This window comes from Brachionichthys hirsutus, chromosome 11, assembly GCF_040956055.1.
Source record: "Brachionichthys hirsutus isolate HB-005 chromosome 11, CSIRO-AGI_Bhir_v1, whole genome shotgun sequence".
In the NCBI taxonomy this organism is placed as follows: Eukaryota; Metazoa; Chordata; class Actinopteri; order Lophiiformes; family Brachionichthyidae; genus Brachionichthys; species Brachionichthys hirsutus.
In genome coordinates, this window is record NC_090907.1 from 6,883,035 (window position 1) to 6,951,984 (window position 68,950).

The 68,950-nt window shown below is 43.0% G+C and overlaps 7 protein-coding genes across 10 annotated transcripts; 5 read left to right on the top strand and 2 right to left on the bottom strand.

Moving 5' to 3' along the window:
- Positions 1-2,670: 2,670 nt before the first annotated feature.
- zbtb16b (zinc finger and BTB domain containing 16b) lies at positions 2,671-20,458 on the top strand. 3 transcript variants are annotated; one of them, XM_068745900.1, is made up of 8 exons: positions 2,671-2,794; positions 3,753-5,008; positions 6,993-7,090; positions 8,882-8,989; positions 9,308-9,394; positions 16,369-16,539; positions 17,552-17,719; positions 18,105-20,458. In XM_068745900.1, the coding sequence occupies exons 2-8, from the start codon at positions 3,852-3,854 to the stop codon at positions 18,332-18,334; spliced, it is 2,019 nt and encodes a 672-aa protein (XP_068602001.1). In that variant the 5' UTR covers positions 2,671-2,794; positions 3,753-3,851; the 3' UTR covers positions 18,335-20,458. The 3 variants fall into 3 exon arrangements, with proteins under 3 accessions (XP_068602001.1, XP_068602003.1, XP_068602002.1); XM_068745901.1 differs by lacking the exon at positions 2,671-2,794 and adding an exon at positions 3,537-3,639; XM_068745902.1 differs by lacking the exon at positions 8,882-8,989.
- A 1,182-nt stretch (positions 20,459-21,640) lies between these two features.
- On the top strand, positions 21,641-24,876 carry LOC137901858 (zinc finger protein 271-like). Its single transcript, XM_068745903.1, has 3 exons — positions 21,641-22,518; positions 22,842-24,158; positions 24,279-24,876. Exons 1-3 carry the CDS (start codon positions 22,350-22,352, stop codon positions 24,653-24,655), a joined length of 1,863 nt encoding a protein of 620 aa, XP_068602004.1. The 5' UTR covers positions 21,641-22,349; the 3' UTR covers positions 24,656-24,876.
- Positions 24,877-30,654: 5,778 nt separating this feature from the next.
- On the top strand, positions 30,655-37,790 carry tmprss5 (transmembrane serine protease 5). The gene is made up of 13 exons (XM_068745764.1): positions 30,655-30,720; positions 31,755-31,884; positions 32,211-32,291; positions 33,921-34,034; positions 34,335-34,470; positions 34,670-34,783; positions 34,891-34,934; positions 35,073-35,235; positions 35,378-35,562; positions 36,051-36,149; positions 36,244-36,386; positions 36,535-36,687; positions 37,638-37,790. Exons 1-13 carry the CDS (start codon positions 30,655-30,657, stop codon positions 37,644-37,646), a joined length of 1,437 nt encoding a protein of 478 aa, XP_068601865.1. The 3' UTR covers positions 37,647-37,790.
- Positions 37,791-38,143: 353 nt separating this feature from the next.
- On the top strand, positions 38,144-39,988 carry pih1d2 (PIH1 domain containing 2). The gene is made up of 5 exons (XM_068745646.1): positions 38,144-38,326; positions 38,828-38,957; positions 39,029-39,253; positions 39,383-39,657; positions 39,801-39,988. Exons 1-5 carry the CDS (start codon positions 38,144-38,146, stop codon positions 39,933-39,935), a joined length of 948 nt encoding a protein of 315 aa, XP_068601747.1. The 3' UTR covers positions 39,936-39,988.
- Positions 39,989-40,369: 381 nt separating this feature from the next.
- dixdc1a (DIX domain containing 1a) lies at positions 40,370-48,748 on the bottom strand. The gene is made up of 15 exons (XM_068745598.1): positions 48,712-48,748; positions 45,446-45,603; positions 45,191-45,336; positions 44,366-44,455; positions 44,062-44,115; positions 43,924-43,974; positions 43,552-43,656; positions 43,393-43,437; positions 43,198-43,290; positions 42,605-42,682; positions 41,690-41,851; positions 41,494-41,560; positions 41,188-41,296; positions 40,934-41,042; positions 40,370-40,729 (listed from the first exon to the last, which is right to left on the bottom strand). The coding sequence occupies exons 1-15, from the start codon at positions 48,744-48,746 to the stop codon at positions 40,646-40,648; spliced, it is 1,386 nt and encodes a 461-aa protein (XP_068601699.1). The 5' UTR covers positions 48,747-48,748; the 3' UTR covers positions 40,370-40,645.
- A 2,981-nt stretch (positions 48,749-51,729) lies between these two features.
- nkapd1 (NKAP domain containing 1) lies at positions 51,730-55,527 on the top strand. 2 transcript variants are annotated; one of them, XM_068745582.1, is made up of 6 exons: positions 51,730-51,771; positions 52,031-52,107; positions 52,999-53,087; positions 53,227-53,361; positions 53,536-53,589; positions 54,650-55,527. In XM_068745582.1, the coding sequence occupies exons 2-6, from the start codon at positions 52,039-52,041 to the stop codon at positions 55,089-55,091; spliced, it is 789 nt and encodes a 262-aa protein (XP_068601683.1). In that variant the 5' UTR covers positions 51,730-51,771; positions 52,031-52,038; the 3' UTR covers positions 55,092-55,527. The 2 variants fall into 2 exon arrangements, with proteins under 2 accessions (XP_068601683.1, XP_068601684.1); XM_068745583.1 differs by lacking the exon at positions 51,730-51,771 and having other exon boundaries at positions 52,006-52,107.
- A 4,511-nt stretch (positions 55,528-60,038) lies between these two features.
- Positions 60,039-63,905, bottom strand: lrfn1 (leucine rich repeat and fibronectin type III domain containing 1). Its single transcript, XM_068745394.1, has 2 exons — positions 62,527-63,905; positions 60,039-60,939 (listed from the first exon to the last, which is right to left on the bottom strand). The coding sequence occupies exons 1-2, from the start codon at positions 63,891-63,893 to the stop codon at positions 60,039-60,041; spliced, it is 2,268 nt and encodes a 755-aa protein (XP_068601495.1). The 5' UTR covers positions 63,894-63,905.
- Positions 63,906-68,950: the final 5,045 nt, after the last annotated feature.

The following is a 68,950-nucleotide window of genomic DNA, read 5'->3' on the forward strand; positions in this document are numbered from 1 at the left end:
GAAGAAAAGTGTGATAAATGGACTAATGTGGCCATTATAACGCGTGTAGTGTATGAAACTGTCTGTCTGGTCACGGCACCATTTATTGCCAGCTATAGTGAAAGGGAGGTGTTTTGAACCTTGGCATGAATTCAGTCTGTAATTTATAATGTATAACTAAAAGGCAGATAGATGTGTCCATATTTGTTTGAGGGGAAATACCACACCTCGTTGATTTAATGAGTGTCGCCTTCGGAGCCTGTGCTGGTATTACTACACTGTTTTATTTCCCTTCCCCGCTTGTTTTTAAAATTGTTCTGTAATGTGGTCTTTGAATTTTTTTTTTTTTTTTTTTTACGTTTTAGTCTTTTTGTACAAAAATCACTCACCAAGGGCAACTGTTGAGGATGTCACTGGCAGGAAGCAGGGTGGTCCACCTGAACCATTATGCTAGATAGATCTAATGTCAAAGGAACGGAATACTGATTTAATCCTAGAGGGAAACTAAGATGAGCTTTACAGACCTTGCTGTTACCAGACCACCTTGCTCCCTCGTCTGTGGGTGCTCCTTTTTGGGTTTTACTGGGTCCAGCTCAGAAAATATATGTTGTGTACAGTCTGAGTGCTAACTCATTTGCATAATAAAAATGGTTTCCAAATCTAATTTTGTCTTGGCCCCATTTTATCATTCGTTTTCCTTTTTTTTTTTTTTTGAAGAGACCTGTCCTGTAAATCCACTTCCTCGTAGTGACCCGATCCGGCCGCTAGGTGTCGGTAAAAGCACGTCTTTGGATTCCCTTTCGCCATGTCACGGACACTATTAACAGAAAGGTTACTGAGCGAACGGGTTATTTGGAGGCTGCAAATAACTCTGGCTGCTTGTCCGGATACGCGAGGGAGCGCATCAACACCCGTTACATAATGCATGTTTGTGCAAGAGTACCGTGGATTCCCGGAGGCTATGGGATGTCAAAATACCGAGTACCGGTGAGGGCTTGATATTTTCGGCTGTGCCGTTCCTCCTTGCTGCGTCAACAGCCGCGGCGGCCCGCGGTGACCCCGCAGGGCATCCCGGTTCGCCGGTTCCCTCGTCATTACTTCGATTTTTTTTTTTTTCGCGAGTGTGACTTTAAAGTTCTTAACAGGTTCGACTCGTGTTTCACTTTCCGCATTAACCGGTTCATGTTTCTCACTGGCCGGAAACCTGCCAGTCGTTCAGGTGAGCTGTCTCTGAAGCAGCCCTGACAGGGAGGGGGGAGGGGGGCGGGGCAGACGGGAGCAAAGGCTGTTTGTTCCGAGCCGTGACGTCACCCCCGGGGATGATTCGCAGCCTGTGAAGTCAGCAGCAGGTAGCCGTGACGACACAGGAAGTAAAACGATGTAGCCTTCAAAATTAAAGGTGAACGTCAGTGAGCGACGTGTGGTGTCGTTCCGGAGAAAGTATCAAATTGTCGATTTGTTTTCGTCCAAAGCTGTTTCTACACAAAAAACGGATTTAAAAACGTGTTTGTGCTTCGCACAAATGTCTGTATTCTGTTGTTTGTTTGTTTTGTTTTTTGTGTGATTTTCTGAATTTAATCTAATGCAAGATTCAAGACTTTGTAAAGTCTGTCATCTTTTAACACTTAGGCTACAGTTGGGGCACAAAGGAATTGTTGTTGCTGGGCTCTGGAGTAAGACAAAAGTAAAAATCGTGTTTTCAGACTCAAAACTTCTTATAAAAAACGATCAAGAATGACCAAACCATACATGTATCAAACCTGCCCTAAATATACATTTATTTTTGAAAATAGAAATCCCCCCCCGATTTTTTCTTTTCGTATTGGGCTAAGAGGTAATGTGGTGCATTTTTTAAAACCCTGGAGTTTACAATTGAGGTCATTTCAAATATATTGTAACAGGTTATTTCAGGAAGTTAATTCATTTTTGGCTGTAGAAGTATTCAGGTCACTCACTCAAGCAAAAATAGAAGTACCGCCAGTGATGGAATATCCTACACTTGTGTGTAAATTTGGGATATTTTTCATAAATGTTTTCATTTTCTGCTACCTCTTAATGCTCTGTGAAAGATCTATATGACTATCATCTGCATACACCGATGGTTATAATTATATAATAATTATATTATTGTATTATTTTGCAGCAGTAAGTCAAATATATTTAAACTATCTTCTGCAGCTGAATTTATATGCATCTAATTACTGTATGTTTCATCATATTTTATGTACATGAGATAATAAAATAACTACAAGTACAGCAGTGAAACCAAATGTACACAGAAAAGCCGTTCAAATAATTGAACAGGTATATAAACAAGCAGTGTTAAAGGTAGAGAGAGAGGGCTGGATTAGATAAACGGTTTCTCAACATTCCAGTTCCACTTTCTTCTTCTACATTGTGACAGAGTAATTATATGACTATTAAAACAAGTTCAAATACTTCCCCGTGACTTCCATGAGCGTGTGACCCATTAAAGAGAACGCGTGGTTGACATCATTCTCTGTCTGCCGCAGAGTAAAAGTAAAATGTCAGAATAATGGTAACACAACTATCTACTAATTACCTCCAGCTGCTCGTTATTTAACGCCACCGTGAGTCTGTGGCTTCGCAGCGACGCGTTTCAACACGTGGTTCTGGCGACAGCTCTTATTGTGAAAGGTCGCACTGGGAAGTCTGGAGTTGCGCGCACTGGTTTGACCGTCGCTGCTGGGCGACGCTTCGCGTACGGGGAGCGGGGCTGAGTTCGGAGCGGGTACTGTGAAATGTGTAACGCGGTGCTGCCTGGATAATCCGCGGCGGACGTTCGGAGACGGAGGTAGGAACCACCGCTCTTTCTGCGCCTCATCCCCGCAGCTCCGATCTGTTACTGCTCAGCCGAGACTCATTTTAATTCATATTGTTGAATAATGTCAGTTTAGTGTCGGGTTGTTGTCACTTCTTTTTATTTTTATATTTTTTAGCGCACACATGTGGGAATGGAGCCGAGTTTGGCCCCAGTCGGGTTGTTTTTTTTTTGTGTAAACTTGAGCGCTCCGCAGCAGTTTAGACATTGATTCGGGATAATTACATTATTCAGACGGAACGCGCTCCCTCAAACAGCGGACACCGTAAATAAGCGGCGCGGATATGTCGCAATGTGTTAACGACAGCGGCGGATTTGCGCGTCCGCACCTGATGCGCTCTCGCGTCGCGGTTACTCGAGGACGCGCCGCTGTTAGAATAACCATCGCGCGCAGCTCCATCATCCTGATGCCGACATTGAGGCTGCGAGTCCGTCACAGAGGCGCGCGCCGTTCTCACGCTTTGATCAGCTTGATAACTTATTCATGGATTGATTGATTGATTTATTGCGGAGCGCCTTAATTGTCTTTGACTCTAATCAATCTAATCAAGCACGTGCGCAGCCTGAACGAAGTCATCATGTCCCCGAGGCGTTTCTAATGGCATACCTGTTGCGCGTGTGCGTGTGCGTGGAGGGGCTTGACGGATTGAACCGTCACCTCTCAGTATGCAGACAGCGTCACCGCGACGTGACGCGGCGGCTCCCACCGGGACCTCACCGGCTGTTGCTGCCTGACTTGTTGTCTCTCCGTGGGTCCGAATCAAAACAAACGAACACGTTTTATATTAGAAATGAAGGCCCTGGTGAGGCGGTACCGGGTAAATAGTAAACACTGTACAGCATGTTTCACTCTGATTCCTTTTATTTATACTGACTGACTGTCTCTCGCTCGGCCACTAACCATCCTGCTCTCTCTCTCTCCCTTTCCTAGTGACCTGCAGGCCTACAAACAAACAAGTGCAGCAGGTGAGACGGCCACACCTCATGCGTGGGCTCAGCGAAGGTCCGAGTGGATACGGGTCTGACAAACATGGGCGTGCTCCAGCTCTACAATCCGACTCACCCCAGCACGCTTCTGCAGCGGGCCAATCAGCTGCGTCTGACGGGCACCTTGTGTGATGTCATCATCACGGTGGACGGCCAGGAGTTCCCTGCGCACCGCACGGTCCTGGCCTGCACAAGTAAAATGTTTGAGATTTTGTTCCACCGCAGCAGCTTGCGCTACGCCCTGGACTTCCTGTCCCCCAAGACCTTCCAGCAGATCCTGGAGTACGCGTACACCGCCTCGCTCCAGGCCACGGCCGAGGACCTGGACGACCTGCTGTACGCCGCTGAGATCCTGGAGATCGAGTACCTGGAGGAGCAGTGCCTGAAGGTGCTGGAGACCATCCAAGCGGAGCAGAGCGAGGAGGCGGCGGTGAGGAATCACGGCTCTGGAGAGCACGATGACCACGGCCGGGTCAGGCACTGGAGACACATGTTGATGTCCAAGAAGCATTCCATACAGGACGGACCCAACCGCACGACTCCCACGGCTCTGCACCACCTGGCTCTGTACCACGTGACGGATCGGAGCTCCCCCGGGCCGGAGGCCGAGGCTCCTCCTGAATTAAGTCCCGAACTGGGAACGGAGGTCGACATCGAAAGTTCCCAGCAGCCTCAGCGCCGCAGTAAGCTATCCCAGTCCCCTGCCATAAAATCCGAGCGCATGCAGGTGGATGATGCTGACGGCTGTGAAGGTCGGTCCTCCAGCGCTGGGGAGGGCAGCTGCATGTCAGACCAACCCAGAGATGAGGGTCCGGGGACGCCCCTGAGAGGCAGCGTGATCACCAGCGCTCGAGAGCTGCACCCGGGTCCTGAAGACGGAGGGCAAGTGGTCGGGGGCTCTCTCGACTGTTTCCCAGGAATGTCCGAGAAGCATCTGGCCTCGGTGTACTCCGTGGGCCCCAACCACACAGGGGAGGGGGCGCTGCCAGCGCCCGTCTCAGGCGCCCCGTCCCTGGGCGTCCCACTGGACCCGAGGGCCTACGGCGGCCTGCTGCACCAAGGCCTGCTGCACCGGGAGCTCTTCAGCAGGCTGGGCCAGTTTGCAGCAGGGATGAGGCACGAGGGCCACGTTCAGGCCCAGCAGTGCTGCGGCGAGTGTGGGCTCCAGCTGCACAGCCGGCAGGCCATGGAGCAGCACAGGTAACGTTCGCCAGCGATCAATCAACAACACGTTTGTGAACCACCCTACGGCATCGAAGCATGCTTTAAATCTATTTGTTCTATCGCAAGAACGGAAGAAGTACGGTGTGCCAGTTAAAGTTTATTTCTCACTTTAAAACCAAACTAAAGAATGTGCAGTTTTCACAATAATAAAAGCAAACTATGCTGCTTTTTACTGACAGACCTTGTAAGTCGAGTTAAAGACGTGCGGCTTGTGCAGTAGGATGAATTTAAGCACTCGATTATCCCATTAAGGAAAAGAGCCCGTCTTTTTGTAATGGACTGGTGGTTTTCAGGGTTCCCCATCACCACGAGAGCTAAAAGCTGGATGGAGCGATAGGAAACGCGTTCATTTATCCTCAGACGCCTGCTCTCGTGTCTGAGCAGCGAGGCGTCCTGAATCGGGCCTTTGTTAGGCGCTTGATGTACGTGCCTGACGCAACAGGCCACCTCTTAAGCCGTTTGATATGCATTCCTGTGCAGCAGCAGCAGAGAGGAGGCTCTCAGCAGGGACCAGGGTGGACTCCTCAGCCGAATGACGGACAGCTTCTGTCACGCCGCTCGCTCGTTTGTTTGCGAGCTTGTCCATCTGCATCATGTCGTTGCACAAAAAAATAAAAGCTGCCGTTCAGCTCGGTGACAATTCTCATCAGCTTGATTACGCATATTAATAATTGTGTGTGCTTGGCTCAACGCTAATGATTGGAAACAGGGTGATCTGTGACCCCCCCCCCCCGCCCCCCCTCATCCCACCCCGCCTGACATTTCAGCCTCGCGCCACACGAGTGGGCTCGGTAGAAACGGAGCTTCCTGCGGGATGTTTAGTGATGCGTGTTTCTTACGCACGGAGACGGGTGGATGTTTCCGTGGGGTTGGAGGAGTTTCATCGCTGCTACTGCTTGAGGACGTAATGAAGTTGCTGTAGGTCTGCAACCAGGTCACTGAGCATACACCTGGTCTGCAGGTTGACATTTTGTGTGTCTTCATTAAATCCTGACTCAGTTGGAGTACAAAAAAAAAAAAAAAGCCCATGAATCTTCAAAAAGCTTTGGTTTGGTCACAGCTGAATGAATGAACAGAGACAAGAGATTTCAAACTAAAATAAATGTCAGTAAATGCATCAATATTTGTTCCAGGTTGATGCCCACAGTGTGGTTTACATCACGGAATGAGAACAGCCATGTTGAAGGTTATTCAAGCGTGAAGAGAGTAATCACAGCTCGTCATGTTTTTCAGCAAGTCCTGATCTCAAAATCTTTAATTGGCTTAAACATCACTGAATGGATTATTATATTATAATTCAAAACTAAAACAGTGCTGCTGAGCTCTTCACCTTTCCTTCATACCTGAATGTTGATTTAACTCCATCATCTCAGGACTCACTTTGCCTGCAGTTCATCTTCTCCCGACTCCTGTGAGGCGATTTTCTCTCCTCTTAGCCGGGTGATGTGAGGATAACAGTACAGATGCCTCGTATGCTCGGATGTATGTGATATGATACGATTTAGCTGCTGGGGGAGCTTTGGAGAATCATCTTTTCTCCTTTTCATTGCAGTTACAGGACGCGTGTGTGTGTGTGTGTGTGCGCTGTTCTGGGATGTGCTTGTGTTTGTGCGTACCCAATGTCTCGCAGTGCTGGCGGGTGCAGGCACGCGTATGTCTGCACTCTGAAATAAGCCAGATATCCCATTGTCTGTGTTCTTTTAGCATTCATGCGTTGTGATTCACAACTCCGAGGGCCTCTCTCGCTAATGATGTTGCGTTCGGCGAGGGATTCGCGCCGGCATTGAAACGCGCTCCTCTTGTTCCAGGGCCAATCGTGCTTCTGGGTTTGGGAGACCTTATATAAAAAAGGCGTTACAAATCAGATACTTTTATTATCACAAGGGTGCCCCCCCCCCCCCCCCCCCCCCCCGTTCTCTGGTCTGTGGGAACGGTCTCACTTCCGTGTTTGTTTCCTCAGGAGGCTCCACACTGAGGAGAAGGGCCACGGCTGTGAATACTGTGGAAAGCACTTCCAGGACAGCATGCGGCTGAGGATGCACATGCTGTCTCACTCAGGTACTTGGCAACTCTTAAATTATTTTCTCAGAGTGTACACTTCTTGTGAACCCTTGTGATTGTGTGGCCTTTCAGTGCACCTGTTCACACTAGTGCCCCCCCCCCCCCCCCACAAACCCTCTTACCAGTTAGTGCTGGCCTGAATATTTGGATCTTGCTTGCTTTTGCATGCTCAGGTCTGTGCACCTCTTTCTCCGCTCTCCGTTTGAATTATTTCTGTGTTTTTTTTTGGAAGACTCTGGCAGCTCGCCAGCTCTGCCCCTTCTGAGTGATGACATCACGAGCTGCCGGCAGGCCTGGGTGTTCTGCCAGTGTTCCGAAGCGTGTGTGATGGCTCGCTCGCAGATGTGTGTCCAGGAACACACTGTACCCAAACGCAGACTTAATCAGACCTGACTGCTCTCCCAGCTACTTTATCCAAAATAGAGAAAGAGAGGGGGGGGGGGGTCAGGGACTAAAAATGAAACTAAAACAGAAGCCTCAGTTGGTACTTGAACATAGATGTGGCAAGGTCCCTGTCCTCGCCGCCTCCTCTTTGAGGATTGTTCAGAAATGACAGACTGCTGAGAGACGAGGGAAAATGTGCCTCTTTAAACTTTAACCGAGTCATCTTTTCTTCTTCCTCCTCCTTGCTCTACACATAACCCTAAACACACGCGTTGTCCTGCGTCTCCCTCAGACCTCCATAACATCCTTTGATTTTCAATTCGCAGCGGCATCCGAGACGGTGGCATCTTCAACCGAATTTGAATTCATGCACCGACTCTCCGCATTCCGATGTTTCTACCTATAATACTACAAAAAAGCGCCGTGGATCTCATTTCTTTGTCGCCGTGTATTTCGGTATAGCGCCCTTAGATCCCGCTGGTTGCTAAGGAGCGAGAGCTCCGCCGCTCTAATGGGCTGATTTGGTATTCAGCTCGATGCTGGCTCTTATTTTGGTATGCCAGACAAAGTGTTTTGATGGAGGACGATTGCAGCCGCGTCTGGAGACAGTTTGATGGTTTATGGATGAGAGCACACTCCGTGCCTTTGACTGCACAAGACAATGCACTATGTTCTCTTCTTCCCTTATCACACAATCTCGCAGAACACAACAACACAACACGACACGCTGGACAGCGTCGCACAACGTCAGGATCTACAACATTGCTCCAATTGTTGCCATGAAATAACGCCACTCGCTATGAAGCTTTATTTTTGCCCTGCATGACAAAATGCACCGTTTCCACACGGGGAAATGCTCGTTTGTGAAAATTGTCCTTCTGAGAAATGAACAGAGTGCATCTTTTTTGTTGTTTCTGCACAGCGATCGGAGCGGCGGCGCAGCGGCGTGTGTGTGTGTGTGTGTATAGAGGCATCATACGTTGAAAGAGGACCACATTTAGGCTGCGGTGTTCAGAGTTCCCAAAGCTTGTGGGTGTTTTAATGAGTCATTTTAACTTCATTTAAAGCCAGCTGAGCAGAAAATAGATCAGTGAATGAGCCTCGGGCCGGTATGGATCTGCAACCGATTTACATCTCTACGAGAGCCAGCCCACATCCAAACAGCTGTGTGTATGTGTGTGTGTACACGTACATGTATCTGTTCCATGTGTCTGTCTGTGACGGTGAGCGCAGAACAAGGAGCCGACATTTGTGCAAGCAGCATGCATATTACTTTCTTTCCTGTTTTCATCGCAGCAGACGAGGGCGTTCCAAAGGTGAACCGGGAACTGTAGCTACTGTCTGTGCGATGGGACTCAGGGTGTTGACTCTGAACTGTTTTTGTTGTTGTTGTTCTTCATAAAGGGATGTGCCGTAGGCGGGAAGCGTCTGCTGTAGAGAGAACACCCAGTCCTTCTGTGGCCTCTCAGGCAGACAGTCTGCTCACTGTTCAGAGACTGATAACGGGGCATGGTAAATAAAACGCTTCGGCTCGGCTCTTTTTTTTTTTTTTTTGCCTCCAAAGAGGGGCCGCTGCGCCCTGTCTGGTGCTTTTGTTTGTCCCCTGCTCCATTGTGCTCTTCCTTGTGTTTAACACCTGGGAAGCACAAAGCGAGTGACGAGCGAGGCTCTTCGTTGACTCCTGAAACGGGGGGGCTCCTTTGTTTTCACGCTCGTCGCTTTCGCCGCCGTTCTCTCCAGACGCCAACTCGACTGACTAACTCTGCAATCAAACACGTGTGTGTTTACCTGCCTAATCAAGATGCCCTCTTGTGAATCTTTTACCTACAGCTCCTGCAGAGGCGCTGGTGTGCGATCAGTGCGGTGCGACATTCTCCTCAGAGGATGCTCTGGAAGCTCACAGACAGACACACACAGGTATTTAACAGACGTGTGCATGTGCGAATACTTCCTCCACACACACACACTGTATATTTAACCTGGGCAGCATGCATTGAGCTGTCAAGTGAGCTGCGACTGCAAGACTTGTGATGGTTGGGTCTAAACGTGCTCGTCATGCTGGCTGGTTAAACTGCTCCTGTCACGATGCTCCATAATTTATCAACAGGGAGGTGGGAGGCCCGCTCACATATCACCCACTAATATCTCCTGGCATCCAGGCCCACTGCCTGGACCGACATCACAGCTCCACAGACACACTATCCTACCGGTACATCCTGACCGAGAGTGGAATTATTTACATGTGCTCACACACATTGGGCAACATGATGAACACTCTTGTTTTTCTGTCCTTTCTGATTACAAAGATATCAATACACTCTTAGCGTGTCCAGCATTAACACTCGGCACCGAGATTAATCCAGTGTTTTCAGCTCGTGTATTTGAATACATTTTTTTTTTTGTTGTTGAGTGCAGCACAAACATGAGACTCATAAATTTCAGTTGTTAGATTTTAGAAGAAGAATCCCCCAGAGGAAATGCAGCTGCTTCAGTCTTTTGAATAAAAAAGATTTCATTCTCAAACATGTGTTTACCTCCCACATTCCCAGATGTCAGTGTGATTATTATTAGAGAAGAAGAAATTACTCATAACTGTTTGCAAAAGCATCAATCAATGTGTTTTATGGGTCAAACAAGGAGGGAAGAAAAGCTCATTTATAAAACCACTGAAATTAAATGTGAGGTACCAACAAATGACTTCCATTATTAGTTTGTTATTTCTATTCTAAAAACACAATGGTGCTGCATTATTATTAAACTAGAGTTTACTAAGGGTTTATAAATTCTCAAATTATGGCTTCAATTCCCAAACCGCATCATTATGAAACATAAAACATGGAGATTTTAACCGAAGATAAAAAGCTGATGTATAATAAATGATTTTAGGGGACTATTATTTATAACCCAAAATCAAGAATATGTAAAAGGTATCAGTATCGCAAAAGTATGTACATACAGTTATCGTATAATGGATCAAATTCATTTTGATCGCTCACATCTTGAGTGTCGATGGAACATTCCCACGAATCGGCACCTGACGCATCCCGGAATACAGATTTAAAAGTGAGTAACTGAGAACAATTCAAAGCTTAAATGAGTTCAAATGTGGTTTATAATGAGCTGGTTATTTAATCAACAGAATGTTAACTTGCATATCTTTGTACTTTAATACTCTAATGTTTTACTGTTTCCATCCTCTGTAAAGACAGTGGGTTTTGTTTTGGGGGGGTTTCACAGTAAAAAAACTTATTCTGGTTTTTGGACTGCTTGCTGGACAAAACAAACTATTTGAAGACATGACTTTGCGCTCTGGAACAGAATGACCTTTGTTTTTAGTTTGGAAAGACTGGAGAGATAAGTAGTTGAGAAAAGAGAATCTCCAGATGATGGGATGATGGAAAGAAGAGTGATTTAAATACCGATTTTAAAGTGGACAAATCTATATTCCTGATCAGTTAGATCTGAACTCTCACCCTGACACTCTGTATTATGATGTAGTCCTTGTCTTAAAACCACTGATGTCTTGTTTGTTGCCACTCATGAATTAATTATGAACGCCTTCATGATTACACAACTCTACCTCATAGGGAAGCGACACTTTTAACACTATTAGCCTGAAGGGACAACGCTGCGACTCAAACCTCTGCAAATGTAAAAAATAAAAATAAAAATAAAAAAAGGTGCACGGTTGTGGGATGATTCCTTAATGTGTGAATCCACACCATTTTATTTTTGCTACATCCAGAAAGGCGATAACCCTCTCAGGAGCACTGGCGTGTAACTGTAACTGCAGGTGGCACACACACACGCATAGTATGAATACTTAATGGAGGTGGACATGGAGGGGTGTTAACGATGCCCAAAAGTTTCTGCCCATGCTGTAAACATCCAGAGCTCGGTTTCAGCTTGGCGCTGTATCCAGAGCTCGGTGCAAAGGGACGGTACGGGCTCATTTTGCTCTGCTGTGACGCACGACCCTTTTAGTGACACTCCTGCAGCCGCCGCTGACGCTCGCCACGGGTAATACAATCAGTTGCGTTGAGGTTGTGAGAGAACCTTTGGCAACTCTACGCTATAGCGTTTAATCTGGATTCTATTTCTCAAAAAAAAAAGAAGAATCAATAAAACAAACCGGATCTTTCACTGCTTCACTCTTGATCGTCCTGCCTGGGCTTTAATTTGCTCTGTGGCCAAATTAGTTTCCTCTTCGCAGATTAGCAGCTGCAGCACGAGGGTCCCCCTCGTCTGAGGGGCCGCTAATGCTCCTTTTGGGGAGCCTTACTCTGAAGCAATTTGGCAACGTTAAACTGCAGTGAAAGTATCTTTGATCATTTTGATATATCAGAGGTGAATGGCCTCGGGTTGCTTCAGTTGGAAATCAAAAAGCGGGTGGGTGGGGAGAGGGGGAGGGGGTGAGAAGGACTGTGAAGGGATGGAGGTAGGGGGATATGTGAGGGCTTCCTGAGGACGGGGGCTGGGGGGTTGTTGCTGGTGTTGGATGCCAGGACGGAGAGGAAAACATGGTCATGTGCTGCTGTTTACGTCTCGCCACAGCGCTGTCATACTCTCCACTGACCTACTTGTCAGCGCCCAAAATACAAGAATGGATCTGTCTCCAAATCGCTCTCACCAAACAAAGGGGTTTGTTTGGTGAGAGCCCCGGAGCAGCAAGCTTTTACATGTTGCAGAACCCGACTCCATAGCTAATCTACGACACCAACAGAAACGTGCTGTTATTAGCTTCAAACAATGTCAGCTGACCATGGAGAGCGGTGCCTTTTGTGTGCTCAAGCAGCTGCACCGCTGCTGCTTCTGCACGGCGCAGCCTGCTACACGGAGTGAATAATATCGCCTTCTGTCGGAGCCCTAATTAAACGGTCCTGCAGTCCAGTCACATTCGGCTCAGTCGTTATAATGCAGACCTTTTAGCTCGCCTAATTGTGTGTCCATCGTCACGTCATAATTGCAATTTATTCAGGGCGTTAACTGAGATGAACCATTGCTCTGTTCGGTCATTGTGCCCCCCCCCCCCCCCCGGTATTTATTTGCACAAACTGTCACTGATACGCAAAGCTACGGGCTGCCTGCCATATTAAATATCAACTCGTATGACAATGAAAAAATACTGTCAACATTCTGAGAATCCAGGCAAATCATTTAATGTGTGGCGTCAACGAACTGATCCGTGGAAGGGTGGTTAAACATGAGCAATGCATCTGTTGTCGCGTTAATTATTAAGTCTGTTGTTCCTCACTCGGGTAGATTAGCAGTCTGAGGGCCCGGGGTTGCTTAAGGTAGTGTGTGTGTGTGTTCCTCTGGAGCGGTCTGCGTGAACATTTACAGTAGCATGAACGCACGGGGTCATGCGAGGTCTAACGCATTATGTCGCCTGCATGGCTGCATGTTCACCTGAGACGTGCCGGTGAGTGGGATGCGTATAGACGGAGCCCGAGGACATGAAGCTCTAGTGGCTGCACAATGCACATTATAGCTGGTGGACACAAGCAGCCATGATGTGTAAGAATAAGTTGTGAAATCTGCCTAAGTATCCTTAGCCTTTTGACAGCTGGAGATTTGCTGAGCTGTTAATTGCTGCAGTCAGACGCAATTAAAATCTTGATTATTTTCTACATTTGTTTTTTTTTTGGTCCCTAAACATTAAGGACAAATCATTCACAAGCCAATGAGTTACAATCATTCGCCTCTGCTCAGTAAAATTAAGATTAAACGTAAAGCTAAACAGCTTTGTGGTCGTCCTTGAAGAGGACCCTTTTGTCCAGTTTGCGGCAGGTTTACTTCCAGATTCTCGGGGTGGGAAAACTTTTTGTTTTGCTGCATGAAAAGAAACAGGCTGCGCTTATTTGTGAATGAAGGGATTAGCTCGAGCACTTCACCCCAACAAGGACCATGATCCTATCTGGTTGCCTGGACACACGGTTGTTTGTTGGGCTACATGGCTGCATGACTCCCGCCTTGGTCGGACTGAAATGGCAGATGTTAAATCCCATGAGCGCTAACATGGCGTTAAAAAGCGAGGCCTCAGACTCTCCTGAGCCGCTAATCTAATTGTGATAAAACACACACACCAAATGTTTATATTTTCTTCCTGTTTCTAAGTGAATGATTACCTGTCACTGCTAAAGTTCCCCCTCTCTCAACACGACGTTCAGTCAGCTCTTTGAGGAATACCATTGATTGCATGGTATTTACCCCATTGAGGACCAAAGGTCAGGGGTCAGCCTGTGTGTTGAAACCCAAATCCCATGCCCATTGTCTGGTTTAGGGTGAGAAAGCAGGGGGCAGCGCAGCCAACACTAAGGCGTTCTCTTTTATAAAGAAGTTCCTCGGCACTTATTACCAAAGCTGACTGGGAAAACTCTCCAACTGCAAATCCTTTTTGTTTGAAAAGTTAACAGAGCACGCAAGCAAGCCCGGAATGCCACCGCTAACGCATACAAACGCTTCCCTGCCTCCAAAGATTTTGTTTACACGTCAAGATATTATTTGTTATTTTTATATTCAGCATCGAAAGCACGAATGAAACAGGAGAGCAAAAAAAAAAAAAATAAAACACACGACATCCGAGCTGCTGTCACTGCGCGTCAGTCTGAGATCAAGAGTGACATTCTTGTGACAGAATATTTGTCACATTTCTCAACTCGAGTTTCAGTATTGTTGGTGACAGAAGGATCAGGGTGTACGATCTGTCGGCGTCTCCGGGTGTGCCGGGGAGTAAGGCGTAACCTCCGCCAAGAAAAAGGATTGTTCAAACTTCCAGCGAAGGCAAAACAAAGTGTGTGTGAGCTGCATTTCAACAAGCACTTATAAGAAGTGATAGCCAATGTAGAGAGAGAGAAGCGAGAGATTTCATTAGGGCTCTTTGAAGTATCTACAAGCTTGAGAATGTGTTATTCACTTGTTTGAAGGCTCTGCCTGCAGCTAAAATAACCAGGAAAGATTTCAATTTAAAGCACTCCCCCTGCTGGCTATACTAAATATTGCAAGTCTTTTAATTGGATCAAGGATCTTTCCAACAGGTCCTGGAAAGAATGCATTTTGTGCTTCTTCGCCCATTGATAGATCGCTATCCAGATAGCACACCAGCTTCAGTTAGATGTGATTCAGGCGGAAAGAGAGGCTGGTTGGTTGCAGAGTGGAAGGATTTCCTGTTTGGTCAGTGGACAAGGGGAATAGAGTACGGCGGATCTTTTGTCTTCAACTAAATTATTGTGATCCATGGGTGAGGGAGGGCCTTAGTCATTAGGTGACACATAAAGACAGGGATTGTAGGAGTTACTTGAGTAACCTATGACTAATGGGCTTGGTCAATGAGGGCCTGAACCTCATTGTGTGCCCTTTTGTGCCCTAAAGCCTCTGAACAGGTGCAGTTCCTTCTGCTGGACCGCATCAATGCAGGATTGTTAAGATCGGGGAATGTCTTTCAACGTGTCTTCGTTCTGTTAATAATTACTAGTGGTCAGTCCTGTTATTGCTTTTACTGTTGGAGACTAGGTTAAAAAAAAAAAAGAAGCATAACCCGTAAGAAGAGACTTCTGTGTTTCCATCCCACACCAAATCAGTGAAATGTAAAGTCTAAAAGTGTTTTGCTTTGTTTGAGCCATTTGTGAAATGCAGATTAAGTAAACAATGAACAGTGACTACTTTCTTATTTATCCTGGAGAATCTGAATGTACACGATTTGTCTCTGTTTCACTCTGCTTTGAAAAGGCTTGCCTGTTAATTGACAGAACCTAAAGCAAGTGTCTGACACTCTTCCCTCTTAGTATGTGTGCTGTATCCCTCTCCCTACGTTAATTCCAATTTAATTGCCAGTTGCCTCAAGGCACTTCAATAACAGTAACAAATGATTTGATTTAGTGGACCTCATCAGACTGCATTTTAAATGCGACATAGCAACCCCACTTGAATTCCAATGAAGTGCTGGCACAGTCCTCTGTTTACTAATGATCCTCCGCTGGAGATGTCTGATTGAATCCGAGTCAGGAGCAATGGGACCTGCTGGCGTTGTAAATGATCTGCAACCTTAGCAGACAGAGAAATAAGGACCTCATAATCTCACATTAAAGCCTCACTCACCAGGACATGCACATTACATCCAATGCCGCTGATTAACCAGTCCCTCAGTGCTATCTCACACACACACACATATGAGCTTGCGTCCGTCTGAATGCCAGAAAGGGTTTGAGTGCCGGCGTGCGCAGCCTGTAGATCAACTGTTGACTGTATGACAGCCAATGGATCTTCTTCACATAGCCATTTTGACTCCAGCGTTCCCTGCCAGTGTCTCCTGATCGGTATTCCTCTCCACACCATGTGCAACAGGAAATCAGCCCCAAAGAGATGCCAGGTCACACACAGGATTAAACTGGATTGTGTTTTTTTTTTTCCTGCCGTCCTGCCTTTAATGGCTTGACATCACTACTTAACATTCTGCACAGTGCGCATAGTGTAGGCATCATTTAGGGTGGAGCCACCATCAGCCGCTCTTTGAGCACAGAGACGGAGGACTTCACAGGCTGGCGCTGACTCCTGGTGGGGGGGGGGGGGGGGGGAATGAAGAGAATAATTACACATCTAACGCTCCAGGAAGGAGCCATTGATTATGTGATTGGCATGCTCTTCGTTGTGTGGGAAATTCCTAAAGAAAACAATGGCTTTCATGCTTTAAAAATAGAACGTATAGAGACGCGCAGTTGAAAGTGCCTGTGGGCTTTTAGGGTAGTTAGTTTAGGTAGAGGAACTTGCTCTTTGAAAGAAGCTTTTCCCTCCAGAGGACTCGCACAAAGTTGAAGTGACCCAGTTTTCCCACTTAAGGCCCTGTCTGTGTATGGTACTGAAATAACCGTGTCTGTGTCTCGTGCGTTCCCCAGGGACTGACATGGCGGTGTTCTGTCTGCTGTGTGCAAAGCGCTTCCAGACCCAGAAGGCCCTGCAGCAACACATGGAGGTCCATGCAGGCATGCACAGCTACATCTGTAGCCACTGTGAACGCCCCTTCCCCAGCCACACGACCCTCAAAAGACACTTGCGCTCGCACACGGGTAAGGGTCGAACAGTTTGCATCATCATCTGTAGCATAATCTCCTGATGGAAAACAAAAACGTGGTGCCAAGCACATGCATGTAATAAAATACATGTTTATTTTTGCACGAGAGTAAATTTTTTAGGTTACTTGCTTGAAGCTTTTGCTCGATTTTACATGCATCCTCTCCCTTCTCTATGAGATGACTCACCTCTCTGATGGCAGCACTGTACCGTTACGGCCGGTGCATATTTTGGGCACTTTCATCCTGTTTATATTTCGGGTTCTTAGACAGCCTTTGGGCTTCTGCAATTCATGGCTGTCAGTTCTAGTGTGGTTCACCCAAAATGATAGAGGAAACCCAAATAAATATTGAAGGAAATGCAAATGGAAATGACTTGTCTGCATGTTCTACCCAGGGTGAGTCTTATTGCCGCGGGAGACGGGGAAGATATTTACTGAAAAGATGTCCCCCTTTCTACTTTTACCTTAAATAACACTCCCAGCTGTCACAGCGGCTTGATGTCTAGACAGGAGACATGCATAATTGATGTGAAGAGACGAGACGTGAATGGAGTTTTGGCCATGGCAAGCGCATCTTGTTTGTGTGCCATTCTCCTTGGAAGTAACATTTTGTAAATGTCATCTGCTCCACAGTGGGGCGGGCGATTGGGGAGAATCGGCTTGTAATGAGCCGAGCCATGCGTCCTCTGACTTGGCCGTTGCTGTGGACACTGAGATAATGAGGCACATAGGTCATTGAAGATGAGTCAAATTCTCAGCCGAGGGAGAGAAATAGATTAACTACAGTATGGGTAAAAAAGAAATGGAGCAGCGCATGCCCGGAGGACTTTTATTTTATTACAGTTATTTATTAACTGTTGGCAGCCAGCTGAGAGGGCTGTCCTGATGTGCACGTGCACAGAAGACTCTGCGACTGTTTGACCTACGCAGCTGCATATGGACTTGTGCCATGTCATGCATATGTCGTGCACTTTAACGCCACAATAACGGTGGCTGCTTGCTTTCAGGTGATCACCCGTTCGAGTGTGAGTTCTGCGGAAGCTGTTTCAGAGATGACGGAACGTTGAGGGGCCACAAACGCATTCACACGGGAGAAAAGCCTTACGAGTGCAACGGCTGCGGGAAGAGGTTCAGCCTCAAGCACCAGCTAGAAACGCACTACCGCGTACATACGGGTAGGTCGTCCAACCGTCTACACACACTTCTTTTATATATATATATATATAAATATTTAGTAAACTACAGAGCCCAGATTGTTTAGAAAGTTCAAACACACTGGCTCTATACGGTATGCCACTTTTGTCTGTTTATTTAGATATATGCGTGTCTCCCAAAAAAACGGATTTTAAAATGTAATTGAAATGCACTGAAATAGAGACAGTAAAATCTGTCCATGATAGCTTGTCAACATTTTACACTGATATGTTGAGGCAAATTGACAGATAGGCCTTTGGTTGATGACACGACCTGCGGTACAGTCGACTTAAATGGCGATGGCTCCTGTTTCGCCTGGCAGACTCTGGGTGTTCAAGGTTAATGCTCTGCTGTTGAATCTTTCAGGGGAGAAGCCATTTGAGTGTAAGCTGTGTCATCAGCGGTCCAGAGACTACTCGGCTATGATCAAACACCTGCGCACCCACAACGGCGCATCTCCATACCAGTGCACCATCTGCCAGGACTTCTGCCCGAGCCTGGCCGCCATGCAGAAGCACATGAAAGGCCACAAACCAGAGGACGTGCCGGCCGACTGGAGGATAGAAAAGACTTACCTGTACGTCTGTTACGTCTGAGCAGGACTCGGACCCCATGCACAGTCTGAGACACACACACACACACGCGCTAACTGTCGTTGCGGATTTACGTGCTGAACGGTGACATTCTTCTCTTTGGGTTTAAACAGTCAGTCAGATACTTTTTGGATAAGCTGAACAATGCATGGTGGAAAGGTGTGAGGTTTTTAACCTGACACGGACACGCTACACTCGGGCTGTTACTAATGATAAGTCACATTATCATTTAGGTGTGTTTTTGCTCAATGATGAGTTGTAAAGAACAATGAGTTAAGTGTAAATGAGGAAAAGCTGTTGACTACTTGAAATCTTTAAATAATGAGTTTTTGTCCAAATGGATTCAATATGAAATTACATTAAACAGAAAAGCAAATTCTCTTATTTGAAGTAGCAGAAATGATTTATAATGTCCTCCTCCCACAAAGGACTTCACAGATCAGTTGATTCTCAATGTTTCTGGAATGACTGTTAAAGCCCTCGTGCACAGAAGCACACACTGACACACAGTTTTGATAGGAACTGTATCACTAATGGATTCACGGTGGGTAAAATCGGTGTGAAGGCTGACCTGTGTGAGTAGCAGGGTTTTATTTTTATTTTTCTGATTGATTACTTAAAATCAGTTTGATTGTTTGATGTTGAAAATTCCTCAATCTTATTGGCTGAACTTTGCTAATTCTAAATTCCTGTGACTTTTTTTTTGTGCGTTTTGTTTGTATTTCTTTTGCCGTTGTGTTTAGTTTATTTTCTGCATGTTTTACTTGAATGGCTGCCAGGCTTTGACCTCATAAGCTTGAGCTGTTTAATTGCCTTGTCTTTTTTTTTGCAGTGAGTTTTATTATTTCATGGTAGCTGACTCACAATTTGAGCTACTCTTGCAATATAATAGTTTTTTGTTGCTATTTATATGTTGCTTTTTTTGTTACCAAATATTTGTTGTCATGGTCTCAGTGTGGGATGAATTTTAGTAGAGCGAGCGCTACATCTTATTATTCAATCAAACATTGAAGGTTTAAATTTTCAACAAATGCATCAGAATCTTAACGATCTGAAGATCTGTTAAAAAAAAAAAAGAAAACAGTCTCAACATGGCTTGCGTGGGTTTTTTTTTTTACTATATGGATGTCTTATAAAAATCAGTTTTCTAGGAGAAAACATGAAAATACTTTTTTTTTTTATTATACTTAAAAAGAAAATGGAAATTTGAATCATCATGAGAAGGTTATTGTCCGTTAAAGTGTAGCTGTAATGTACAAACTGTTATAGTATGTTATTCCCTTATGTGAGCCTAACACGGGCCTTATAGATATAAACGTTGTATTTTTGTATTACATTAATTTGCTATCTGTTTACATTTGGTATCATTTGAGTAACGGCTTCACGTGTGTGTTTTATAAGTCTCTGATTTGATTACGACCCCTCCCTTGTGCCTCTTTTTATAAGTAGCGCATCAATGTGCTTGACTACTTGGGTCTGTGCTATTAGTCGTTGTTTCTGGGTGTTTGTTTACTGTTAGTTAAAGCTAGACTGCCATGTGCATCCACTTTGTCTGTCATTGCAACTGGAGGCAACATACTGTGATGGTGGCTGATGCTCTGAGACGAGCGTGTTTTGTACAGCAAAAATCGCTTTCGAAATAGAGATCTTCAGATGAAAACGATGTGTATTGCAAATCTTGGCATCCTTGGGCGTGAACAATGCCTTCTTAAGTAGCCAACAACACTCAGTGCCATGAAAACACCCATTCACTGTATCTATTCTACATGAACATGCACTAAAACTGGATTTCTTTGGTGGACCAAAGAAAATTGAGCACTTTTGTTTGAAAAGGGTTTTTTTTTTTGTATCTTTATGTTGTGATAATGCAGATGTCCTTTTTATTTGATGTAATTAGCATTGTTTAGGTTATGTCGATGTCTGTCTACCTCAGGGCCAGATCAAAGCTCGACCTGGTGTCCAATCAGGGTTGTTCTTCTTGCCATGTGTGCAGTAAAATCCCTCTTCATTACGGCTTTGTAACACAGTGTGTGAAAGTGTTTTCTCAGTGTGGATTCAGGCACAACTCCGTATGTGTCAGTGTTCGGTGGCATGGTCAAAAAAAGAATAAAACAAGTGACTATTTTATGTATCTGGTCTCATTTGTCTGCTGTCTGCAGTCTATAATTCTGTTTTTATCTGGATGTTATTTACTATCAACTAGATTACATTTGCAACTAGAAAAGCACTGAGAGTGCGGACCTCCGCCAAGCAGCTCATTCCCCTCATAATTAGATTTACACATGGTGATCTGGATCATCACCAACTTTGAGTTATCTTTCTAGTGCACAAAATAAAACCAACGCTGGTGATTACATTGCCCTAGCCTCGGCTGAGGTGAGAACTTCTATTTTTTAATCAGCTGAACTGTCTATACTGGATTGGCCTGCTTGTGTTCATACTTGGACCATTTGGACCTTTTTAGCTATGACCCTGTAAATTACCTTCTATTGTATGTTTTATTTTAGCCATTCCAACCATAATTTTTAGCTAATTGCTTTTACTGTTTGTTTAGGCCTTTCTATTTTCTTGCCAGCAACTCTCATTTTAAATTTCATCAAAACGTGGTGATCCGGTGTTACATCTGTCTTAGAATATGGGAGTATTGGGTATTAACAATTTCTAGCTTTTCGAGTTGGCACATAGATCTTGGGTTTGGTCTTAGCTCCTCCCACAGAGCCTCTGTCGTCCTAATTAGCCATAAACATTTCACTTCTATAGCCCGATCCATCAACTGGACAAAGGCAACGCTGCTGAGAGCCCCGCTTAATGGTGCATTGGCTTCTTCCACAAAACTTCACAGTCTCAAGCTGCTTTGAGAATTTGTGTGTCATCTGGCTGACTTGCAAACAGCTGGAGCCTCTCCCGGCTCTGTGGTGACCTCTGACGGCCCGCTGCCAGAGCCACAGCTGGCCCGCCATTCATCCCAGATGTGAAGGGAGCTAAGAATCAGAAGCACATCTCCCACTACTCCATGCACAGTGCAGAGGGAGACCTCTCAATTACAAGTAACGTCAGCAGTTAGCATACACTGGGTCTGTGCTGGGTTTCTTATGAGTAGATTAATGTATTTGAAATTTAATGTTGCCATTTGTGGCTTCTCAAAGTATATTGTGAATGTTTTTCTTTTTACTGAAATCCTGTCAGATCAAGTCCAGCCTGTACCGTGTAAATGGAAATCTATTTTATATAAGCAAAAGTGAAAAAAAAACACCACAAATATTAAAACAAAATAGTAAGGCAATCCATCATCATTCAGAATCTTTCCAAAGTTGCTGAGTTATGAAGTCCAGAGAGTTTCATCCCTTTCAAACACGTGTTAAGTTGATATTCTACTCTTCTTGGCATCTCATATAATTTGTGACAACTATTAAAAGAGAGAAGCCCACTAATCACACAAGCAGCCAATTACAGAAACATGAATCCAACCTACATGATACAGAATACTGCAATTAAATGAGAAGTACGGAGTCACCAATTATTGGCCCAGATGAAAATTAGGTTGGACATTTAGTGTATACTCAACTAATTATGATTTTTTTTTAAAATAGTGAACTAATAATACCGTAACACTGGCCCCAGGAAGTAGCTTTGGTTTAGAACGGAAATAACGAGCATAATGCATACACACACACATACACACACGTGCCCGAGAACTGCGTTAACTTGTGGAAAAAGGGTATAATATGTCGCCTTTAAATTTCAGGAAATTAAGTTTCTCGAGTTTTTCAGTCCATGGAATAAATGGAAGTTGATTATTCCTTTCTATTGATTTGAAGCACTCGAATTTTGATCAGTTTTACCCACAGCGACAGCGGAACAAAAAAGCTTAGATGATTTCCGAGTCGGAGGTTATTGTGGGGGGGACAACAACCGGAAGTCACCGCATGCTTTTTGTAGCGTTAGCTCTCTGTGCACGTAAAATCAGTGAAAGTCGGTATTTTATTTGTTTCTCAAGGATTTCGTTCAGTTAACAAAAATGTCCTCATTTGAGTTCTTGGGAAATGTAGTTAAAAAGCGACCAACAGCTCCTGAAGAGGATATTTTTGGAAAGTTTGAAAAACCTCCCGCCGAGGACGAGGAGATATATCGTCAGCACGGACTGCTGGATCGCAGCCTGAGGCTCGAATTGAAGTTACACAGGATAGGTAAACAAAAACTCATTACATATTGATAAAACGGAAGATTTGACAGTCAATTTATCCATATGTTATCAAACGGTAACTCTTTTCCTCGTATATATGTATGTATATATTGTTTAAGGACTTTCAACGGAAACAAGACCGCAAGGGCTTTTTTGAAATGCTCCTCTTAGAAGGGATGTTTGACTGTACTTGTACTGTAATACATGCTACTGTCTGACTGTACTTGTACTCTAACATTATATCTAATAAATATATGCATCACCTTTATCATCTATGTCTGTGTCATCACAGTAGCGTCGCACTCCTCTTGTTCTCTGTCCCTCCAGATCGCCCGCAGCGTCATGTCTGTAAGGAGGAGGAGGAGGAGGTCCCTGCTGACCAGCAGTTCTGGAACCAGGAGGTGAAGTCCAGCATGAAGCAAGAGGACCCAGAGCTTCCTCACCTGAAAGAGGAACCGGAGGAACTCCTCACCAGTCAGGAGCGAGAGCAGCTTGTACGGAAGGAGGAGACTCATGTCGTCATGGTGGATCCTACTCATGAGGAAAATGACCAGAGTGAAGATCAGACTCTGTACATGAAAGATGAAGATGGTGCAGCAGAGAGAGAGTCTGTCGTCAACATGCCGGTTATAATCTCTGTGGTTGGAGCAGCAGACATTGACCTGCTGATCTCTAACAGCTCTCATGTGTCTGTCAGCCATGATGAAAGAGGTGAAACGAGCAGAACAGACGTTGAGATTGAGCCCCAGTTTCAATCCCAGGGAAGAAATAACGCAAGTAAGAAGCCATATGTTTGTACATTATGTAACAAGGGTTACACAACACACAAGAGCCGGAAAGTCCACATGAGAATCCACACTGGTGAGAAGCCCTTTCACTGTAAAACATGTGGGAAACAATTCATACAAAAAACTCACTTGGAAGTGCACATGAGAATCCACACTGGTGAGAAGCCCTATGAATGTAAAACATGTGGGAAACAATTCAAACGAAAATTTGATTTAGATGTCCACATGAGAATCCACACTGGTGGGAAGCCCTATGAATGTAGAACATGTGGGAAACAATTCACACAAAAATTTGATTTAAATGTCCACATGAGAATCCACACTGGTGAGAAGCCCTATGAATGTAAAACATGTGGGAAACAATTCATACAAAAAACTTATTTGAATGTCCACATGAGAATCCACACTGGTGAGAAGCCCTTTGACTGTAAAACATGTGGGAAACAATTCATAAAAAAATTTGATTTGAAAAGACACATGAGAAGCCACACTGGTGAGAAGCCCTTTGACTGTAAAACATGTGGGAAACAATTCATACAAAAATCTAATTGGAAAGTCCACATGAGAAGCCACACTGGTGAGAAGCCCTTTGACTGTAAAACGTGTGGGAAACAATTCAGAGAGAAAAGTACCTTCATTAATCACATGAGAATCCACACTGGTGAGAAGCCCTTTGACTGTAAAACGTGTGGGAAACAATTCGGAGAGAAAAGTACCTTCATTAATCACATGAGAATCCACACTGGTGAGAAGCCGTATGACTGTAAAACATGTGGGAAACAATTCAGAAAGAAAAGTACCTATATTAATCACGTGAGAATCCACACTGGTGAGAAGCAGTATGACTGTAAAACATGTGGGAAACAATTCATACAAAAATCTAATTGGAAAGTCCACATGAGAAGCCACACTGGTGAGAAGCCCTTTGACTGTAAAACGTGTGGGAAACAATTCATACAAAAATCTCATTGGAAAGTCCACATGAGAATCCACACTGGTGAGAAGCCGTATGACTGTAAAACATGTGGGAAACAATTCATACAAAAATCTGAGTTGAGTGTCCACATGAGAATCCACACTGGTGAGAAGCCCTTTGACTGTAAAACATGTGGGAAGCAATTCAGAGAGAAAAGTACCTTTATTAATCACATGAGAATCCACACTGGTGAGAAGCCCTTTGACTGTAAAACATGTGGGAAGCAATTCAGAGAGAAAAGTACCTTTATTAATCACATGAGAATCCACACTGGTGGGAAGCCCTTTGACTGTAAAACATGTGGGAAACAATTCATAAAAAAATCTAATTTGAATGTCCACATGAGAATCCACACTGGTGAGAAGCCATATGACTAAAACATGTGGGAAACAATTCAGAGAGAAAAGTACCTTTGTTAATCACATGAGAATCCACACTGGTGAGAAGCCGTATGACTAAAACATGTGGGAAACAATTCATACAAAAATCTAATTGGAAGGTCCACATGAGAATCCACACTGGTGAGAAGCCCTTTGACTGTAAAACATGTGGGAAACAATTCAGAGAGAAAAGTACCCTCATCAATTACATGAGAATCCACACTGGTGAGAAGCCCTTTGACTGTAAAACATGTGGGAAACAATTCATACAAAAATCTAATTTGAATGTCCACATGAGAATCCACACTGGTGGGAAGCCCTTTGACTGTAAAACATGTGGGAAACAATTCAGAGAGAAAAGTACCTTTATTAATCACGTGAGAATCCACACTGGTGAGAAGCCTTGTGATTGTCAAACATTTCGTGAACAATTCACACAAAATTCTAATTTGAAAAGGCACATGACAATAAAAATGGGAAAAGACTGACGTACAGTGTGTGAAAAACCTTTCAGTTAGGCCAAAGTTTTGAAACGCCACATGAAATGTGTCCACCCTGGGGGGAAGGCCTCCCTTTGACATATCTATGAAAAAATATATTTAGTATATGAATTGACAATTTTTTTTGATTTTTGTAAGATGGAGCACAACGAGTTGGTCTCTTTCAGAAGGATTGCTGAGAATTGAACTTTGACTTCAGGAACCTGTTATGTAGAAATATTTGTTCTTGAATGTTGATTGTGTTGAATACTTTGTTCATGTCTATCATTCTGTGTGAATATATTAAAAATCACTTTGTTTTCTGACTGCAGAGAAATTATTGAAAGTAGTCAGCAACCAGAAATGGAAGTTGTTGCAAAGGACATTCTTTTAAAGGCCCCATATTATGAAAAACTCACTTTTCCCATGTTTCTACACTATTATGGTGATTTTGGGTCCTTATCAACCCGAAAACAGCTAAAAGAAAAGAAAAAAAAAGTTAAAGTTAGACAATAGAAATGATAAAACCAGGGTTTGCAGGGTTGGGGCTCCTGGAGACCAGAAGCCATCCCGAAACGCGGATTCAGTCTCACCGTGGATCTGAAGGCGCAGGTTGACGCTTTTCAGCGGGCAGGATGGTTTGCGGAGGATTCGTTTGTATCTAAAACACGCTCTCAAAGTACTTTATGTCGTAAATGTTTAATTCATTTAAATCTTTCTCGCTGATGGAAAGATAAGAACTTTAAGGCGACAGGTGTTCACACATGGAACAGACTAATAAATCCGGTTTATCGATAGTAGTATTGTTACTGCAGTGACGAGAACAGATGCTCTTTGTTAAATTTAATCTAAGCGATTTATGAATGTCTAAACATCTAAGAATTTAATTAAGACCTACAAGTTTCAGCCAAGAGACAAAATGATGCTGTGTTCATGTTTCAATTAGAACGTAGGAAAATATCAAACTCTGTACAGAGAAAATTATTTCAATCATTTTCGCTCAGTAAAGTTATTTACTGATCAGTGTGCCACTTCTCATTAATCGACATGAGCATGATTGGCTATTGCTATGGCCGTCAGCTCATTCCTATGTTGTTTTCAGAGTTGACCACATGACTGCACGTTCTTCAGTTTCTGTTGCCAAATTGGGATTAAGAAATTTAATTTCATGAATGAATTCGGGCATCAGTCGGCAAGTATTTAGAAAGTAAAATGCTTTGTACGGAAAAAATAAATAAATTAGGTGACCTAAATTCAATTTCATCCTCTTAAACTTAAAGTAATATACTAGTTACTTTAGTTACTTTCCCAACACTGCTGACAGGTCACAAAGTGATCATAAAGATAACAAAGCATGAGTTGTGTAAAAACTTGACCTGAGTGTTTACCTACGGAGAGCAGATCTTACGTATATGACGTTTGAAACTGTTGACAGTCGTGTCCCAAGTTGATTTGCTTTGTTTGAAAAAGGTTGCAACAAGAAAAAGTTGGCAGCAATAAGTGGTGGATGAAGCAGGGTGAAGATCACAGTGACATCGTTCAGAGCAAACAATGTCAAAGCTGCAGCCGTCACCGGCTGGTTCAGCTGCCAAAGACAGCGGGTAAAGGAAACTGTAATATCCGCAGACATGACCCAGTTTGTCTTTCTTTAAAAACCTACTGTGGCATGAAATATTGATAGATCATTTCAGTGTTTTGGCCCTTTGGTCTTTAGAGACACGCTCTTTTATTCTTCCATGCATCATCAAATTGGAATATAATGACAGCCTGATTCATCAATTTATGAAATCATGTAAAAACATGTAGATACTTTATTATTAATTTGTAATTACTCAGTTAGTGAATTATTTTAAAATCCTTTTCATCTGTCAGCTCTGAATACGTTTTCCAATCAATCAATGTTGTTCAATGAGGAAAAATCTGATAACATTGTTTTATGTTTCAGTCAGAGAAGTCAGAAAATTAACAGCAGCTTTCGGTAAGTGTTGGGGAAACTTTGAGATTACTCAAGCGTTTCTAACTTTGCCTATCTGTCTTTTTCTTCAAAATTAATTTGAAACAAATTTGTAATTTTCACTGCTAATAATTACAATGACCTCCAGTGACCCCTGCGCCTCTGTAACCCCCCCGCTCTAATCTGCCACAGTGCCGCCGGTGCATGCCAGAGGGGCAGATCGGGTGTGAGCCGCTGATAATGTAATCGTCTCTGTTCAATTAGAGCGAACGTCGTGGGCAAAGCACATTACCCACCCACCATCTGGAGAGGAGCCGCTGATCTCCTGCAAGGCAAGGCGCAAACACAGACATGATAGATATTTATTCATCCTGCCACGTTCAATGCAGACACTATTGTATCCCATTAGTGGCGATGATGGGGATGGCGCACCATCAGACCTGTCAGAAACGTGTTGGGGTGTATTTACAACCTGGTTCACATTAAAAAAATCTAAATGGAAATATTATCACACATAATGTTGGGTTTTCAGAAAAGGTGACCTCAAGTGCATATCATAAAAAAAAGCACCAAAATACTAAATGTAATATTGCATATTTAAAACATTTGGATGTTATTGCTGAAGATTTTCTGTATTAATGTACCGGTATGCAGATCTTTTATGGACATTATTATATGGAGGTCTTCAAGTCTGCCACAAGAGGACAGCATGCCACCGCAGCTGACATCCAGCACAGACACAGAGCAGGGCGGTGTGTGTGGGTGTGTGTTTGTTGAGATGGGGGGGGCATAGATCATAGATTTCACCTCTCACCCTGTGCTGCTGCTTCATGACCGAAGCGGTTCACAGTGGGCTGAATATTTTTCTGTTACTTCTGGATTAGATATGAGATATTTAACCATTCACTCTAACTCTAACATTCTATCTAATAAATATATTCATTCATTCAAATGTTTGTAACAACGACAACAACATAGCAACACCCAAACCCCCATTAGTTGGAGTGTTTGGTTGGTTCCTGTTCTCTGTAACCCCACCAGGGTAGTCAGAGGGATGAGAGCGATGCAACATGAAGGAAGCTTTAAATTAATATCTCATTCCTCAGCATTTGCCTCCTGAGTCGCATCCTATTTTCATCAGCCAATGCCGATTGTCGAAAAGTGATGGCAACAACTCCTGAGCCGACATGCAAATCCGTTGCATCTAAATGCATAATTTGTTTTCATTGTATTCGCTCAGAGACCAAGATGTCAGAAGTGACACATTATGCATTTAGATCTGAACAGGCAGACATGACAGGCATTCAGATTTACTGTGACTTGCACTTTTGGATGATATAATCATCATAATCTACTATGTGTCATTTCCACCTGTTTTAAACTATATATGACTGAGAACACTAATGGCTGATCTCTGGAGGTGCAGGAAGGCGGATTCCATTGCCTTTGCACAGAGCCAGGTTAGCATGAAGCTAACTAGATATTGAGTGGGATAAATCTACCGGTACTCATTCAACTCTTAACACAAGCGTCATAAATCTATTTAAAATAGATTCATTTTGGGATCCATTCACATTATGTGCAGTGCAGCTGATGTTAACGATGGGATTCTCATCCTCGCCGCATTTGGATTGTGTCCTTTGACATGTCTGACTGCAGCCGGTGTCTGTGGGCCGGCCAGAGCCGACAGCATCAAATGGCACAGCTCTCATGCCAGCCCACACATCAATGCATCACTTTTAAAAGGCTTGGTGGGCCCGCGACTTTGGCATTGTCGAGGCAAACTCTGTCCAAATCCTTACAAAGAAGCTGCTCTCGCTTCTGTTCAGTCAGAACCTTCAGTGGGGTCTCTGAGCAGGGACTGAGAGACCACATAGGAAGTTCTGGACACTGAGAGCAGCATACTGGCTGAGATAAGAGCAAAGCTGATCAAATCTCACTGCAGCAAACAGGGAGAGCACTCAGAGCGGAGACAGATAGATCCGACTCCAAACTGGGCAGCAGCCAGCCTCCTCACGGCCTCCTCGGGCTGCGCTCCATAAATACATTAATGAATGCATCCCGCACTGGGGAGTCTCCCCCCCCTGACTGTTATTGTTGTGGTCATGTTGAAAGGATTTACTTATGAAATTTAAAATTAGTCATGAAAAGATGAAAAGCAGCCAGTCCAGCCAGTCTCTCATTAAGCTCCAGCACATGTAGTTGGCCGATAGTTAGCTGTCCCAGATAGATTTGAGGCTGTTGCTTTTGATATCAGGCGAAATCCGTGAGATATCTGCTGTGTTATATTCGATGCAATGGCAAACAGCAGCCCTGCCATGAATCACACGTCTTGAAGTTCATATCAGGGCTTTTGTCTTAGTTTCTTTTTTTTTTTAAGAATAAAAAAGAAAAAAAAACTTTTTTACAATTGTTTTCATTGTCAATTAATGAATGTGTTGATTATTTCTTACTCAACAGAGCCGCAAACCTAAAAACATTTCCATTAATCATTCATACGATAAGCTTTTTTGCAAAAAAAACCCTCTTTGTTTACCAGGACAGGTAATTTTATTGTGTTTAAAATCACAAAGGCCAATGTTGAATATTGTGAAACTGACCTTATATGTGAGAATTGTTCAATAAAACAAGGGTGCGTGAAGGGGAAATAAATATTAAATGCACATCCCTGCTTGTAGATTGCTTTGTTCCAGTGAATGTCAGCTCCGTTAATGTTCCCTGTTCTATTATTTCCTCATCTGTCACCAGAAGAGGGAGACATGAAACCCCCGTGAAAGTGATCAAACCGCTCCCCTTCAGCTCCTTCGTTTGTCCAGAAGAACGATTCAGCACAATGCTAATGTTGTCAAATACCATTAACCTCACAACCCTGGCAACCTGAATTTTCAGCTGCTGCTGCTCCATCAAATGCAATTTTCACCACGGCTGCAAGGCTCATTACTCTGTTTGAATTCCACAAAGCACCTGTCAGATGAGTGAAATAGATATGAGCCATTATTCTGATTCGGCCTCTGTCTGACGAAGAGGAATTCTTCCTCTTGGCAGTCGCTCCCTTCACCTGGTTAATCCCACGCCGTGCGCGTGCAGCCGACACAGTCAACCTTTTGTGTAGCAAGTTCTTTTTACGTGCAAGGCTCAAATCATCTATTTATTTTAACTTTGACAAACTTTGATCATCCTTATATCATTTTCAGCATTGCCTTCCTCACCCCAGCTTGAGATCATTCTTACTATTTCTGGCGATGGCGGTTCCTTCTCTCTGAAGCATCTCAAGTCAACCTTTCTATACGCGAGACATTTGAAATACAACAACTGAGTATTGACAGAAGCGGCCCGCGTGTGAGTCGGTTAAACAAGCGTAGAGCGGAGCAGAAAGTCTCGTCTGTCAGCAGGCAGACTGAAAGTACTTCATTTTCTTCTTGACAGCTAAGAGATGATAGCTTTGGACTCCAAATGACAGAGGATTGATGTGATATGAGCTTTTCAACAATTTGCAATAATGACCTTTTCACAGAAGCTACCAAACTGTCAGGTAATAATGACACGTTGGGTCAAAATAGACAATGTCTTGGCACAGGTATGAAGGGTTACCTAGCAACCCCAGCTCCCAATCAGTAGTCAGTGTGAAGGTATCTCTGGAGATGCTCCCCCCTACAAAGAGCTGGTTCAACTTGCTCCTACAGGCCCCATGCCCCCCCCCCCCCCCCCCCCCCCCTGGACAGACAACAGTGTCATTCTCTGCACCGCTGCTGACCTCATTGTCTCTTTGTGAAGGGAAAGCCCAGAGTTGCATTCTGTCAATTTTGCAAATGGTGCATCGACTGAGAACAGAACAGAACAGACCTCTCTGCCTGCAGATGAGCTCCGACGCTGCTGCACCTTCTCAGGAAAAACATGGTAGGTGGATATTCACTACACCTTCCTCCAGCTGAGAACATCTCCCACCTGATACTGAACCGCATGCAACAGCTGCTGTTCACACACTTCCTCCTCGCATGATGCCTGTCTCACGCTTGTCTCCGACGCTTTTTTACTCGTGTTTGATTCCTTTTTGAATTTGCGTGCATTTTATGACCTGAGCTGTGCAGCTGTACTGAATTGCTCCTGTATGGAAGCTCATGCTCGTTCCAAATCCAACGTTTTTCATGTTTATCTACACTCAATCGCTACAGGAAGACATGAGAACAGATGGCGTTGCATTTATTTAGATGGATTTTGTACTGTAATTGTACCAAGTGTACATTTTGCATCTATGGAGAGCTTTAATTACTGTAACGCTCTCAATATGCTGCCTACAGACACAGCTGCTCCTTGAAGCCCGAGCTCGACAAAAACCCACACACTCTGTGGTGCATTTTTTTCTGAGTAAAAAAAAAAAGAGAAGAAGAAAATGTATTTCAATGCATTTTAATTGAATTAAATTCCTCATACAAAAAAACAAAAATAAGAAACTGTAAGTTTTCAGCTTCACCGTCCATCGAGGAGACGGATGAGTCACTCCTTCAGCTGTGATTCCATACATCTGGTTAGAGCTGGATAATACTCAGGTTTATATATATATATATCAGAGCTCTGCTGAGATGCAACCTGTCAGCAACACCAACATGTTATCAAATAAGAGCAGCCGGTCAATGAGCTGATGTGCCAACTTTATTTCTTACAGAGTCTTGATGGAGACACATTATCGGTGATTGAGAACCCGGCGGCTGTCGGCCAGTCTTTTCATTCAGCGGGAGTCGTGGCAACAAAGGGAGTGCAGGGCTGGCTGAAAGGGATGCACTCTGTGACCGACGGTAAGATGCAGCGGTGCAACATCCGACAGGGAGTAAACATCCGGCTGCAAAGGCTGTCTTGCTTAGTGAGCTGTAAAATAAAGATAAATGTAAAGCATAAGCCCGTATAAAAAATAAGCAGCCATATCACTGTGAGGAGAGTGAGCAGAGCTTTATTCTAAAAAATATCAATTTGCAGTCTTAATTTCCAACTGCTCTGTGTTGTGCATGTGGAGAATATACGTCTTACTGCTTCTGCCTTTGCTTCTGTGCTGTGTTTCAATGAACTGTTATGTAACAGTGGACGGATGTGAAGGCACTAACTCCAGTCATAATTGTTGCTCTAGCTCACAGACTGCTGAGGCTGCTGGCAGCAGTGTGTGCGGTTGGGCTCCTGGGAGGCCTCGCTGTAGGTGTCTGGTTCCTCGGTGAGTCACTGCGTTGAGACATTATTGACTGAGTTAGCGTCACATTCATCAGGACCTGTATTCAAACGCAAACTGTGTGGTTCGAGCTAAAGCTTCTGTATGTTTTCAGGTAACTATTACTCCACGCAGATGAGCCCTGACGACAACTTCATTATTTGAGATACATTTGTATTTATTTATTTTTTTGCAGCAACTGATAATTAGTGTCATTACAAGGGAAAGCGGCTTAATTCATTAATCCGTACTGTACTGCCAATTATTTCTTTTTTGCACTCATTGTTTGGTTTGTGAAGTATTTGAAAAAAAACGCATGTCAAAGACGCTGCAAATTGTTTCTTCTTTAGTCTGACCATATGTAGCAAGGAAGAATTTTAAAACATCTTAAATAAAACAAGGAAAAATGTTCTTAAAAGCACTGGCAATTACACGTTTAAATAAATCAGAGCAGGATACTTTATACATACTTTATTCAAATATATATAGTAAATTTAACATATGCAACTGATAGACTATTGAGTAACTATAAACAAGTGATATATTCTGGTCATTATTTTTCAGCATTTGTAATAATCTTATAACTAAAAATATAAATTTAATACAATAATCAACATTTCTAAATTTAATTGCATTTATTTTAAAGGGATTTCACCAAAATGAGAAGGTCAATAAATGCACTGATTAATTCTTCATTTTTATTTACATTTTTTTTTGTTAACTTTAATAAGAAATGAATGGATGACCGTGTCTTCTTGGAGCTTCTGCCTCTCTTACTTTATTTAATGAAAGAAACGCTAACTCTCCATCGCAGTCAGTTCACTGTGGTGCACGGCAGAGCTCCACACGTGGGGGTGGAGGGCAGAGAGCTACACCTTCCTGCCCTTTCCAGGTGCTTACATGGAGAGATTGAAGGCGGTAGCGGGAAGAGCAGACTCCAGAGACAGCAGACTGACGTTGATTAAGAGAGACGCAGCATGAAATGAGAGCTGGGGTAGAAAAGGCTTGTAAGAACGAGCAGACTGAGCAGCTTAATAACAACATTCTGTCAGAGTTTGACCACATTTGATCACAGATAGTAAGAAAAAAAAAATATATATATAGTATAAATGTATTGCGTGTTTTTCCATCTATCTTTCATTAAAGCATCTTAATACACCAGACATGCTTTGACTTGTGGGATGCTACTTCACACAGTCTGTTAATCCATCCAGACGATCGCTTTTCCGCTTTGCGGGTCACAGGCCTGCAGGAGCCTATCGCAGCTTTCTACAGGCGGGAGGCGGGGTACACATCGGATGATGATGATGATGAATATATTTATTAGATATGAATGTTAGAGCAGTACAAGTACAGTCAAACACCCTATCTAAGAGGAGCATTTCAAAAAAGCCCTTGTTATCTTCTTTCCGTTGAAAGTCCTTCATACGTAATTCAAGAACATCGGATGTGTCGCCAGAGCATCGCGTTGACCTCAATTGCATGTTTTTGAAGGTGGGAGAAAACCGGAGAACATACAAACTCCACACAGATAGGATTTGAACCCGGTACCTACTTGCTGTGAGGAGATCAAAAGAACAGTTTTTGCTTTTTTTATGTGTCTAAATCAAAGACTGCATCTTTATCTTCCTGCAGTCAAACTCCTGCTGCGGCCGTCCTACTCTCAGAGTCCTGTGGGACTCGGGGACACAAAGGAGACGCCTTTCTGCAATGTGACCGAAGATATTTCTATGTCTGACCCCAGAAAAGGTCTGTCCCCCTCCCCATCTCTGGAGTTATTCGTTTCACTCTCACGTATCGTCCTGGCATTCACCAAACTGGCTTCCGGTGAACATGTGAAGGGATTTTTGGATTGAACTGTAGTAGCCCTGTCCGTCAACAGCCGCTTCTTGATGCCCGTCCATGTACATGAAAACAATGTAAAAACTACTTTAGCTTGTATGCCCGTGTTTCTCCCGATCCTGTAAGAGTCTCGCTCATCACTGCCGACTAGGAGCTTGTCTGCAGAGGTATGTTCAATCAATCAATCAATCAATCGATCAGATTCAGTGTTTTACAGAATCAGCACAGAGAACTCCCTCCTGGAGATCCAGCTGGGGAAGCTGCCCACCTGGCTCCCCGTGTGCTACGAGAGGTGGAACTCCTCACTGGGAACACTGGTCTGCAGGCAGCTGGGTTACCTGAGGTCGGTGCTCCACCCCGGGTCGTTGCTCCCCACCTCTGGACCCATCGCTGACTTATACTTCCATCTAGACCTGCTATGCTTGAAGGCTCATCTTATTTATGCACTCCCAATACATTGCATGCAATCTCGCTTTGCAGCTTATGAGTCTTAATTATCTCGAGGCTCACTCCCATCCATTTTGCATTTGTTGTCCTGCCAGGCTGACCAAGCATAAAGGAGTGAATTTAACTGATATTGGGCCAAACTATAGCGACGGATTTATACAAATTACCTCAGAACACAAGAGCAATCTAGAAAATATGTGGCAACTCAGGTAAGGCAATTTATCTTGGGGTGTCACACTCATAATAATGCAGAGAAAACTGCCACAACTAAAACATTAATTATGCGCCATTAGTTATTCAATTTGTTTTCATTTAGGGGAAGCTGCAGGACAGGGAAGGTGATCGCTTTGCAGTGTTTTGGTGAGCAAATGAAACTTTTTTTTGGGGGGGGGGGGGGGGGGGGGCTTTGCACCACGTTCTGTTGTGGAATACAGAGAGATGCCACCAGTTCTCTCTGACCGATCCAGCGTCTTCTTTGATCAATGCATTTCTCTGTAGAGTGTGGGACGCGAGCGAAGCTGCCCAGAATAATCGGGGGTGTCGAGGCCTCGCTGGGCAGGTGGCCCTGGCAGGTCAGCCTCTACTACAGCAACCGTCACACCTGCGGAGGTTCCATCATCACCAGTCAATGGGTCGTCACAGCCGCCCACTGTGTGCACAAGTAAGACTGCTGACCTTTTCAACGCTGAAGGTCGAGGCTTACAGGTTCTATGAAGGAGAATTATCGGTCCATTAACAGCTGCACCACTCCTGACAACCCTTCCACGTGAGTATCTGCCTTCTCATCCCATCTGACATGTTAGTTACAGGCTACCTCAGGTATCCAGCTGGGTGGTCTACGCTGGCATCGTCACCCGCAGCGCAGCTAAAATGGCCCGACACACAGGATACGCTGTAGAGAAGATCATCTACAGCAAGGATTACAACCACCGAAGCCATGACAGTGACATCGCTCTGATGAAGCTGCAGACGCCGCTACATTTCTCAGGTCAGCGTGTATCATCTTTTCTATTTTCACATTGACTAATAATACACACTCTGAATGAGAGGAAACCGGCAGCGCAACACTAAATCCCTCTCATCAACACAACGTCTCCCCCCCCCCCCCCCCCCCCCCGTTCAAGGATGAATTTTGACTTTCCGTCTTCAGGGTGTTCATGTGTGGACAGCCTTCTGGTGCCACAGTTTGCATTCTGCACAATGAATGTCAAACAACCAAATGCATAACACCAAGAAAAACAAATGTTTTGAACAAAAGGTGGACTTGAGGGACTTAATTAACAAAGGCTTGTGAAATCAACCATAACAGATTTCAAGGTAAACTTGAGGGAGGCCTGCATTAGTGTGTGTTTGGCTCTCATGAAAAGCCTTAATGACTATAAAAATGATTTGAGTGGGGGGAAAAAACATTGCATCCTCCAACACATCATGCCAGAATTATGAAGGCAAGTTGTTGTTGTTTTTTTCCACAACTAGATACAATTAGGCCTATCTGCTTGCCTCAGTATGACTCCGATCTCCCAGGAGGAACACAGTGCTGGATATCTGGGTGGGGATACACTCATCCTGAGGGCGGTAAGGCACCGATGAACTGCTCCAGAACCAAATTTACATCTGCTGCATACCTAATTTATGCTTGATGAGCTGTAAATCTATGTTGCCCTTTCAGTTCACTCACCTGACACCCTGAAAGAGGCACCAGTTCCCGTAATTAGCACAAACAAGTGTAACAGCACCTGCATGTACAATGGGGAGATCACGCCACGGATGCTTTGTGCTGGGTACACAGAGGGGAAGGTGGATGCATGTCAGGTCAGATGCATGGATTTCTTTTTTACAGTGCCTTGCAGAGGTGTTTTAAATATGAATTCTCTCTTCTGCAAATTGTTTGGGGTGAAATGCTGGCATAATGAAGGGTGAGCGGGCTTTTATTGAACAGTGTTTGTGTCTGCCTCTCCAGGGGGACAGTGGGGGTCCCCTGGTTTGCCAGGATGAAAACGTGTGGCGGCTGGTAGGGGTTGTCAGCTGGGGGACAGGCTGTGCTGAGCCCAACCATCCTGGAGTCTACACCAAAGTGGCTGAATTCTTGGGCTGGATCTATGAGATGATAGAGGTAAAGAGAGTTTAGATACAGACAATGCTAAAATGTTATATGCAGCACATGGCAGCATATTAAAAATTAAGCAGTGTAATTTACACGTAGGCACGTTACAGTTAGCAACTATTTAAATTCTCAGTCAATCTGCTGATTACTTTTATTCACTAAATATCCATCCATCCATCTTATAGATGAGATGATCGCAATCGTCTCGTCTCGTCTGCAGCCTTTACAGGTCACAAAAGGCACAAAAGACAAACCAACACACACACCAACACCCGCAAACAAATTTAGTACAACCAATTCACCTACCGGTAAGCTGCATGTTTTTGGAGGTGGGAGGAAGCTGGAGAACCCGGAGAGAACCCACGCAGACACGGGGAGAACATGCAAACTCTGCACAAAAAGGAATCAAACCAGGAACCTTCTAGTTGTGAGACAACAGCCACTGTGCTGCCCCAATAATCAGTCAATATTAAAAATCATTTCATTTAGTCTACTCTACAAGATGGTTGTTTTGATTAAATAACACTACAACAAAATTCACTTTTCTGTTATATTTATAAGAAAGAATAAGAGCCAACCTAATCATTTGACAAACTGGAAGCAACAAATGTTTCACATTTTACGGTGAAAAATGGCTGGAACCAAATATGAATTGATATTATCAGCAAATCATTGCAGCTATAAACTACTATAGACAATAGTCATTCAAAACGTTGTTCACATTGTGAATGAATTGATTGCTTTCTCTTCTTGAATATATTACTTTCAGCTGATAACATCTGCTTTAATATGCATTTAAATGCCATATTTTAGTTTTGTTTATGGCTGAATACATTTGTGTTACTACATTTACCTAAAATAAAGGATGAGACTATTTCCTTAAACATGTCATAATAATTTTAGATCGTCAGTAGCAGGAAAGTTTTTAACGTGCTGATGCTGTTTGTTTCTCTTTGCAGAGCTACTGAGTGTGGATAAAGGAGAACAAAACGCAGATGACACAACTCCTATTATTGTTTGAGTCATTTGAAAATCACGGTTAATATATTTACTTTAAATGTTGTTATGTAACGTACACAAGAAGACTTCAAGATGCCATTTTGAGTAATGTTTTTCATGAACCGAACATAAAAAATTATGCCTCTTTGAAAGCTTTGTCCTGATTATTTAGCTGCACCTCTGCTTTCTATCGCCAGGTGGCGTGTGTGACGTTTGCGCTCATCTGGTTTCCATAGCAACTGACAACATTAATCCAGCAAAAACTAGCCTTTGCTACGATAGAAACTAACCAGTGTTGGTTATTAAATCTAAGTGAAGTTACTTTCGCTATAACTGTAAAATACTTGGAGTTTATTTCAACAGCAACACTCTGGATCAGATGGTCACTCGCCTCAGTTGGGCTCCGTTTTCTCCGTTATGCGTTAAGCTAGCTAACTGACGGTAGTGCTTGGTGACTCCCGGTAACATGGCCTCCACCGGCGGTCGCGTGGACGCGTTCGAGCAGGTCAACCACGTTTGGTCCATGCTGAATAGTCTTCGTGAAAACGACCCTGAAGCCTACAGAACGTTTATTGAGAACCAAATGAAGGGAGTAGCTGAGTTCAGAGCCCCGCCCGAGCTGCACTTTAGTTTGCGCACCGAAATCGAGGTAAGTTTACGCAGTACGTTTAGATAACGTTTACCACAACACGGCGACCATTTCATTTGAAAGTGTGGAAAGCCCAGCTGTTTCTCATTATTCATGTCCGTCCACCAAAGGGAGCCATCGGATTCTGAAACCCAGAGCTAAGTTGCTTCTGGAAACATTTTCTCACTTTAAGATTTAATATAAAGGAAGCTGCAGCTGAAACTCAAAATCTTCTTGCATTGGATCTTTTTTCCAATGTAAAAAAATTTTAATTGGAAAAAATCTAATATGATTTGAAGCTCCACTGACTGCAATGTTAATGAAAAATTATGTGAAAAGTAATTCAGAATCGAGGATTTCTTCTGGATCATCACCAAAATGTAATCATCTGTTGAGATATCGGGACATCGAATTTGTTGCATATAGATTTCTTTTTCCTTGCACACCTGTGCCTCTTAGAATGTCAGAGATCAGGTGTGTTTGGTTTCTGTTGACAGATTGCGCTCGTTTTTTCTTCAACAGGGGCCCAATAAAGGGCCATTATACATCAACATATGCAGCTGGAATCGTGTTCCTATGCGTCAGGATCCCAGCAGGCCTTTACCCATTTGTGCAGGAAAGCTGGAAAGAGGCAGGGATGAAGGTGAAATACAAGCTGCAGGATCTCTGTGTTACATGATGCAAATGAAATCTAATGAATTGCTTTACTTTCCTGAACAGATTGGTACACAGTGGCGGATGTGGCATTAAACCCTGCAGTGCTGCAGGAACATGAAGACAAATCTGAAATCTGCATGTTGGTCCTGAGTTTTGCCCAGAAGCATTTCAGCATGAGATTATCTCTGCAGTACACCGTTGTAAACTGTAGCCCAAAAAGTAGCCCGGATGACTTGTACCAGCGGCTCGGCTTTCGGCAGCGTCCTCATGGCTCCAAACAACCGGACACAGGTAAAGCATGAAGCTTCATACCCAGAAGACACTTTTGTTAGTTAGAGCTCCTTTCCCTCACGGCTGCAGCTCTATCAACCTTCACCATGGCCTCTAATAGTGTTTCTTTTTTTTTTTTTTTTTTTACAGCCAGTCAAACTCCGGGTGCCCTTCTGCAGAAAATCGCCTCTCTGCGCTCAGAGACTCAGGATGAGGACACGGCAGCGCAAATTATCTGCGGACCTGCAGAGCACAAGAAGACGAATTTCATCGAGGTCATCTCCACCACATATGTGCAGCCTCAGAAGCCCCAGTACCAACTGGAGATGAAGAGCGGTGCGTCGGGAGTTCCTCACAGCTTGGAACTGACAGTGGAGCTGCCAAAGATTCGCTCCATGTCAGACTGCCAGTTGAGAATCTCCAAGGTTAGCCATTAGACACTCCCTTTAACAGATATAATGGCCCCCGTTGTAGAAACGTGTCGGTAGGAAGTTACAAAAATACGTCGTTGATCTATTTTTGGTGTTTGTGAGCCTATAAATGTACGGGATACATTTTGTCTCTGCAGGATGATGTCCTACTGGAGGTAGAGGGTGTCTACTATTTGCTATTGGAGTTCCCACAAATTATAAATGAGGACACAGCATCTGCCATCTTTAACAAGAAGAAGCGGATACTTACTTTGAGAGTGGATGTTGTCTAACTCTGCCTTAACGGGAGGGGGGAACAAATGTGGCGAGTGCTGACTGATTGTGATCGGGCTCAAGGAACATGTAAAACTAAGTCAATAAACAAAGAATAAACTGATCCAAAGTAAGTGTTTTTACTAAAACACAAGTGCTGTTGTGTGAGTTCATCTGCAGGAGCAAATCAAATTCTGAACATTAAAAAATGAATTGTGCATAGAATGGGGTTTGTTTATTGGTGTGGAGGTGTCTAATGGCTGGGAGGGGGGGGGGGGGGTGCATGCAGTAATTATGCCCAGAGAATAATTGAGAGAAAAATAATCCATGCAATAATTGATGTTTATTAAAATGTCAAAATTGATGTCAAACAACAACATCACTATTTGGCAATCTTGAACATGTGACACACAATCAGTAAACATGATTTTAAAGGTGTGAACACATACTGTAGTGATGACATCACAATTAAATATCACATTATTAAGTGGCAGTTCCACATGTTATTTTATGAGCTGCTGACGATGCGTAATATCCACATCCCTCATATGGAGCACATCCCCTTTTATGGCAAGATTACGCAACAAACTGGTCCTTAATCCATTGGTCCCATTAATTCTGTCACTGTACTATAACTGCTCTCTATTACGGCGTCACAAGCAGACTCAGTGGAATCCTGATCCCGTGGGAACAAGTGAGGTTTCTCGTGGTTGCTCTCTGGTGCGTGGCTCTACCTCCTCTCACCGTGGTCCTCTTCCACCCAGGCTACAATCTTTCCTTCCCAGCCAGGCACGAGTGCTCCATCCTGGAATACCTACACAGCCAACATGCAGCATTTACTTATAAACTGTTGCAGCTAAAACATGCAGATGTCCCAAGAGAAAGCGGTAATTATAACTACTCAAACTCCGGAATGAGAGTAACTCTGCAGCTGTGTTGAACTACAGCTCAGTCTATAGCTGGCATTTTCATGTTTGCTTGACGTGGAAAGAAGTCAGACCTATAATTTCATGCCTACCTCCTCTTTCACTGTTCCAAACTCTGGGTCGAGGGCTTTGAAGTGGTATCTGAAACTGTCCTGTCTGTCTATGGCGGTTTTGAAGTCTCGGAGCGTTACGTCCCCCAGCCTGCAGGAAATGACAGTCAGTCATGATTCTACGCAAGCAATCACACGCCCACACAAGAACTGAGATTGTCGTGAATCCCGCAGACACACAAACAAACAATTAGCAATGTCATGTAAAATCCACTGCCAGATGTTTTTATGTTCACCGTTTTGGGATGTTAATCAGGAAGGGAGTGAGTGAGCGGTCTGTGAAGTAGAGCACTTTAGTGGAGACGGTGCTGTCCAAGCCCGGGCTGCTGTGCGAGTGTGCCATTTCTGGAAATAATTACAACACAAAATTGTTTTTTCACAAGCAAGCTAGAGTCTTAAATGGCTTCAGCCTCGCAGCCAATAACGTCCTTTCCATTCGCGGCAACGTAATGGAACAGCACAACCTGATTTAACAGCCAAAGTTGTGACATTTGTCGAGGATTACGAATCCTGAACGGTACAAATGTTTTTGTTTGTCTCACTTGAGCTTGGTGGCCAGGAGTCACGGTCTGTGGAGTTGGCTCTGCGTCCTGGCGATTTGAACTCCTCCTAGAGGAAGAAGAAGCTGTTTATTGGTGGTAGCCAGTCAGTTATGGCTGAGCCAGATACCAGATGACAGACGCGTTGCTACTTTTTAGATTTACTCTGACTCTGTGGTGCATTGGAGAGTGTTTGTACCCTTCTGTCCTGTCTGCGCTGGCTATCCAAGGAGTGCAATCGGTCCATGAGGCTGGACACCCCCTGCTCGAGGGTGTCCAGGGTGTGATGTTGGGGGTCGTGACCGGAGAAGCTGTCCCTTAAACTACGCAGGGCCTCCCTGACCAGCTGGAGCTCTTCCCCCTGTGACAAATAGCATCTTGTGTAAATGCAGTTTTCTTTTTTCCATGTACAGGCAAAATATAAGGAAGCTTGTTTCCAATAAGTTAAGGAAGACAGAATGTGAAACAGCATTTGAATTTAATTTAGTTGTGACAATAGGTTCTTTTTTTTAAGCATAATGGCTAATAATTTAGTATTCCAGTCAACATTTTGACGTGATCTCAATATTTTAATTCAGTACATTTATAAATAGATATATCAGTCTTATGGGAAGATTTGCTACTGTGAGATAATAAATAGAAATGCAACATATGTTAACCACACGTTTAAACTGTAGCTGAAGCTGCAATGATGACGTGTCACATTTGATCCATCCTCAAATGTTACTGAGGTAGATCCTGAAGAAAATTGTGAGTGAAACAGTATTTTCTGGAAAAACTATCACATAGTAATGTGATTTCAAATTGTGGAAGCTGGTTCCTAAGTCAAACTATCATTGGACTATTGCTTTTGAGGAAACTGAGTTGTCATCCATACAAAAAGCCATTGGCTAGAGCTGATGTTGGTGTAGTGGTTAGCGCTGTCACCTCACAGCAAGAAGATTCCAGGGTTCAAATCCTATCTGTGCGGAGTCTGTATGTTCTCCCCGTGTATGCGTGGTTTTCCTCCCACCTCCAAAAACATTCGGTCAATTTGCTGCCCCAAAATTGTAACTGGTGAATTTGCATGAGTAGTTGTTTGTCTCTGTTTGGGCCCAGCGATGGGCCTACTCACAGGTGCACAGTGCTGGAATACCGCAGGAGAACCTGAGTCCGCTGAATTACTGTAACCACCGCTCTCACTCCTGAATGTCTGCAAGAGAAGATGTAAACACATGAATAAGGGTGGACGGTTTTCATCTTCCAGAGGACAAAGCTGGTGATGCTCTGTAATTGTATAATTACAGGTGAACGACGTGAAAAGAACAGAATTAGACCACGTATATATCTAAAACCTGAGACGGGCTGTTTTTCTGTGTGTTATGAACAAACATTCTTCTCCAGAAAACGACACACATGAGCAGCTGTGTGAGTTGTGTCTTCATTAGGATTAACACAGGCAGAGTCAATCCCCCACACACACACACACACACACACACACACCGCCTTGCTGCCATTAATTTACATGGAATGTTTATAAAGCCAATAGTCCACTGAACATTTTTATTTTTATTCTGTTTTGAATAAAGATGAAATTAAATCTAGTTTAGGAGAGGCTCTTTTATTATATCGATTTACTCAAATGGGTTTGACCTATTATTTTCCTTGTGTTTTGTACATGCCGTTCACATCTGAGCATGTACTGTCGAAACACATCGTGACCCTGACCCGTTCAAGGCTGGCTTCGTGTGCTTTATGCTGAGCTTCGTCCAGCTTCTGCTGCTGTTGCTGCAGCATTCTGTCCTTCCTTCCCAGTTGCTGCTATTGTGATGAGAAAAGATGACTGACATAAGTCTTCATATACATGCATGCCTTCAATCAATGCATTGATTGCAGTGTAAAAAAAACCTCATCACAGAATACCTCATATTCGCTGTTCCGTTCAGTCAGTTTGTGCTTGAGCTCGGCCTGCGAACACACATAAATATCAGAATGAGACACGCTGCTCTCACATTCATCTGTAACCTCTCTGGTCAAAGAGCCTACTTCACTGTGTCCAATGCAAAGCATCATTTGTCTCACATTTTCCCCTTCCAGCTGATCTTTGTCCATGTCACGTCTCAGTACTTCCTGCTTTAGCTGCAGGACAGCGTCTTCCTGCACTGCCAGGCGCTGCTGCAGAGCATCCTAATGAGAAAGAGGAGAATAAGAAACACCCAGAGGAGACCTGAATCCAAGCACACTGCATCCACTCCACTTATGGCGAGGACAGATCCACCTCTAAACTTTATCTTTATCAATAAATGACAAATATAATTATATAATGCATAGCATCATAGTGTAAAACCACCGAATCATCTGTTTTGTCTAGTGTAAAGGTTCAATTGAACTAAATTATATAATTGAATCCCAATTATTTAGAGACAAAGGACAACATTAGAGTAGGACGTATACCTTGATGGCCTGCAGGTGGCGTGCCTCCTGTTTGTGCCTCATGAGCTCTCTCTAAGAATAAAAAGATGCAGAGACAGGAACTCTTGTCTTGAAAAGGAACTCATTTATACACAGGCTCATTACATTTACACACTGTACCTTAAGATCAAGAGCTTCCTCTGTGCTTTGGTCGAGACGACTGCGGATTAGAACCTTCAGAGACAGAGGGTACAAGCATCGAAATTAGAGAATGGAGAAATGTCAGGGTGCCTGAGGAGGCAGCGGGCCTGCATCACAGGGGGGCTAGCAGATCAGAGAGATTCATTTATGCTCTATTCTATTGCATCCACCCTGAACAGGCAGGATGCTCCAAATATCATCAGAGCAGATGGCTGACACTGACACTCCACAGAGGGACAAGCGAGTGTTGTGTTCTCGTGATAGCAGAAAGGGGGCACTGTACCAGCTGATGTTCAGCGCTGGCCCTGTTATCTCCAAAGCTCACAGATCCATCCTGGTCCTCGCCGGGATGGGAGCCATGGAGCAGCAAAGCCTGAGGGCGAAAGCACACAAACATGCAGTAAACACACAACATGAGACCTAAAAGCAGTCATATAAATATAGATTACAGAGAAGCCCCAATCATTTCTCTATGTGTGTCTGTAAACACAGCAGTTTGGGATTTTTACACAATCTTACTTTACCCTTCCAATATATAAATATATGAAAATGTGCTAAATCAACTTGGACCTGGAAAGACAAATAGAACAAATAATAGCATGAGGTGAGGGCAGAAGGGATTCTGTATAGCACGTTAGCTTGCAGGTGTTCCTCTCAAAATGTGGCATTAAAATACTGTTATTATCTGAGGCGAGGCGGCGGTTATGTAATCGCCTGCGTTTGTCTGTCTGTCCGTCTGTTAGCGCAATAACTCAAAGCGTACTGGACGTATCTGGATTAAATTTCCAAGAAATGTTGGGAATGTTACCAGGAACAGATTTTTACATTTTGGTGATGATCCAGATGAGATCCTGGATTCTGGATCACTTTGAAATTTTTGTTAACGTTGCAGTGAATGAAGCTTTCAAATCTGTTTATTGAATAAATATTGCGAGCCAAATTACTGGTAGGCTAAATTACCTAATCATTAGTACTTCATTATCATTTATTCATTCATTTTTCTGACCGTTTTGTCCGTTACCTGGTTGTGCTGGAGCCTATCCCAGCAGTCAATACAAACTCAGATTTGAACCTGTGACCTTCTTGCAGCGTGATCGACAGGACTCACCTGCAGGCGGAACACCATCCTCCTGGCCTCCTGCATCTCCTTCTCCAGCTGCTCCTGGTGGGCGTCCAGCTGTTCCTCCCAGGACTTCTCCTCTTCCTGCCTATCGAGCCCAAGGGAGGGGCACAATCCACACAGAGACACCTCCTCTAGAAGGACGAGAGTCGCAGGGGACACGGAAGAGGCGAGCGTCATTTGGTAACAGGGATTTATTACATCCCGTATCGCTCTGCAGGAGGCGATGTGCAGTAGACCAACCTGTGACACATTTCTTCTCTGTCAGTTCAGATTTGTCATCCTGAAGTCGCCCTTGTTCTTCAGACTGATTGTGAACAGTCTGCTCTTTGGGGCCGTCGGTGGACGAGCTGATAACATCCTCCTCTTTGGGGGAATGAGCAGGACTGGCTGAGCTGAGACTGGAACAGATTGCGGACACAGGCAGAGTGAGTCTGTTTGCATTTGGTGCCAAACGAATGACAATAAATAAACAGGGCTACATAAAATGGAGCTATACACATTAATAACTCCCCAAGGGGCTCAGAGACATGAATTAATTCCATCTGGAAAATATATTTTCAACCATATCTGTTTTAAACACGTAATGCCCATAGGAATACAGGCTATCACAGAGTATTTAACAAATTAAATGCAAAATTAGAACCAAATTAGAAGGAATGTGTGGATCTCTGTCCCCACCGGAAATGCCTCCCGTAATTTGATCCCCTTCAGCCATCGTTTCATAATCCTGGTATGCTTTCTGACTGGCTTCTGTGCAGCTTGTATGAATATGTGTTTTGTGGTTTCTGAAAGAATCTCCATGCAGCCCGAGGCTCAAGAAGGCTGTCATCTTCTCTCGACTTTGTGTGTAGAAGTGGGATACAGCTACTGCGACCTATGACCCGTTGGATTATGCATGGGCCTTTGGCAGGGATTCCTTCGTTTTATTTCTGTCTCTATCTGGGCAAACAAATCTGTTCTTCTGGAAACAGATCTAAACTCTGTGCTACAGAGGGGATAGAAAGGGATTGTGCTTTCTCGCCCTGCTCCTGAGGCCAAAAAGAAGGAAAAAATAACTGTGGACTTAAACTGTGGGATTGAACTGTGTTTACAAACCAAACAATGTCCCGAGGGATTGTATTTGAAAAGATAAACACATTCTTCCCATGCATATGCAGCATGATTTAGATTGTAGCAGATGAGATTTTCTGCTTATCTAATAGCGTTGCTGAGCGCAAGCAAACATTCCAGCTCAGAGTAAACAGGAACACTTGCATTATCCAAAGGGCTCACTGCCCCTTAATGGATTCATTTTGCTCATTTTCCTGTGATTTCTTATAATAACGTGCTGCTCAACAAACAAACAAGCTGGAAACGAGATTAGAGTCATGCTATTGGCTTTGTGAGACTGTATTTAGGTGCACTGGGCTCAATCCTAATGTCAGCATCATATACGCCGACAATGACGGAGTTAAAATATTGATGTCCTGCAGGGATCACGTTCATGTTCAGCATCTTATTTTAACAGGTGTACATGGTGACATTTGTGAAGTAGCACTGCACAAAGCATATCTGTAGCTAAAATAAACACAGAGTAACATCTGAAGCTGATGGGATGAAGGTGGTGGGATCAACCAACAACAAGTGATGTTGGTCTACTCTATCCTGAGGGATACTTTTTATCTTTTCCTAATATTTTCATTCTGGATGAGGATGCCAGTGTCATTAAAATGGTATTAATTACAATTACATCTTTACTCTCGGTTGCAATTATTTCATTGTCAATATATACCAGCATCATGGTTGTCAGAGGATCAAAGGACCACCATGGTTGTCATAATATTAAGCATTTGGAAACCCATCCAAAGGTTGTTGAGCTATTTCAGTTTGGACAGGGTTGGGAATCACCATTCCCATCATGTTGCTAGAGTAGACTTTGAAGAAGAAGAAAAAGTATAACGTTAGAATTTGACATTTTAATTTATAACGGTTCAATGAGACGGTGTGGCTGCAGCCGCCGTTCTGAGGAACTTCACATAGTTTGGTCCTTCCAGCTCCTCCGATGGAGGTCTTATCAGATGCTGCTGGATTTTTCTCAGAGGATCTCTGCAGTGGGGGGGTCAAAGTGTTCACCAGCTCATCTTATCATTGCAAAATAAACCCTCTATCATCATTGCCTCAGCAGTTCTAACCAAATGTACTTCAGCTGTTTGTCGCTGCTCCGTCGAACTAAAAGAGTACGAGCACAGATGGATTTAGAGCTTGTGGTTTGAGCCAAATATTGAGAACCGGGATTTACAAATGATGATCTTCAGATTAACATTAGTTGAAAACATGTGGTGGAGATATGCTCTTGTACATTTAATTTTGAACTCAGTGATATTTGTGCATTTAAATATTTTGTATAACTTTATTTCATGCCTGCACTTCAGTTTTAGGCTGAATTATTATTCTGCTTCAGTTCATTTCTAGGAAGATATACAAGTCAACTTGCTATCAGTATTTCTACTCCACTCTGTCAGCTTCAGTCACGAGACAACCTTCTTGAAATAAATGTAAATATAGCTTTAAATATTTAATAAACGTCAAACAGCAGCATATTTTTAGCCTCTCTTGTCAAGTCCCAATGTCTTTGAATAAATAGCAGAGCCATACAGTGACGTTCCTGCTAGCCGTCACTCATTGTTTCATTTCATAACGTTTTTGACTCGTCAATAAGGGGCTCAGTCCATAAGGAGAGTGATCGGTTTGAGACCAGCTTGAGGCGAGGGGATGGTTCAAGACCTCAATGGTTCAACCAAGATCAATAGAACATCAGTGAAAGCATCTTTTCACTAAAATGCTCCTTACAATTTGATGCATCAGTATTAAGAATGCAACAGAGTTACTTAAAATAATATGTCACTCACATTTTTCTGCATAATGACATCATTACAATGTCATTCTGATAAATTAACATTTTAAATGCGGAACCTGAATTGCATATTTACATTAGAGTTACTAATTTACTGACATTAGAATCTTGTCTTGTCGATGTTCAAAAAAATGGATAAAATTATGCTAAGTCTAAAAAAAACATTCACAGTTGCAAATCACACTTTCATGACTCTATGAAAAGAATATTGTATCTGTTATTCTAGTGTAAAATAAAATATATAATCTTCATTCTTCAAAGAATGAAATGAAAGAGCTTGAGAAATAGAAGAGGAAGAGGGATAGGAAGTGCGACTAAGCTCACATAAAGGGACACACCCACTCCCATTGCACTGTAAGCACTGAACAATTACCTGTTCAATAAGGTTATTATTAAATTGCCATTTCTGATCCTAACAGTGAAACACACGCACACACACACACATAATCATCCGAATGATCAAGATGATGCTTCTAGTCTTCTGAATGTAGGCCTGATGAAGCATTGTTCTCTATCTGTCTGTTACTGATACCTTCATGCACTGGAGCAAAAAAATAAAAATCACAGCCTGGATGGACGTAATGTTAAAATGACACTAAGGAAAAGCTCTTACCATTTCATCTGTTTGGCTCCCATGCTGGTGTTCATAAGCTTAGCCTCCCATGCAGTCACAGCCCTGCATCTCGGTGATGCTCTGCTTCTCTGTCAGGACCATAGCCCAAACACAGCCGGAGACGGCAGCAGCCAGAGGAGTATTCACGTCGCACACTGTGTGCAATCAGAAATAACAGCACACTCTAATCCTCCACAGCTCCAAAATCCTGCTCAAAAGCTCTGAACCCATCCCCTAATTCATACCAGAAGGGAAGAGGACTGGTGCTCAACAACAACAGCGAGTGAAGCCTGCCTGGGTTCTCATTGCACTCGCCTTCTCCAGCTCCCCATTCATGAATACAATGGGTTTCTTCCCTTGCAGATGAGAACTGATGCAGCCCCTGTGCATCCTCTTCACCCTTTTCTCCCTGCCGGTCTTTTAGCAGTCATTGTTTCCACCCTCCCTGCCTCCTTTTCCCTCTTTCTCCTCGGCTCAGTCGCACCAGCCCCTTCCTTCGTTTCAGTAGGCAAGGATGTCAGCCATGGCTCTGTCTGAGTGTGTTTACCCTCCCCCCTCTACCTCCTTCTCCTCCCTCCCTTACCCACTGCTCTCTCATTACACAAGGACGTGGAGGAGGGAGATTCTGCTAACTTCTGCTTCTCTCCTTTCGCTTTAGTGCTCTAGTTTGTTTCCACTGCAGCTAAAAGGAGAACTAACATATGGAATGAAGCATTACAAAATCTCTCTGTGTGTGCAGTGAAGCGCTGAAATCACGAGACGTTGATGATATATTTGCACAGTGACAGGAAGCACGGGGTAAGTTAGAAATAAAAGTATTCATGGAATGCCCACTGCAAGCATTCACAGCTCTTTTCACATTATTCCCTGCAATTTTGAGTAGAATAGAATAGAATAGAAAGCCTTTATTGTCATGGCATAGTAGCTACACAATGAGGAGTGCAGCTCCGTCTGGTGTCTAAAACAACATAAAATACAAATGCCTTAAAAAACACGAGATATTTAGAAACAGGGGAGCCATCAGATTTAAGTCATGTGGGAGAACTTCCAGATTTAGAATTTGAAAGGCAGGAAAACAGACACAAAAGCTTTTCTGTGCCGTGCCTTGCTCATATCAAACTCTCATTTGAAAGACATTTTGCCGGAGCACACCGTCATTAAGCCCCTACAAATGTTGGTGGCGTCATCAACAACAACGTGAAAGCGGTCTCTACGTGGCAGCTGGCACTGCTGCCCATAACAAAATGTGATTCTCTTCAGTTGTCCATGAGCAGCATCAACACAACTCAATGAGCTAATTTACTAGAGCGTGGTACTACAGAGCCATGGAAATGTATGAAGAGTGCTGATTTTCACAACGACGTTTTGTGAACCAAAATCAGTAGCTCAGTGAAAATTTGAGGTGCGCACTTTCCTTGAGAACTTCCATTGTCTGCTCCTTTTTAATTCTACTCTGCTGCAATTCAGAGTGAAATAGTTTGCTTTTTACACAACTGCTTTTATTTGATGAGTGTAGGTTTTTTTTATTTAGCAGTTTAAGCTTATTAATACATGGCAGTAACTTCACAAGGAACTCTAAACCATAATCCAGCTTCATAGTGAGAGTGATGGATACCCCTCACGCATTGATCATCAGCAATGTATATTGTGGAATTCAAAGATTCTATATTTAAGATAGTAATGCTCAGTCTGGATTATACAAATTCTGATATTGAGTGACGAACATGAGTGACACTACATATTTATGAGATTTCCAGTAGTGATTTATTGGAAATAAAAAAACACAATATTATGATATTATTACCATATTAAGCATATTTAAACATTCACATACATAATTGTTGTTGCCCTCACTAAAGAAAATAAAGGTAAACATTGGTACAGAATAGACCAACAATTATCTGGCACACTTAGATATGACTGAGAAATCTGAAGGAAGCTATTTTCTTCCACAGAAAATGTTCTCTTCGTGCTTGGATGGTGTATCAAGAACAACTTTGCTATTCAGAGCGTTGTGGCAAAGTCATTCCTTTGGAGGGAGGGTTGACAAAAAAGCTGATCCGCCACAAGGACAGCATGCATTGGCTAATTTGTAAAGGAAATGAGTTGCTAAAATAGAGATCATTTGCATAGTTGCTCTGTTCTTATTGAACACTTTAGTGTGCCTGCCATGAAACAAGGGATGCCTATCCTTTCATGATGACTTTCAAACAGCACCGTCTGATAAGATTTTGGCTCTGAGACTCTCATCCATTTTTGTTTGCCAAATACAATCTAGAAAAGAAGTCTGTGGCTGACTAGGTTGAAAAAAGGGGATATTTTTGAATAGGGTGCATTAATTATTTTGCCTATTCATTCATGTAGCACCTTTCATTTGGCTGAAAAATGACATTATGAAATAAAAACGTTTTTTGTGTTATAAAATCTTGTAGAATAAATAAAAAGTTATTATTAAAAAAAAATATGTCATTGTTAAAATAATCATTATGAAATATTTAATTATAATAAAATAGTAATATTTAGATATTAAATAATTGTAAAAATATTTCAGAATAATATTACCTTATTTTACAATTTAATGGCAATATTATATATTTGTCTGTTATTTATCAAAATGGTATACTGTAATTAATATATATATATATATGTATATATATATATTTTTTTTATGGATCTTTAGGGCTTCCGGGACGGGCCCACGGAGGCAACAGTCTCAGCAGGGATTTCATAATCAGAATACTTTAATATATGGAAGCCCAAAAGATGTTAGAATGATTATATTTTGACAAAAAACATTACTTTAAATAAATTATCGAAACCTTATTTCATGAATCAAACATGTGACGTGTAACGCTAATGATATGTAAAACAGCGCCTCACTATCGGGAATGTTGAACGCCGTCAAACAGGAAGTGTTACTTCTTTCTTTAGTGATTGAAGGACGATTGGACCAATCACAGTTCAGCTTGCTTCCTGGTCAGTGACGTCAGCGTGGATTTCGCTGGACAGAAGTATCGATGCGGACTCGGAGCTGTCCTTGATATTACTCGTTTTGCAAAGGTACAGTTTGTGCTCATTTTCGAGATGAAGGTTGATGGTTAGTAGTAATTCTGTCTTATTTTAACAACCGGAAGTGAATAATTCTCAGGCAGGGTGTTATTTTTATTTGGGTTATTGTCTTCTGATAGCTTAGCGCGCTAGGCTAACCGGTGAAGCTGTTCGGTATCTCACCGACACCAAATCGCTTCCGTTGTGTATTTACAGTCTTCTTCACTAGTGTGTCTATTAATCAATGGTCTTTCAATAAATTACATTTCAGGTCTCATCATGGCGAGGCAGCCGCTGGGGAAGACATTGTTGAGGAATGTGATTCGCCACACAGATGCCCACAACAAGGTGGGTTTGAGTCCATGTGTTTAATCAGTGTTGTGCGGGAGTAGTTGTGTGAACAACACAAATGTATTGCTGTTGTGTGGACAACAATTCATTTTGATGTTTTGTAAAATGCCAGATGTTAACAGAAAACGCACATGACAGATAAAAGAAGCAGTATTCTCAGATCTAAGGTAACATTTGGCATCTTTTAATAGAGATAGTGTGTGTGTGTGTGTGTGTGTGTGTGTGTGTGTGTGTGTTTGATCTTTAAATGGATTAAACCAGGATGTCCAAACGTTTTGTAAGGATATTTGATGATGTGGATGTGCCAAAAAATAATAATCAAGGATGCATACATATATATAATAATGTATTTAGTTTTTAAAATTATACATCAAACACTGATATTATCAAATGTAAGCATTCAGGGAAGGTTGCAGGCTGGCTGCCTGTTTTTTTTTTACATTTTTATCTAACTTTTCTCTGCTCACTCAGTGCCGGTATATGACCTGTATGTCTGACATTTCCCATTGACTTCTACAAATCAATATTTATTTTCCCATTGTTTCTGATCATTTCTTGCATTTCTTTGATTCCACCATTTATAGTCATCTCTTGCAACATTTTCCATTCATAATTTGGAGGGAGCCTTTCTTGGCGGAGTTTGCATGCTCTTCTCTTGTCCGCTTAGGTTCTGTCCTGACTCGCGTGTAGCCAGCAGCGATTAGCTTCAGTATAACCCGTGACCTTTAACCCAAATGCAGATTCCGAGTCTTCAAAGAATTCAGGTGGCTCTGCGGTTGGTCTGTGTGCCGTTGTTTGGACACCCCTGGATTGAGCGATTTCAGATACACTGCTTCGGCTTTGGGCCCTGCCGGTCTCTAATGCAGTTACTCACATTGCTCGCTGCAGATCCAGGAGGAAATGGAGATGTGGAAAATGCGAGGCTGGGAGGTCCAAATGTCCCACCACAAACATCTGCCCGACACAGAGAGTGCGAGGTAGGGACAGCGAGCGCCCGAGTTTATTTTGAGCCACCTGAACATGAGTGACACTAAAGCTAATTTGGGACTGTGTTTCATTACATAGCTGTCAGTTTGGAGACATTACTGTGTGTTTGTGATTGATTTTGTTTTCCAGGGGACAAATGCACTGTGATCGAATGTCCGATCAACCCAGAGGCCTGAGTCAAAGCAGAGTCTCAGAACACGATGACAGAGAGGCTCGATACTGGACTCGAAAACTCTACGAATTTGAGTCCAATGATTCCGACAGGTACGATACACGACATCATCATCATACATATCGTTTGGGGATTATTTTTGCATCTTGAATTTCTGATTGATTGATTGAATAAAGAGCATACCGTACATATAAATGTTTTTAGAGACAGTCTATTTATTCACAGATTAATGTCAAATTTACAACTCGTATGTGTCCATCCCGTAGGTGGGGACACAGCGGCTTCAAGGAGCTTTACCCAGAGGAGTTTGAAAGTGACAGGTAAGCAAAAACTCAAAATTGCTTTAAATGAGCAAAGATTTCAGCGGCAGCCTGAAAGAGTCCCACCAGAGACATTTCTCCTGTACTTCCATGAAGTTGGCGGTCACAAGAGAAATAGATTAAATCAATTTTAATGATGTTGTAGGGGCTGAGATTGTTTTGTTCCAAGGGTCCAGCTCCAGAACTTTATACTTCTACTTAATAACTTGGGTTTAATGCAATACTTTCCAACTTAATAACATATAATAATGTTAATCTAATTATGAACTGTTGCCACCTTTTATGACGAGTAAGCAGTTTTTTTTCCCTTAGTGGTGATATGATTGCCAATATGGATTTTTGTAAAACGTTTTTATAGCAATCCACCCGTCCACCTTCTTGTAACGAGATAACCTCCACCCCGTCTCTTTAGTTTATAGGAATATATCAGTTTGACTGTTGAGTAGCAGTAATGTTTACTTCCACCAGTAGCCAGTGTCGTAGACTCGTCTGGTATATTATGGACTCATTCAATGGAAAACAAAACAAAAGTCACACAATCTCAATGATGATAATCTGTGCAGATTTGAAGTCTCACAATCTAAACATTACACAGATCCATAAAGAATTAGCATGAGATTAAATGGAGACGAAGTACAAATCACATATGACCTATCGAGCATTCATACTGAAATAATTAGAAACTGCATACAATCTGATTTTAGGGGTCACATGCAATGATTTTGAATCTGGAATTAGATTCTCGTCCACTTACCAGGCGGGCACATTTCATCTCTAAAGAGCCTATTGACAACAGAACTGATGCTTCCGTCTGCCTCTTTTTTTCTAAACTGTAACTTGTTTAATGCAGCCCAAATCTTTCTGCTCTTCTGAGGCCTGACAGAAAGAAGCCCCAACTAGAATCCTGATCCTTTACCATGAACGATCAAAGGCTTACAGTAAAATGATCTTTTTGATTAAAGTTGGTAGATCGCCCCGTAACTGCATTATGTTGTATTTAAAACCCTACCATACAATGTCTATCCTACATTGATTTTGTTCAATTCATATTTTCCTTTAGTGAAAAAAAGAAAGCCAAAAAGAAGATTGGACGCCACAAAATGAAAAAGTCCAAGTCTGATGGAACAGCCTGCTCCAAACAATCAAAAAAGTCCCTTCGCCATAAGAAAAAGAAAAAGAAGAAGAGAGATGACGATGGAAAGCAGAAAAAAGTGAACTCCGTGGGTGGCAGTGATGACAGTTGTGCTACAAAAGACAAGCAAAGGAGGAAGAGGAGTAAAAGTCGGCATAAAAACAAGAAAAGCACAAAAACCGGGCGAGATAAGGACAGCAGCTCGGGAGAGAGTAATGATGAAGAAGAAAGGGAGACAAGGACTCGTACTAGTAAAAAGCGAAAGCAGGACTCCCACAGAGACTCGGACTCTGGCATGAACTTGAAAAACAGGAGGAAAAACTGGAAAGCAGCCGTGGAGGAGAGCTCCCACGAGAGTTCAGGAGACTAACTCGTGTACACGATCCGATCAATAGCGATCCGATCTATTTCTCCTGTTGTCCTTAACTTCAGAGGGCTTTCTCCTGCCGGGCCATGCTGTGCTATCCGTCAGCAGACCTGTGCTGTCCCATGTGTTCTGTGCAGCAGGACCTCATCCATCTCTGCAGCAGATTAAAGCGCAGCGCAGCAGCACAGACGGCTTGAGGAGGGATGGCGAGGTTTCCATCGCTCGCTTCATGAAGAATTCTGCAGGATCATTGATTTGATAATTGGCTCAGAGCGTCTGCCTCACAAGAGGCCCTGTTATCCTAATTGACCACGATTTTGTGCATTTCATTTAGGATAAGAAAAGTACCACCGCAAATTCTGATGAAACATGCTTTCATTCATCATTACTTTGTTTGTGACGTTTTAAATTGTTTTTAAGTGGCACATTGCCACAAGAGAAAGTCTATTTTGTAATTTTGTAAAAATATTTTTATCAAAAAATGTAAAAAAAACAACAACCCGTCTTTGTGTTTTTCTTACCGCCGACAAATTCTGAGACGCCAAAGCCTCATGATTCCCATCTGGGATCACTTGATTAGTAAGCTCTTGGCTCTCGGAGAAGAGGCATTCTCTGCCTTCATTGGCGTGTCTTCGGTTCGCCTCGGCTCCACTCGAGTGTTCAAACTCCGAAAGTCTGTTCGACCTCCGAGGCATTTTAAACAAACAGTAGTTGTTATACTATCGACGTTCTAATGTATTAATATTTGGTGCAGACCAGGTTTTTTTGTCACTTAACATGGGACAAAATCTGCAAAAGTGATTCTGCAACAGTCTTTGGATGGGTAGGGTATCGTTTGGGCAGCCAAACAGATGTACAATCTTTTTGGGTTCCATTCTAATTCCAAATTTTAGAACAAAGTCTGATAAAATGAAAAATTAAGGAATGGAACACAATAAAGTTATACTCTCTGTTAAATGAGGCCGGTAAGATATTCTCATTTTTACATCATTGTCAAGTAGACGGCGTTCTCTCCACTCACTGTCATGATCAAACACCTCGGATCGGTGTGTTCCCGGTTCGGTCGTGCAGTCTGATAACAAGCTGCTCTTCAACATCGAGTTCTATTACCTTGGTGAAATGAATAAGTGCTGTTGAAGAGCTCTGCTCATAAAGGCACAGGGAAGCAGCAGGTTTCCAGCCACTGTGCTTTAACGCTGTAATGTTGTAGTCTGGGTGAATTTAAAAGCTGAGAAAAATAAATAATCTAACATCAAAAATGGCCCTAAACGGAAAAACTCAACACCGATGTCTCATGAACGGCGCTATTCAAACCATATTTAGATCACATTCTATGCCGCGGGACAGTTTCTTCTTATCACGCTAGTCAGACTACATTAGTGTTTAGCATTATTCAAATGAACCTGCTACAAGTCTGTCTGAGCCATATTTTTTTTTTTTTTTTTTTTTTTTTTTAACAATCTGTTGCTGAAGGAAGTGTTGGTAAGCCATTTTCAAAGTGTGTGTGTGTGTGTACTTGTAAGCCAGAAGCACTTTTCCCAGTCTGTGTCAATAGGTTAAGTGTTCTCTCAGCAGCAGAGAGTGGGCGGCGTTGAGCCTGGCTGCAACTGCCCAAATCTTGGAAATGGAAAAAGGCACATAAAATACATCTGGTCAAATCTGTATCAACAGAGGTTTTTAAATAACAACATTGAGGTTATCTAGTATTTGGCACGATTGCTAATTCCAATGAGTTTGTTTTAAGTGCTCAATTTATCACTTATTAAAGAAATAATAAATATTAGTCTCATTTAGAGTGAATCAGTTCCTCAGTATACTCAGTTTACTTTCTGATAAGTTTCTTTGCAAATGCAGTATTTAGATGGCAGAATTATTGATTTGTTTTCTATTAACAAAAGCTACCACTTTGGTGAAGACTAATGTATCTGATCAAGACATTCATGATTCCCAGAGGATAACTCTGTGACTTTGGTGACCCGCAGACTTTCCCCTGAGGATGCATGGTAATGGCCATGAAAATAGGTCCAGATTTAGAATGTTGATTCATCACAAGGGCCAAATATCTTGTGCTAAAGATGCTAGTGTCCGAACAATTTAAGATTATTACCATGACTATGAGTCATTAAACACTAGCATGTTACAGTTGCATCGTACTTTTAGATTATTTCCATGGGTTGAGTCATGTGTATCTTTAAAAAGTAGATGGTATGAATTTAATGTAAATTGGTTATCTATTTATAATGTTGAAATACTTTGTCTTCTGGGAACAAGCGAAACAAGAATCCCTTGTGATTAAAAAACACACACCTAATTTTGGATTCCCTGTGCGCGTCGTGTGTCACTTCATGCAGGTGTCTCGTTTAAGTGTGATAAACTCAACAGTCGCATCCATACATATGTTGAGTCTGAGTTTCAGCTCATTTGGAATGCGAGTACCAAAACGATAAAACTTAAAACTAACTGAACCGAGCCCAAATGAAACTTTTCAAACAGGCATTACTATGCATTGAACATATAATGGGATCTGCAGGGGGGGGGGGGAAGAAATGGCCTTCATCAAGTCACGGCAGGTTTTTGAAGTCACTCAGAACTGCTGATGAGACACTAAGTGCTGTTCTCTGCGCCTAGTCTTTGCTTGTTAGGCTGCCCCTGGCCAATTCTAAGGACTTAGTCACACTCTGCTCCTGTCTAAGCAGATTTCATATTGAACAGCGCTTACAGATGGAAAGCAGACAGAGACGCGACCTGCTGCGGGAATGTGTCTGCGACTCATTTAACTGGAGACCATCAATAGTTATTGAGGACATGGGCAAAATGTGTGCACCACAAATCCTAAACTTAGCCTTCATTCATGAGGGGGGGGGGGGGGGGGGGGGGACAGGATGCAAAAAGGAGATTGGAGAGGATTGGAAACCTCCACTGGGACTTCTCTCCTCCTGCTCCATATTTTTCCTCTCGGCTGTCCAAACAGCTGCCTCGTCTCAGCATATCCAAAGGAGCTGTAATTAGTGGGAGAGGGTAGTTTCTGTAGCAGAAAACAAAAATATCACCCGCTGCCACCCATGTTTTAGTAAAGCCCTAATTTGCCACTTATTTTCAGCATTTATATGTAATGTAGCATGTAAACAATTGTTAATAACACATTGAATCGTAGTTGCGAGCAGATACAAGTCAATTTGTGTTCATCAACTTGTCAACACGGATCGCTCCTCTTATCTGTTGCAGGTGCGTAAACAGCAGATTAACAATTCCCTGCATCACAGGGCACGTTTGGAACGATGAGATGATGCATCACACTTTCCTCTGTATTTTGAGTCAAACCCTTTGCCTGAGCGATTTGTTTCGAGTAATTATTAACTTGCATTTGTGTGTATTCATGTCATTAAATCTAATCCTATAAAATGAAATTAAGCAATCAGTCAGCTACAGATGTGAAGATGTTGAAAAAGCTGCAAAAGCCTTTTCAGCTTTATGTGTTCTAAACAATTTGTGACCTGTTTGTACACCCAATGTTCTAAATCTTCTAACAATTTCCAGCCTCCTTTAGAACCAACCGAATCCCAAGCCAGGATGCTGCATGGGCTCTCTGCCAATCGGGTTATTCCAGATCCTTCACTGCAGTGACTTATTGAGGGCAGCTTTATCTCCCCCTAGTGGGAGCAACAGATCTTATAACCATGTGCGGAACAGCTGGCTGCCTTTGAATTCAGCGCCGTGTGTGTGCTCCTCTCGTCCCCCCCGGCGTCCCATGCCCCGCTCTGCTTTTGAATGTCTTGTGAAGCTTTCACAGAAGTCTTAAAAATAGTACACCGCAATCAATTATTTATCATTTCGATCCATGTGTCCCTCCCTTCATACGCTGCTGCTCCCGAAACACAAGAAGAAAACGCCACGGATAACGGTTAACTCACACAAAAAATTTAATACCGTTCGTGAGGGGAATAAATGGTCCAAACGTTGACATACTAAGTAGAGAGCGGTGTGATGACTCAGGTTTTTAATGTAAAAACTTGCAGCCAACACCCAAATGCTTTGTAAAAAGTCATGTGACATATGACTTACATAGTTAGTACACATACACCAATGTTTTAATATACTTATATACGTCTTTTGTCCGTTGCCTTTTATCTAGACCAGCCAGATACCGATTAATATACAGTCATATCTGGAATAATAGCTGTTCAGCATCATACAGTCCAACCGTTAGGGAGGAATCCTCGCTTTGCTCCCAGGTCCATCTTCTCTATTCTCTATAAACATTACAAATCGGCATGTGTAAAATCCTGTTTTTCTTCATAGTCATGATTATTGTATAGACTGGTGCTGATACATGTCCTTGTATCTCGTGTCTTCTGTGCAAAAGTTTTTTTCTTTTCTTTTTCTTGAAAGAACCCAAAACATGACTAACATAACAGGATACCTGGTTGCTCCACTTTACAGTTATGCTGACGTTTTTTCACATATTTTTTTTTTTCATATTTCTTTTTACCAATTAAACAGTCACATCCAAATGCCACACTCCCTTGGCATATCACAGAAAAAGGAATAGAATGTAAAAATAAAATCCAAAGAAATGCTTCCTCTTATCAGGGCGAGAGGGAACGACGGAGAGGAAGTTTTATGACTACAGTGAGCAGCATCCTCCATTCGTACATTTTTTATTTTACTTTTTTTTTAGAATAAGGCACTGCTGCATAAAGTAAGGAGATGGCCAACAAACCACTCTGGGCTTATGACGGGGAGGCGAGATGAAGGTTCGACGAGGGCGTTCTTCTCCAGCAACTCACAGAAAGTTTGCAGGTGTCATTAAATGTGCTTCTGTTTGCCATTTGATGTGCGCGAGAGAAACAAATGTATGTCATATGGCATGTTGACAAATTCATGTTTTTACATTTGTATGTTTGTATGTGGCAGCTTACCCCCCCCCCCCCCCGGCTACGCTGCTTCTCCTCAGACTGTGCTCTCGAGCATCCACTCAGTGCTGCTGAACGTAACTCTCTTGTTGGCGGGTGGCGATGACTCTATGTCGAGCTGGTTGGTGGACTTGTTCCACCTCGTCCTCGCTCTTCGTGGGTAACTGTGACTCTGAAAAATTGAGTAATCCCCTCCATCAAAAGAGAATCTGTGCCTAGTTCGTGCCAGCTCATTAGGGAGCAAGCCCATGTTGGCCAGGGCGCGTTTCTTGTCCTTGAGCCGGGGAGCAGCGCTGTTACCAGCATCGGGGCCTATGAGACACAGGGACATGGTGGAGCCCGTCAGGCTGCTGTCCGTCTGCGTGTCCTCGGATGGCGGGCCGGAGCGTTGTGCATCGAGGCTCGTTCTTCTTTTCATCTTGTCCAGAGTCAGAGGAGGTAGCTCCACCTCCAGGATGGCGGTGGTGGCTCCTGCATCATCCATCTTCTCATGTTCTGCCCCCACCACCAGTGCCATGCACTCTGCGGGTCCCCGGGCTTCACGCTGTCCCTCGTCGGAGGGCTGCCTGGAGGTGGAGCGCTGGAGTCGCTGCTGGCTGCCATTAGTCTGGGACTGCCTGCTGGAACTGACCTTGGTCTTGCCGTCCTCGGGGCCGCTGTAGGTCTTGTAACGGATCATCAGGATGATGATGAAAACCAGGACTGACGCGACAATTATGCCACCGATAATGATGATCATAGTGCCTCCCAAGAACTGGCTGTGCATGAAGCGGCACTGGCTGACCTCTCCGGCTGTGTGGAACTGCACGCACCCAACCACACGTGTGGCCGTTAGTGACGTGATGCCGTCGTCATACACGGCGAGCACACACAGATCATACGCCCGGCCTGCAGCCAGGTCATTGATTAAGAAGTTCTTGCTGGTAGATGGGATCATTCTGCAGAAAGAAGAAACACTTTGGTGGTCAAGATGTGGATGTCGACAAAAAAAACAACAACTTCATGTACTAGTTTGCATAAATTGTATTGGTACGGGGAGACGTTGCATTCTAGGTTGACGTATGAAATGACAGCATTGGTAAACTGCAAGGTGATAAACAAGGAAGAAGAGACTCGTAATCTAAATAATATGCCATAACATCTGCAGGCTGCATAACATACAGTACATGATGCATGATGTGAACGTATTTTCGATGCGTGAACACCCAAGGTCACATCTTGTTGGCAGCTGCTAGGCTACAGGGCTCTAAATACATGAGGGGACGGCTTTGTCTTCAGGTCAGCTTTGGCGCTAATATAATTAGAAGCTTGCTCCCTTTTCCCTAAAGGAGGGCTTTAATGGTTATCATTTGTAGGTAATAATGTACCACCTAAAGACAAAACAACACTCGGCTCCATGCCGAGACCGAATGAGAAAATTATACCGGAGAGCAACTCATTATATCTGATAATACAGTATCTGAGAAAAAGAAGTCAACCACTGGTATTAACGCGTCCCACGAACGTCCTGAGCCAGTTCTCAGTTTACGACGTTCAGTTCATGTGCATCACATAGTTCATCTGAAATAACTCTGTTTAAACTTAATAAAATAAATGTTTGTACTCTTTACATTTTTTATTTATTTATTATAGCGTGTTGTTTTGCTTTTTTGCACTTTGTATACTACGTTTTGCAAATTAACTTAGTACTGTATGTTCCTCTTTTCAGCAGCTTCAGTATAAGTATGTTGTAGTGGTTTTATTGTACTGTACTGATCTTAGAATTAATCCTCCTACTTCTCCCACAGTACATTCACTTCACAGCTACTTTCCAGATTACATGTGCAAAAGAAATTCCAATGTGATTTTATATTCATGCTAATCATACTCTAATAATATCTTGTAATACACATCACTTTGTCTGCACTATGACTGCTGTCAAATAACAACAGCAAAGTGCTCCCTCTGACACACTGATGACGGCGTTTTGAAATGTGAGGGTGTGTTTTTATTGCTGCTTTATGAGGTAAATGCTTATTCCACCGCTGTAACCAAGCTTATCATTAGAGAACCACCTCTAATCGCACTCTGTGTTTCAACCAATTAACCCAGACACTTGCTAATGATACAAATGGTTACATGCAGTGGAAGAAGTTGCCGTTTGTGATGCTGCTTATTGTCATATTAGATTTTAATGATGCTGAAAATGCCCAGTAATCCCTTCAACTTCAGGATTCTACAGCCTTTACAGCTGAAAACCAGCTCAGATACCAGAGACTAGACCTTGTTTACCCAATCTGCAAATGAGAGATAAATACTACACACATTATGCATATATTACAACAGATTTTAATCTATAGAAAATGTCACCCCCAGATTGTACTCTAAGGTTCTGTTTACTTCTGGACATATTTAATCAAGTTGCATCTTTCAATGCCATCTCATTCAGCAGATGGTACCTCCAGATGTCTCCCCCCCTCTTCCTTGTGTCCCCGCTCGACAACCTTCTACTCCCTCTATCCATCCACCCCGCCACCACGGCTTACCTGTAGACCAAAGTATCATCTGCCGTGCTGTTGTACTGAATCTGGTACATTCGGATGCCGGGGATATGGCGCTCAGATGGCCAGCGGATCACGGCAGAAGAGGAGGTCAGCTTGTTGACCATCACCCTTCTGTCCAGCTTGTCGTAGCCCTTGGTATCGTTGCCAGATTTGGAGGACGTGGCAATGTCTGAGAGGCCGGGGTCCTCGCGCATGTGGCCCGTGTTGTTAACAAACAAGGGTAAGGGGATCATGTTGATTTCTACGGCAGCTGTGGCGATGCCTGCAGCATTGGATGCAACACAATTAAACGCCCCGGTGTCCTTCAGCGTGGTGATGAGAATATCAAGCGTGCCATTATCATATAAGATGGTGCGGGAGTTATTATGCACAAGCTTGCCGTCTGGAGACCGCCAGTGGATTTCTGGCTCTGGGTCGCCCACGGCTTTGCATTTAAGAGTAACGCCCTGCCCTTCCATTACAAAGGGTTTAGTGGAAAGATGTTTGGTGATCAACGGAGGCTCGCAGATAAATTCCTCTTCTTGAATGGACCAAAAGTATTTGTCCATGAGGTGCTCTGGCGAGGCACAGGTCTCCAGATCATCCTCTCTCGTCAGCCTACGCAGCCACAGTAGCTCACAGTTACAGTGGAGAGGGTTTCCTCCAAAGCTCACAGCCAGGAGGGGGGAGCTGGTATCCGACAGCACCTGAGCATGCTGGAAAAGGCTGTCTGGCGGCAGCTTCTGCAGCCTGTTGGAGGTCATGTCCAGGCGGACGAGCTTGGTTAGCAGGGTAAAAGTCCCCACCCCGATGTGGTCAATCAGGTTGTGGTCCAGGGTGAGCGTGTTAATGTTGGTCATTCTGGCTATAGCTTCCCAGGGAAGGCTGCGCAGGTTGTTATTGGAAAGATCCAAGTCTTCAATGGTGGAAACAAACTCATCGAAGGAGCTGGGCGCCACCTGGTGGATCTGGTTGTTTCCAAGGATGAGGTGCCGCAGGTTGATCAGGCCTTTGAAGTGGTCGTTCTTTATTGCGCTGAGGCGGTTTCCATCCATGTGGAGCGCCCTCAGGGATCGCAGGCCCACAAAGGCATTGGGGGTGATCTGGCTGATGGTGTTGCGGGACAATGTCAGGTGGACCAAACTGGTCATGTTGAAAAAGTCTTTCCTGCGGATGATCGTGATGAAGTTGTCGGTGAGTCGCAGCTCGACGGTCCTGCGGTCGATGATGGGCGGCACAAACAAAAGACCAGTCTTAGCACAGAGCAGAGTCAGAGTGGGGGAGAGGTGCTGGCAGATGCAGCGGCCGGGGCAGCTGTATCCTTTCACCAGAGCGGCACATAGCAGCACACACACAACCAGCCGCTCCATTGTTGATCGGTTTCCAGGTCCTGTATGTGAGACAGAAGAAGGGAGATGAGAGACACAAAATTAAAAATAGAGATCCTAGAAAAGGAATATCATCATAGCCTTCATTAGAGCCTGCTGTAAAAATCCAAACTGACCGAGATTGCTGAGACTACCAGCAAGGTAGAAAAAAAAAAAAAGCATTTCTAAAATAATGGCACCAGGGATGATGAAAGGCTGCACCGACACTCTGCTGCCTTTTATTAGAAATGATAGAATGATTGAGTGGTTTTTGTGCCACCAGGCTGCATCACTACCGAACCATATCATTTCTTGAATGATCACAAGGCAGTTTTCCTATATTAGGTAGCCATATGCCTTATACATTTTCATCTAATAACAGAGCTTGTGTGTTTTTCTTGCTCTGAATCCCACATCAGGGTGGAGAATTAAATGTAGAAAAGGGCACTTGTCGGCATTGCTCAAAGATTTTCATGACCTTTTCATGCTCTCTGCTTTCTCTATGCCTCTAAGAAGTGCAAAATCAGACAGAGATCTGTCCTGTAAAGCAAGACACAAAAAAAGAAAAAAGTACAGCTTCTTTTCAAGTCCATCTGATGGACGCATCGAGGGTCTTTGATTCTCTGAGTCAGATTTAGAAGTATTGATTTAGCGATCACGTCTGTGGTGAGTGGAGAGAGGAGCGATCCTCTAATAACCACGAGAGACCTTCGTCAAGCTCAAGCGGTGACTTGCTGATGATTATCAGAGGTTTCACCCTTTCCTGCCACGTGTCTTGATTGCTTATGCCTCAGGCTTCACTGCAGACGTTAGAGCCTTTCAACAAGGACAATAATGTCATCTTAATTTCCTCGTTGGTGTTTAGGCATGACATAATGGTTGCTGCAGACCACCTCCAACCCTCCAGATCAGCATGTCTGACAAACAACAAGAGAGCCGGCTGTGGATTGCACAGAAAACACATTACGATGTTTCATTTAATATGCTGTGACTAATTTTAGAGCCTGTTTATTTACGTCCCCATGTTCAGGCGGTTTTAATGTTCTTAACGAGACAATATTGTGTCGCTATTCCAGTGAAAACCAAAGGGCATCAAAGCAAACCAATGTCCTAAATTGAATTTGAATTAATAACACCTGGAATATGTTGTATTGCTACATGTGAAAGTTCATTGCATAAATAAGCCAAAGCCAGATGGCCTTGCTCTGTCTGTTGAGCTCTACCTCATTCATATGCCTTGCATGTGGTAGGCAGTGAGAGAAATGAGAAATTGCAAGTGCATTAATGTCATTTCATGTCAGCCTGCACTGCACATTTGGAAAATAAAATTCAGTTCCTTCGCTCTCTCGCAGACACACACGCACACACTCACACACTGCTTGCTGGCTACTATCTGACAGACAACAGGGTACCTCATTAACTATGAAGTATCGCTGTTCAATCAGAACCCTCATTAAATCTGGATTTGTCCAGTCCCATCTTCCTGGAATCGGTGCAGCATGACAACATGCAAGTGTGGCAAGTTGAAAGCGGTGGGAGGGATATCTGGAAAGGTTATTGCTGAAATGGACTCAACCTGGATTCACTTAAAACTGGATTTTATTCGATTCGTTTTCTATATTCAAACTATCTATTGGTTTGTGTTGGCATTTTGCTCAGATTCTGCAGTCTGCGTTACAACCTCCATCTCTGAAACAGAAACGGTTTGAAATGGAAGGAAAGAAAAAAATTATCTCCTATGCAATTTATTCTTTGAAAAACATGCACAATAAGTCGTTCCCGTGTGCAGCGACACACATGGTGGTACACTTTTGTAAGAATTATATTTCCAAGCCCCACAGAGAGAATTTATTTATTTAGCAGCACTCCTTTATTGTTGGCAGCACAGTGCACCAGCCCTGTCTAAATCAATTCCTTAGATTTCTTTTTAAAGACGGGGAAGATTAAACATTAAAGTAGGTTGCCGCTGCAGATCATACCTCCTGTTAAATAGGTCCCTATATAAGAGCAGGTGAGAGGGGCTTCAACAGTGTTATAATCTTTGGTTCAGATTGGATTTAATATTGTTTCCAAAGTTGGGTACATTTTATTTTGCTTGCTTGAATTTTCAGATGTTTACTGTGATACAAGGCTCATCGTTTCTCTGATGTCCGTCTGTGCCAGAGCCTTTACTGCACACCGTTGAGGATAGTCTATTGATCTCTCAGCATCTTGGTCAGGCGGGAGGGGGGGCTTTGTTGCCAAGGCAACTTTGGTGTAGAATGTAGGTCTCTGAATTGCATTAAGATGATGTTGAGCTGCCTGAACAACAAAGCTTCGATCTTAATGGGTTCTGAGAAGAGAGGAAAGACGTGAACAGATGCATAAATGGTCGAAGAATACAAATAAAAGGGCAGCTCAGCCTTTTTTTGATTTCTATTTTATGCCTTATTATTAGGCGGCCACCGAATCAATATGTAGACAAGAAGAGAGAACACAAGGTGAAATGGAAGCTTGCTTTCTGTCTAGTCATGCATGAGCATAACCTGTTACTGAGACACATGCATTTCTAATTAGCAGTGGTAATTCCATGTACATTCTGGCATACTCAAAATCCAAATAAACTGACAGATTTACATAAATTAATGCAATAAATTATAGCTACACCTAAACAAATATTCCCCATTTATTCATGCATTTGCCTCTGTAACATATGGGCTGTGAAAAATGTCCACACTCCAGGAGTTTTCTATCCATGAGTGTCATTTCGAGTTAGTCTATCCCTGTTTGCTTGTGAGTTTGGTGTGATTAGCATAATCATTTGTTGCGGTTTCAAAGATTTGAGCCCCACAAAATCACCAAGGAGGGAACCTGACATTCAACACAATGCTCAAGTTTTCAACATGTGGATCCATCTCCCAGCTTAGAATCCATTGAGCTGCTTTTGACCTTTATTGCTGTCGGGCGCAAAATACTGAATTTCTATGAGTTTAAAAACTGTGCTGAAAATAAGCACCAAGCAGCTTTAGAATGGTCTTGATATTAATAAGGATAAAACTAGAAAAGCACAGAGAGCGCAGACCTCCGCTGAGTAGCTCATTCCCCTCCTAATTAGATTTACACCATCCAGATGGTGATTTGAATCATCACCAAAATGTTCTAAATTGTTCTTTGTATCTCTATACACCAACCGTGAAAAGTAAAAGTGAATCGGACTTGATGTGTATTTGTAACTGATTTTTGGGGTTTTGGGGTTTTCGATGTTAAAATTTTATATTTTTCCGTGACCTCATTCAGGATCCTATCCGCCTCCAATTCGGTGGTGAGATAGAGGTTGAGGCCTCGGCGTAGGTAACAACACAACCAGTTTTTTATATCTTGAACATTATGCTATATTATTGTCACCCTTTATTTTCCTTATGAGTTAAAATATTGCATGTGTCTGAAAATCGTAGGAATCGTTTTGCAAAACAGAAAGCTGTAGAAAAATGTTAACTTAATTAAATCTGGAACATCTTCAAGTTACAAGTTTGTTTGTTTTGTCACACACATAAATCTCAGGTGTCTGACTGGTGTCAACCCTAACCCCAATGACTCTCGTCTGAGTTACAGGTGAATTTGAGTGGGAGAGAAAACAAGCATGAATTTAAAAACTAGAACTTTAACAAGATAACATGCTCATTTTTTCCCATGACGTGGCAGCTCGGGGAGAGGGAGGGTTTGCTCTTTGCAACTTTTGCATAATTAGAATTTGGGTTGAGTTTTTCACGGAACAAACAGTCTAAAATAGATCAGGGTGAGCCTGTTCCATTAAATAAATAAAAAAAGCACGATCATTCTGATCCATTAGGTTATTTACAAACAAGCACAACTCTGCACAAGGCATGAACATGTGAGAGCATCATTACCACACCCACGCACAGGGGGATCCATACCGCACATAAACCAATCCATGTATCTACACATTAACATACCGGTACAGAGAAGCTTACAAAACAAATAGAGAAAAGGCAGAAAACACAAATATACCGGCAATTCAACTGAGGTTTCATGGTCAGATGCACAACATTTTTGTTTTTGTTCTGTAATGACAGAAAACATTCAGAACCTAAGCTCCTCACTGCAACAGCACGAATCATGTACAACAATGAACAATCAACTTCCTGGAAATATTCAAATATTATTCTTCAATAGAGTTGGGGGTTATAAATTGAGGGGGGAGTCCTACTTCAAACATCAGCGGGCAGGTACAACATTAAAACGTGTTTGTGTTTCTCTTTGTGGAGTGAGATTCTGGAACGGGTTGGGTGTGGAGCTCCAGCAGTGTCCAAGCATGGCCCAGTTTAAAAAGTGGTACAAACACATGGTTTTCATGAGATACAGGGGGGGAAGAAGGGCTTTAACAATTGGGTGTTTTCATAAACGACTTACCGTATGTATTAGCTTGTTTACACTTTTTATTTTCTATTTCTTGTAAACATATGTGTTTATTTACTCTAATTATTTTCTATTTTTTGTAAACATATACATTTCTATAGTACATCTATTTTTTGTCGATAATGCATTATATGTATGTTTAAGGGGTAGTTTTAAATAAGCATATGCTTCATCCTACTCCTTTTCAGACATGTTGGGTTCATATTATTAAAAGCATTCACTCATTCATTCTTTTTAAAAATGCAGAAAATTACAATTCTCAAATTCACATTTGGACTCTGTTTAAAGACATAACCAAGTGTGATTTCTTAAACGATGAGCTGCTCACAGTAAGATCTTAGAAAACAACTGTGAAGAGCACAGTAGGAATCAAATAGAGGCTATATTATACCTCCTGTGCAGCACAGTCAGGACCGGACTTTTAAGATGAAAAAGGTGGAGGACAAATGAGAAATACAGTGGGATTAATCAGAGAACAGCCAACACCAGAAGCAACATTCAGCCTGAAATTGTGTCTGATTCACGCTGAGCAATGCATGAGTCACGCTGAAGGTCTTGAGTTCAAAGCATTTGACATGAATGGCACATTGTGATCATGCGACCAAGAGGAAAGCCATAAATGATGAGGCTTAAGCACTACGATG

Bases quoted from the DNA above. Each gene is read 5' to 3' on its own strand.
- lrfn1 (XM_068745394.1), bottom strand. From the start codon at position 63,893: ATGGAGCGGCTGGTTGTGTGTGTGCTGCTATGTGCCGCTCTGGTGAAA. The intron at 60,940-62,526 runs GTAAGCCGTGGT...TTCTTTCTGCAG, and splicing joins GATGATACTTTGGTCTACAG to AATGATCCCATCTACCAGCA.
- pih1d2 (XM_068745646.1), top strand. From the start codon at position 38,144: ATGGCCTCCACCGGCGGTCGCGTGGACGCGTTCGAGCAGGTCAACCAC. The intron at 39,254-39,382 runs GTAAAGCATGAA...TTTTTTTTACAG, and splicing joins CTCCAAACAACCGGACACAG to CCAGTCAAACTCCGGGTGCC. The intron at 39,658-39,800 runs GTTAGCCATTAG...TTGTCTCTGCAG, and splicing joins GCCAGTTGAGAATCTCCAAG to GATGATGTCCTACTGGAGGT.
- LOC137901858 (XM_068745903.1), top strand. From the start codon at position 22,350: ATGTCCTCATTTGAGTTCTTGGGAAATGTAGTTAAAAAGCGACCAACA. The intron at 22,519-22,841 runs GTAAACAAAAAC...CTGTCCCTCCAG, and splicing joins ATTGAAGTTACACAGGATAG to ATCGCCCGCAGCGTCATGTC. The intron at 24,159-24,278 runs GTGGGAAACAAT...CTCATTGGAAAG, and splicing joins GCAGTATGACTGTAAAACAT to TCCACATGAGAATCCACACT.
- nkapd1 (XM_068745582.1), top strand. From the start codon at position 52,039: ATGGCGAGGCAGCCGCTGGGGAAGACATTGTTGAGGAATGTGATTCGC. The intron at 52,108-52,998 runs GTGGGTTTGAGT...TGCTCGCTGCAG, and splicing joins ACACAGATGCCCACAACAAG to ATCCAGGAGGAAATGGAGAT. The intron at 53,362-53,535 runs GTACGATACACG...TCCATCCCGTAG, and splicing joins GAGTCCAATGATTCCGACAG to GTGGGGACACAGCGGCTTCA.
- zbtb16b (XM_068745900.1), top strand. From the start codon at position 3,852: ATGGGCGTGCTCCAGCTCTACAATCCGACTCACCCCAGCACGCTTCTG. The intron at 9,395-16,368 runs GTATTTAACAGA...TGCGTTCCCCAG, and splicing joins TCACAGACAGACACACACAG to GGACTGACATGGCGGTGTTC. The intron at 16,540-17,551 runs GTAAGGGTCGAA...GCTTGCTTTCAG, and splicing joins ACACTTGCGCTCGCACACGG to GTGATCACCCGTTCGAGTGT.
- dixdc1a (XM_068745598.1), bottom strand. From the start codon at position 48,746: ATGAACACCAGCATGGGAGCCAAACAGATGAAATG. The intron at 44,456-45,190 runs GTGAGTCCTGTC...TTTCGCCCTCAG, and splicing joins GGATGGTGTTCCGCCTGCAG to GCTTTGCTGCTCCATGGCTC. The intron at 43,438-43,551 runs GTGAGACAAATG...GTGTGTTCGCAG, and splicing joins ATCAGCTGGAAGGGGAAAAT to GCCGAGCTCAAGCACAAACT.
- tmprss5 (XM_068745764.1), top strand. From the start codon at position 30,655: ATGTCTTGGCACAGGTATGAAGGGTTACCTAGCAACCCCAGCTCCCAA. The intron at 31,885-32,210 runs GTAAGATGCAGC...TTGTTGCTCTAG, and splicing joins GATGCACTCTGTGACCGACG to CTCACAGACTGCTGAGGCTG. The intron at 36,387-36,534 runs GTCAGATGCATG...CTGCCTCTCCAG, and splicing joins GGAAGGTGGATGCATGTCAG to GGGGACAGTGGGGGTCCCCT.